Source organism: Corvus hawaiiensis, chromosome 6 (assembly GCF_020740725.1).
Source record: "Corvus hawaiiensis isolate bCorHaw1 chromosome 6, bCorHaw1.pri.cur, whole genome shotgun sequence".
NCBI classification, from domain to species: Eukaryota; Metazoa; Chordata; class Aves; order Passeriformes; family Corvidae; genus Corvus; species Corvus hawaiiensis.
This window is the reverse complement of record NC_063218.1, coordinates 289405-360378: the sequence shown is the minus strand read 5'-3', so window position 1 is coordinate 360378 and position 70974 is coordinate 289405. Positions and strand designations below refer to the sequence as shown.

The 70974-nt window shown below is 52.7% G+C and overlaps 1 protein-coding gene and 1 long non-coding RNA gene across 6 annotated transcripts; one reads left to right on the top strand and one right to left on the bottom strand.

Annotated features, from left to right (window-relative positions):
• Nucleotides 1–11789: 11789 nt before the first annotated feature.
• Nucleotides 11790–50846, bottom strand: LRFN5 (leucine rich repeat and fibronectin type III domain containing 5). Of its 4 annotated transcripts, XM_048307412.1 has the most exons (4): nucleotides 50675–50845; nucleotides 20027–21434; nucleotides 18328–19040; nucleotides 11790–12214 (listed from the first exon to the last, which is right to left on the bottom strand). In XM_048307412.1, exons 2-4 carry the CDS (start codon nucleotides 21412–21414, stop codon nucleotides 12105–12107), a joined length of 2211 nt encoding a protein of 736 aa, XP_048163369.1. In that variant the 5' UTR covers nucleotides 21415–21434; nucleotides 50675–50845; the 3' UTR covers nucleotides 11790–12104. The 4 variants fall into 4 exon arrangements, with proteins under 4 accessions (XP_048163369.1, XP_048163367.1, XP_048163366.1 ...); XM_048307410.1 differs by lacking the exon at nucleotides 11790–12214 and having other exon boundaries at nucleotides 17522–19040; nucleotides 50663–50846; XM_048307409.1 differs by lacking the exon at nucleotides 11790–12214 and having other exon boundaries at nucleotides 17522–19040; nucleotides 50675–50846.
• A 368-nt stretch (nucleotides 50847–51214) lies between these two features.
• Nucleotides 51215–61138, top strand: LOC125327934. 2 transcript variants are annotated; one of them, XR_007204458.1, is made up of 4 exons: nucleotides 51215–53665; nucleotides 55348–58302; nucleotides 58464–58700; nucleotides 59015–61138. It is a non-coding gene; the product is annotated as an uncharacterized LOC125327934 (long non-coding RNA). The 2 variants fall into 2 exon arrangements; XR_007204457.1 differs by having other exon boundaries at nucleotides 55348–58700.
• Nucleotides 61139–70974: the final 9836 nt, after the last annotated feature.

Here is a 70974-nt window from a genome sequence, read left to right as displayed (position 1 = left end):
CCATGCCCGCCACCCCTCTCCTGGTTTTGTTGGAAACGGAAGTGACCTGCATGTGGCACTGCTCCCTTGGGACACAGCTCCCTTGGGACACTGCTGAGAACTGCTGGTGAGAGGGCAGATGCCTTCCAGCTCCCCATGGATCTGCTCCTCAGCAGTGAGTGCAGAGGGGCACCGAGCACTGCTGTGCCCAGGCTCCCATTTCTCACCCTGCACATCCCCCGACACAGAGATGGTGAGGCTGGGACAGCACAGAGGAACAAGGATGTCCCTGGGCTGGCAGCATCACAGACACCAGCCAATGCCCTGCCCTCCAGGATTTATCCACCATTAGTGGTGCATAACAATTAAACAACCAGCCAAGCATTGTCGGGTGAGCAACAGGACCTCACACTGCTTCTCCCAGGGCACTCGGTGCTGCAGGGTTGTATCTCACACCTGAGCTCATTGTTGGAATAATTAAGAGTTTCCTTTGGTTTAGAACCTTCAAAATGCAACGTATTCACAGTTTTTGGCCCAACTGTCTTGGCAGAAGCTTTTCAAAGGACACACTCTGTGCAAAACAACTTGTCACATCCCAAGCAAAGCCTCCAGAGCCGCCCAGAGGAACCTGCTCCAATCCCAGCTCTGGCTGCCAGCGTGGCTCTGGGCTACCCACAAATGCAGGGGTAAATTCAAATTTTGTCTTTCATGAAATTCATACTGTCTCGTACCATTGATATCAAAGCAACTGGATGCAAATTTGATACTCAGTACATATTTCTTTATAGAAAACAACTCCAAAGGGATGACTAAATTGCTTCTCATTCCAGCTTGGATTTATGACTTTCTCGAACATCACATGGATGCATTTGCCTGCCTCTTTTTTCACCTTTCCAAGGTCAGGAAACTTCTTTAGCCCAAGTTTATGGGCAAACAGCCAAGAATGCAGCATTTCCAGTGTTTTACAGCAAAACATCCATAACAAACAGCAGGACTGCCCAAAGTGTCTGAGCAGAACTAAAAACAAAATATCGAAGCAATTCATCACAATCTGTTTGCAGCCCAGAATATTTGATCCAAGGCCACGTGAGACTGCAGACCAGTCGATAACCCAGACACACCCTCAGCTCAGCCAGGCGCTGCTTTTGCCACAGCATTGCACCCAAGGATGCACCAGGTGCTCCCTCTGCACTCACCTGCCCTGACACTGCGACCAGGTGGAAACCTGGGATTTATTTCTTGGACTTAAATGCAGCAGTAAAGTTTGAAGCTGTGCAGAGCAACAGGTCCAGCAGTCATGGCCTCGCTTCTTCCCTGTATTAGAACATTAGAAATAAACCAGTGACTTCCTCAGAAATGATGAACAACAACTACTGGCAAGTCAGCTCTCACCAGACAGGTTGGATTCCCTGCCCAGGTCTCGCTGCTGATGGATGTCCAGGCAGCAGCACTTCAGTTCCCCTGCCAGGCATCCGCAGAGCCCGTGAGTGACACTAACAGGGCAGGTGACAAATACAGCACCCAGAGTGTTTGGTCTCTCCCATCCATCACCTTTTTTGCCAGGTTTGAGTCTCCTCTCACCAGGAAAGGTGCTAGGGAACACCTCACACCGCTTAGTGGAACCACCAAAGGAAAACCACACATGAAAAAGCATTTCAGAGGTGATTTGTTTTCTTAACACATTTAGATGGGAAAAATATATTTGAAATTGCTTTGATATTGGCAAGAGCAACATTGGGAAATGTATGAGAATTGAAGAAGTTCCAGCCAGAAAAGGGACAAGAGAAAAAGCAGGTTCTTTAAAAAAAACAAAACTAAAAATAAACAAAAAGCCCACACAACAACCCAAAGCAAAATAAAATCAAAACAGCCCCCCAAAAAAACCAAAACAAACACAAACCAACCAAAACACACCAGCACTCTAAGTGCACTGCTAAAATACACATTCTTTCACATGCAAATCTTCCTTTTCACTGCTTCATTGATTCTGAATAGGGGTAAAGACAAAAGACGCTAAGATTGAATTTAAAGCAAAGGCAGAGATACTAAACAGAGAAAAGTAAACAACCTTTTTTTTGTGAGGGAGGAAGAAACCAACAACAAATAGATGAGATGAAAATGAGCTGTTTAAGACAATTTCTTTGTTCACATCAAATAGTTACACTCTTGTAGCTATACAAAAGATAATTTGGGAAAGCAGAAGGAAACACCGGGTCCTCCCTCTCCCTTTATTAACTCTTAGGTGTTTTTATTGCTCCGGACACAGACTCACAGCCAGGGGAGAAGGGAAAGGGGTTCCACGTGAAGGGCTGCAGCTGCTCGACAGCAGCTGCTCGTGAGCAGGGCCCCAGGGAGAAGCTGGTCCTGCCCGGGCGCTGCACAGCGGGGCAGCCGCAGGTCTCTGCCCGGAGGTGGCGGATGCTTTCCTCACCGCCACCCTCTGCCTTGGCAAAGGGAAGCACCGCGGCTCCAGGGATGCTCCAAGGCAGTGATCCAGCGTGGTGGGGCCTCGTCCTCACCCTGACACCCCGTGGGATGGGCTGGGCCTCAGCAGGGCACCGGAGGGAACCAAGACCCCCCAAACCCCTCCCATCCTCCCTCCGACACTGGCAGCCCTCCCGTGTTTCTTGGGGCTCCGCTGTGCTCCAGAGCATCCAGCTGTGCACAGCTGGCAAATGAAGTGCTATCACACACACCCAGTGGGATAAAGATAATGAAGGTTTAATGTAAAACCGTGTTAAATGTGTTGCAGATTCCCTTCCCCTCCCTTTTTTTTTATCCTCCTTCAAAGCATCAGTACATGCTTGGGAACTGGAAAGGTTTGCCTGGATCAGAGCAGGGCTGGGTTTTATTATTTCACCATGCAAAGATGAAATCCAACAGAAAAATAAAAACCAAAACAAAAAACAAAACAAACAAAAAACCCCAATCAAAGAAAAAAACCCCAAACCATTTCTTACTCCCTCCCTAGCTGCTCTACACAAAAAAATTTACTAACAAGGAAACCTCTGCTCAGCTCTGTTCCATTCCTTTCTTAAATTACATTGAGCTTTCTGATTTTGTTTGAGGAATTGTGGGGGTTTGGGTTTTCCTAAGGCCCCCTCCATCTCAGTCACCTGAGGAGAGGAAGGGCAGAAGAAGGCACGGTCCTGGGGCTGGGGGTTCCCTGCCAGCACAAGGTCCTGACAGAGCTGGACTGCACTTCCCACAGGCTGGAGATATGACAAGCCCGAGATCCTTCTTAAGGCACTGGCCAAGGGGAGAGAAGGAGGGAGCTTGTTAAAAGAGAAATCCTGGGCAGCTCCACTGTGAAGTCTGGTGAGTGATAGCAAATCATCATGACAGAGCACCCGCTCAGCACCCACCCCTGCTGTGGATCCATCCGCCACGGCTGGTGCTGCTGTGAACGGCGATGGGGATTTTATCCTAAGTCACTGACCCTTGCTCCGTGCTACAAATGCACTTTATGTGAAGCAGAAGGAAAATGCCTGAAGAATTGCAAATGCCTTTTGAGCAGATTCCCACGAGACCCTGTTAAGGACAGTTCATTGGCTCTACAGTTGTTACTGACATCAGAACCAAGTGGGAAGAGAGGCAGAGAAGTCGCTCCTCAGTGGAGTGGGCACATCCCAACCTGGCAGCCACAGCGGGACAGACAGCACAGCGAGCAGAGGTGGCTTCCTGGGCAAGGTTAGCGTGGAGCCACTGTGCCAGCATAGCCCAGTGCAATTCAGCCAGTCCAGAAAAAAATCTCCATTTAGAGGGATAAACCCCAGAGCCCAGGAGCCATCAGTCTGGAGAAGTCCAGCAGCATGGTGACCACAAGTCCAACAGCAGAATGTCACAGGCTGTCCCACGATTGTAACTGAGGTTTAATTGCATTATAAAAGGGGCTCCAGGACCTACATCCAGCCCTTGAAGGGTTTCCTGGGACGATTTCCTTATGCTTGTAGTCACTGTCAGCATCTTCCAAACCAGCCCAAGGTGACATATTGCAACTGGAAAAATGAAACATGGAGGAAAGAGGGTAGCATGTGCCTGGTACACCGAATCATGGAATGGTTTGGGCTGGAGACCTCTGAGGATGCCTGGGCAAGGGGGTCTTGTTTTACTGCTCCATAAGTGTCTCTGTGTGCATCTGTCTTGCACAGAGGAAACTCCCATTCCTTGAGCAGCTGAACTTCCCTCTTCCACACAACGCCACAAAAGGGATTGCTAGTGTGATTTAGGACTCTTTTCCCCTAGATCCCCCTCAAGGAAGCTTTGCAGGTGGTACAGTGGGACAAGAGGCTTCATCCGCGAACTTCCTCCTTCTTCTGTGTGCTGGGCAAAACAGCTGCTTAGAAGGAGCAAAGGCAAGTGCAACGGGATATAAATAGGAGTGAGAGTCCCCCAGTTCATTCAGTTTCCTTCCAAAATTAGAAGACTTCTATTTAGAGGGACGCACTTTCTCTTACCACAGATTGACAGAATCATGGGAAATGTCCTTGGAGCCCCTCACCTAAACAAGTTTTGTGCCATTCCCAGCAGAGGTGTCTGCTCTGGGAGAACCTTCCTGAGTATACAACAGACGCCCGGAGCGAGCAGCCCCATCCCCCACCTCGGCAGGCTCTCCTTCAGGCCACCTGCCCTGCAAACCCACCGTGTGTTTCCCCATCCATCACAGACACCAGGTAGATGCTTCCTTTCCTCTTTAATCACACCCCACATACACACCTCTTTTCTCTAGCACACGTCTGAAGACTATCAGCATATCTGATACCACTCCCTCCTGAAATCTTATTTGCGGTTTATATTTAATGCAAATATTAATTCACTTGCTCCTTACCGAGGGTCTGTCCTTCAGACACACTGGCTGGCACAGCACACAGCTCCAGCCATCGTCAACCCATCCTTCTCCACACCGGAGCCAAGACAATGCCAGTGCAGCTCGCGGCCAGGGGCTTTGTGCCCACTCGGGCCCGCAGCAGCTCAGGACTGGTGTGGGGGTCAGAAATGTCCCTCTGCAGCCCTGCTGCAGCTGCCCACCCGCACTGGCTAGAGCAGCGCGACACGGACCGCAGCAGAGGGGCTGCCGGCCGGGCATCCCGCAGGTGACGGCTCCGCGTCCTGCCGCAGCGGGGACAAACCCCAGCCGAAGCCGTCCCCCCGAGCAGGGTGCGCTTTCCAGCCGAGCTGTCGGCACTCCGGGAGCCCACGCGTCCCTGCGGCACAGAAATACCCGTGCGGGGGCCGAGCCGCACCATCGCTCCTCCCGCGCAGCTTCCGCGGCGCAGAAACAGAGCGGGCCAGGGCTCCGTCTGACGGGGGATACGCAGGGCAGGGGCCAAGGGGCCGAGCCAGCGCTGCGAGGCAGGGAACGCCAGCGCTGCTGCCCCGGCCGGGCCCGGCGCGTCCGCTTCCAGCGCAGCAACCCGAAACCTGCGCACCCTGAGCGCAGAAGCAAAGCCTCCTCTCTCCACCGGCATCGTGGTTTAGATCTTATTTGAGCATCTACATTCAGATCTCTGATCAGTAAAGGCTGGAAAGAGACATATGATCCACCATTAACTCCAGCAACAGGAATTAGAGATAAGTACGTTTTTTACAATGAAGGCAGAGATGCCCTGGCACAGGGTGCTCGGAGAAGCTGTGGGCTCCCCATCCCTGGCAGTGTCCAAGGCCAGGCTGGATGGGGCTTGGAGCACCCTGGGATAGTGGAAGGTGTCCCTGCCATGGCAGGGGGTGGGATGAGATGGGATTAAAGGTCCCTTCCAACCCAAACCCTTCTGTGATTCTATGGACACAACCTTTGCCATCAGCTGCAATTGATGATGAGCCAGAAAGTCCCCTCTGAATCCACCACCCTCCTCCCTGCACAATTCAGGACAGCCTTTGCCTTAGGGAGAGGGGAACAAGTCCCAGGGCCACTGGGAACTTGGACACAGGGCAGGTACTTCCACCACCACAAACCAGGCATGCCGTGTGCCTCTGGCAGTGTCAGTGCACGATTAATAACCTTCCTCTGTGTCCAAATGAGAAACAGAATCCCAGCCCTCCTATATTGCAGGAATTTTTTTAAGCTCAGTTTTTTGCAACCTGTCAAGATGCTCTTTGCAATTTGTACCCTGCTGCATCACTCCAAAGCACAACTAGCAGCCTCTCAGCCAAGCTCAACCAGGTATTTGTTCAGTTAATATGAGAGAGTAATGGGCACAGAAAGGACACTTGTGCACCACATTTATCTACTACATCAGCAAAAATACACAAACAGATCTCAACTCTGTTTAAGAAGCAGTACTGAGGCTCCATAGAGCTCCAGATAGAAGTTTATCCAGCACAAGAAACCATGCAGCATATTTTCAAAGAGCAGTGTTCCCCACTATGCTTCTGCAGCACCATTTTTCACCAGAGACATCTCTTATTGTAGTGTCAGATACAGGCACTGTGTAACGAGTTCAAAACCCCCCAGCACACTGCTGGCCAAGCACTGTGGAGCATCCAGCCAGGACTGTCACTACCCCAAGAGCCACACACTGTTCCCCAGCTGCCCACCCTCTTCTGCTCTTGTGGCATTATTTGGTGACCCCCTGAGCCACGACCTTCAGGTCAGCCCGAGCCCAGGTTTGGATGGGTTACTGTAAGAAGCCTTCTGGGAAAGCTACAACTGACTTTTTTTCTTTCAATAATGGCTTTTATTGTAACTACAAAATAAGTGTTGTCTAAGGGTTTGCCTTCCACCCACCTGCTGTAAGGGGTTTCAACCCTACAAAACCACTGGGCAAATATACTTGACTTTAGATTTTCTCTCATTTCAGTGAACTGCACAACAAAAAGTACACTTGCAGGGAGGATGTCCCCTTGGAGGCTGTTCACACACACACACATCCCCACCTCCCTGTGCAGGCCCACCTGCACATGCAGACCCGCCCTCCAACACCACCTGCCATCCCTCCCTGACACAGGCAGAACTGCTGCAGGGCCCTCAACACCTGCCCCAAAGGAGAAGCCATCCCAGTCAGGCTCTAGCATTGCAACTTTTCCTTCTTACAACCTGATCTTTCATCCCAGCAAAGCAGGCAGATGTCTCTCACCAGAGTGGGCTCACCTTGCTGTCACTCCTGGACCAGCTTCACCCAGAAAACCAGGTGCAGCCCCTGCTCCCCTCCTGCTTCCCCATTCCCTCCCCAGCCCCAGCTGGGTCAGTGTCACACCAGTGGCTGATGGGCTGTTCTGTGGTGGGACAGCTGGTTCCCATCGCCCTCATCTCTCCTGCTGCAGTAGGCATCGCTCCTTGGCTGGCACCGGGCACCGTCGCCCTGGACATGGCACAGGCAGCGTGAAACACTTGGAGAGAAGAGAGAGGCCTGTTTGGTCCCTGGCAGATAACTCCAGTGCCACTTCAGCTTGCCCTGGCAGGGGTCAGTTCCCAAAGGCAGTGCCATCCCCTCCTCTGCAGGGGTTTGGGTGAACCCCCATTCCCTTGCTCCATGCTGAATCCCGGAAACATGGAATTGCCTGGGTGGGACCCCCCAGGGGGCTCTGCTCTGGTCCCTGCTCAAAGCCCAGCCAGCCCTGGGCTCAGACCAGGTTACTCAGGGCTTTACCCCCTTGGCTCTCACAAACCTCCATGGACAGAGGTGCCACACACTGTCCTCCCTGCTTCCCTGCCTGGGGGGAGGCTTCTCCCAACATCGAGCCTGAGCCATTTGGCCAGCAGCTGGAGAGGCACCAGGACCAGAATCCTACTCCTCCCCTGCCTCTTCAGGAATCGTGGCACAAAATGCTGACACAAGAAACTCCTCATCTCTCTAATGTTCAGGGAAGGTTCTGGCCCAACAGCAAATTACTCACATTCATCCTCCAAGACAGTGACAGAACATCAGCCCAGGTACAGATTAGACTCCACCTATTTCAAATTTCAGTAGGGTTTTAGGACTTTAAGGGTCAGAAAATTTTTTAGGGATGAACACTCCTAAATAATGAAGATATTCGGCCACTTCAAATGAATGAGTGTTTAGGAGCAGTGTAATTACTGCCCCTCAGCAGCATGAGCACAGACATGGTGGTGCCTACTGCAGCCTGAAATCATTCTGGAGGACGATGCTATTTCCAGCACAACTGGAAAAAGGGATTGCTGTCATTAAGCAGAGGCAGTGTGGTGACATCCTCCTTATCTCACCCATCTTTTCCTGCCTGGTAGCCAGGGAAAGTCTCTTTTAGGAGACTCACAACAGCATCCTATGGTGTGTGCCAAGGCTGAACCAGCCCAGCTCCTATCCTGTGTACACGAGAGAATTTATGGAAAAAAATTACAGGAAACCGGGATCCCTTAAAGGGTGGCCCACCATCAAATATTTTTTCCCACTGGCCTCAAAACTCCTCCCGTGTCTCTGCCAGGGGACACCTGGGGGCTGCTCACTTGCCTCTGTTTGGGCATGTCCTTGGCAGCCTCGGGGACTCTGAGAGGGGAGAGCTCCCAGCCCAGACCCCGAGCCTGCGGTCACACAGTGAGACGGCTCCAAGGAAGGCACTGCCAGGGTGTCTGCAGCTTCCATTAGGTGCTGGGGCCACTTCTCCCGGAGTGTGCTGTTGCCCGCTGAGCAGGACGTGCCCAACTGAGCAGCTTTCCCAGCCCCTGAGTTCCCCCTTAGTGCCCTGCAATGAGCTTGCCCTTGGCTGCCATCTCTGTCAGATTTCTATGAAAATGCCTCTGGAAATCCCGGCTTGCAGCAAACACAGCTCCCACATGACCACATCCCCTGCCCAGCTGGCAACACCCCAGAGGAGCCGCCTCTGTGCTGCCCCAAGACCTGGACATCCTGAGCAACTGGGATTGCTGCCTGGAAATGCTACCATGGTTTCATAATGTTTCCATGAGATTATAAGCACACAAAAAAACCCCAAACAACCAAACAAAAACCCAAATGAAAAAGACCAAGGAAGTTGTCAGCACTATCTGCTAATTTTGAGTGTTGTTTGCATCAAACAAGGAAAGGGAGATTTACATGCCCACTGCAAATCCAGCCCCATCTGGAGTTCCTTCTTCCCAGAGTGATGTTCATCAATCTGTTCTGGGGTGTCATTTGTCTCTGAACAGAAAGTTTTTCTTTAATTAATTTTCCCCTACTGAAAAAAGAAGAAAACAGAACCAACAAAACCAGAACTAGACCATGGTGAATCTGTGTATTTCTGTGAAAACAAGGTTTAATCTGAAAATTCCCAACTCGCTGTTTCTGGTGCCTTGCAGGACTGCAAGAGCCAAGCACATGGTGCAGTGAGGAATGCTGGTGGGCTGGAATGTCCAGACTTTTCTGACTGAGGATGCCCTGGAACAGCACAAGACATAACTCATCACACCACCATCATCTGGTCACCCCACAGACCCTGTGAGCCGTGTGTCAGGTTGTCCGAGTCCCCAGGAGGCTGCTGGGATCCCCTGGACCCCTGCCCACCATCCTCAGTGCATACAGACACATTTCCCAGCCTTTGTTAACCTGTTAAGAGAAGCAATCCCCATAATAATCCACTCAGTCCTGTGATGAGCACCAGTGGTGAGTCAGTGACCACTGAGCAGGGTCAGGCCCATGGGGCCACTTGTGAAGAAGCCCCTGAAGCACCACAGTGCCCGCCTGGCAAGGAGCCCACCCACGGCCAGGGCTGGCATGGGACACTGGTGCGGCACCCACGGGGAGATAAGGAAGTGCTGTTTCTGGGCCAGAATTCCCTTCAGCTTTAGCAACTGAGATGATTTGCATGATTCTTCAGTAAGTTCTGGATCTCATAATAGGTCACTTTTACCCAACAAGAGGATCACTCACGGCACCAGACAAGCAAGCACACTCTACTTCATGGACTTTAACGATTTTTTTTCCCAAATCTGACTCACAACTGCAGTGAATTTTGCCCCCTGAAAGCTGTATTTCCAATTAACATCAAACGGAGAGGTGGAACTTAGCTTGACAATTAATTAAAAAGATACAGAAAGGAATCAGCACTCTGCTCTGTGCATGGAAGCCTGAAATTGAATGAGGGGAATAACATGATAGTAATGTGGAATGAAATCCTGAGCATGGATGTGGTCTGTGCAGCTGGAACTTGGAGCATGTTGGTGTAACAAGGGTTTTGGCAGCAGCACAGATAATGCAGGATGCTTGAAGGAAGCTGCAGCCTCTGTTATTCCTGTACCTCACACATCTGGGTCATGTGTTTGCTCTGCCCAGCTGCTTTGCAGACCTCAGTGTCACCTGCTTGCTCCAAGAAAGGTCAGTTGTCCTGAATTCCACCAGGGGAGTCACTCCAGTCTGCAGTGCAAGAGGGGATGGGTCTTTGGACTCAACGTCCACTGAACATTTTATTGAAGAGTAGTTTATCTGGGGCTCAGTCTCTTCCAGAATTTAAACCCCTGCTGCACTGCACAGCAAGGAAAGGGAAGAGCAGTATGTGCTGTTGCTATAATCCACATGAAATCCAGGCTGTGTGCAGCACCAGGATCACTGCTCAGGCTTCGTGAGAAAAAGAGCGATGATCCAGCTCCTGATCAGAGCCCATGGCTCTTCCCCTTGAAGTCACCACCCGGCACGGCATTCCATGCACTGGATGGATCATGGGCCATCTGCCCCAGGGTCTGTGCAGCCAGAGCAGTACTCAATTTTTCACACAGGCACAAGCCTTGGGTGCCAACTTGGGGTCTCCTTGCCAATGTCATGGGGTGGATCCTGTCTCTGCAGCATCAGAAGAGGAAGCATAGGAGGGGACCTGATGGGTGAGGCTCCTGGCTCAGCTCAGCCTCTCCTCCAGGGACTGTTGTGTCCTGGGGAGATATTGATGTCTCTGCTGGTACAGACAAGCCACGGGCAAGTCACTTAGCCAGCTGCCCAGACTGAGGTCCATCATCAGCACAGCAGGACAGGGGCCAGCAGTGGGACCAGCCTCCACCAGGAGCAGTGGGCCCAGGAGACCCCCACCTGGGCAGGCTCAGTCCTGGTGACAAGACACACTTACCAGAGCTGTGATCTGTTCTCCTGAAGTTATGTTAAGGCTGGCTGATTCACTGTGGTTCTGAAGAAGCTCTAATTTTATCTGTGAGCCAGATGGAATGCTGACAAGGGAAAAAAGAAAAAGAAAAAAAATCCAAAAAATCCCTTTGGTCTTGTTAGAACAGCAAGGTGAGGCTGTGTGGACTGAAGGACTGGGGCAGCATGAGAGAGAACAGTCCCAGGCCGGTCCTCAGCTGTCTCCCCACCCTAGGCCATGCTGTTAGGGCTGACACTGCACCAGAGCTCCTGGCACACTGTGCCCAGCACTTTGCCCGCTCCATGGCACCCCTGGCACATGGGGCTGGAGCAGCCTGCAGTGCTGTCACCCACCACAGCCCAGGCTGCCCTCCTGCCACAGGGAAGGGGGCTCTGTGGGGCAGCACCCTCGTGCCCCAGGGCTTTCCCGCAAGGGCAGACAGGGCTCCCTCTGCCCAAAGCCCATGTCATTGCCCAGCACCACGGGGCAAAGCCAGGCAGCTCTCTGGCGGCATGGCTGCCTGACCCAGCTGGTCACCCTGGGCCAGTGGCACCAAGAGCCACAAGCTGGGCCTGCAGCCAGGCACAGCTCACTGCTCCCACTCAGACACACAGGAATCGCTCACTGCAGTGCCCGGCCCCACCTCGCACAGCTCGGCTGAGCACATGGACCCCGGGCAGCATGGGGTCCTTTCTGTGGGCACAGACCCCAGGCAGCATGGGGCCTCTCCATGGGCATGGGCCCCAGGCAGCACAGAGCCTCTCTGGATCAACCAATCTGCCAGGCACAACCCCCTGGATCAACCAACATGCCCATGCCATTGTAGTAAAACATTTATTTGTTCAGGTGATTGAAGCTACCATGTTTACAGCTCGTTACCTCACCACTGGCGACATGGAACATGACCTGGGACTGCAGCTGTTGCCACCAGATTTTTCATCATAATTTCTAGTTATAAAAACCTTGGACACCAGAAAAAAACAGGTATTTTAGACTTAAAGTGGCAGATGGGAGATGGGCAGCCTGTGAGGGGGGAAGACAGTTTATCGAGGCAGCCGACCTTGACGGCCACGTGGCCTCGGCTGCAGCTTCAAGTAAAGGTTTCGGTGGGGTGAGTGCGGTGCGACACGTCAATCCTCGGAGAGTTGGAACCGTATTGTTTTCTGCCGAGTAAGAACATCGGTGGCAGCGTTTTCGGGGAGTGGAGAAGGGCTGGTGTCCTGCAGAGAGGCCCCGGCTTCTGCGCAAAGAGACAGAACAGAGACGGTGAGGGGACGAGGAGCAGAGCAGCCCTTCCCATGGCCAAAGCCACGCTGATGTGGGACCACACCAAGAGCCCCAGGAGCTGCCATGGGGCCAGTCTGGGCACAGCTCCCACTGACAGTCCCGGGCACGGCTGCACAGCCAGCTGGGCACTGCACCAAGGGTCCCAGAAGCTGCCACAGAGCCAGCCCAGGCAGGAAGCAGCAGCAGAGCCTACCCTCGGCCCTGGCACCCACTGTCTCGGTGCCATGTGCACTGCAGGGGCTGGGGCGCAGCAGCAGAGCGTGGCAGCTAACAGGAGACTGGGCTGATGGGAGACTGGGCTAGCAGCACCCGATGTCCCCCACCCATACCTCTGCCACAAGCCTTGTCACCATCAGGGAGGGCAGGCGCAGCACTACTGCTGCTGCTGCTGCTTCAGGGAAAATCCAACTAACAAGACAACCCCCAAAACCCCCAACAGAACCAGCAAAGCTCATTGTTCCAGAACCAGAGACTTCTCCATTTTCCAGATACGCTTCTGCCCTTGCATAGGCCAAGCCTTTGCCCATGGCAGGGACTCCAACTCCACACACTGCCAGGGGTTCACACAGAGCTGAGGACACCAGAGCAGAGCAGCAGGTGGGCACAGACACAGCACTCGCCTTCCCCTGAGGTTTGCACGCACGAGGAAAGGCCGCTGCAGCGAGGATGTGCCATGTGTCATTGTCCTGCCCCGAGCCCCCACATCAACCCCAGGGCACAGGGACAGCCCACGAGGCAGTTGTTCCACCACCTCACCTGGTCCCACTGCACCGGCCTCTCCTGCCAGCCAGCACAGCCCCACTTACCTCGGGGAGAGCAGACGTGCCGCTGCCATATGCAAATACCAATCAGGCAGCACTTTAAACTCATCTTTGGGTTGCTGTGGGTTACAGCCCCCAGACTACAGATTGGCCACGGGGAGCCCAGGCTTAGGCCAGGTGGGGGTCCCTGTGTGCCTACCGAGGGGACTGGGCTCCAACCCTGACTGCTCTTCCTCATTCCCTCTCCCAGTGGGAATTTCCCCTGCAGAGGAGATGGCACAGCTTGCACACAGCACTGCAGGTGCCTCGAGAGCAGCAACCTGGCAGTGCAGGAGGAAAACCAGCTCAGACCAAGTCAGGCACACCAGCCTGGGCTCACTGTTCCTGAGCCAGATGCTTCTAAAGTGCAGTTCTTGAAACGACACAGCACCACAAAACCTGGAGCTTATTCTGTTCATTTTAATACAAACACAGTCCCTGATGTGGGGTCTGCAGCCAGCCACGTGCCACATTTGCTCCTTCCTTTTCAAGTTTCCTTCCTTCAAAGCCAAGCTTCCCTTTCTCTCCAGCAGCAGCCTTGACATTGGCTCTTGCAAATAAATCTATTGCATTAGAAGTCCACAGTCACCAAAACCAGTGTGATTCCCCTTTTGCTGGGCTGCGTTACTGGTGCGGGGTGTAGGCACTGTAGCGGGCACTGCTGCTGCCCCACGCCCGGCACAGCCCTGTTCCACGGGCTCTGTGCCGCTGTGACAGCCAGACCTCAGCCACTCTCCAGACCTCAGCCACTCACCAGAGACACTCAGCACTGGGCACAGGTGTTCCTATTCACAGAGCTGGTTTTCCTGGCACTCCGTGCCCGCTGCCGTGCGCCTGCCCGCAGCCAGCAGCGAAGGGTGGACAAGCTGCTGCTGAATAGGTAGGCTGGCACCAGCCAGACCCCTCTGCCGTGCCTGATGCCCACAGGGACAATTCCACAGTCACATGGGGTGCAGCACCACACAACCAGTGGCCGAGGACTTGGAGCTTGGCCTGCGGGGAGCCCCAGCTGGGCTGAGGGGCCATGGTGGGTGACCACCCCAGCATGGCGTGATCTGGCAGCACAGGCTCTGCCCCAGGCCCAGCACCCCAACACACAGCCAGGCACATAGGGACGCATTTGCAAAGGGGAAATGGGAGAACCACGTTATTTGTAAGCAGGACTCTGCAGACTGGTCACAGTTTGCTGCTTTTAAACCAGAACTCTGACCAACATTAGAATTACTGCCAGGAGAAGGCACCGTGCAACTGGGTGGATGCTGTTAGAGTGGCTTTTGGGCAGTGATGCTGCACTCCGAGTGGGCAGCAGCACCATGGAACAGGGAGGTGAATGTTCCTGAGCGATCACAGTGCTGACACGTGTGGCCACTCTGCAAGTGGTACTGCTCAGGCTCCAGTACCACAAAGCTCCAGTATCGCTGAGGCTCTGTTTCCCCTTGGTTGATGGGAAGAGAAGTGATCCTGGTAGTAGCTGTAGCCATTACTCCTGGTTTGAAGCCATTCCCAGGGAAGCAGCGTGCCCATCTCTGTGCTGGGTGCCCACCACGGCTTCGGGCACAGTCTCGCCATGGCACAGGAAGGGCCCGACTGCACTTTCTAGAGGGCACACACAGCTGCACAGGACTGTCCACCCACCACAGCTCAGTGTCACTCCACTGGTCTGGGATGCTCCCAGAGCAATGCCCAGCAGGGCTGTCATGGTCCCCAGGAGGCAGGAGCATCCCTGTGCCACTGGCACCAAGCCTCTAGCAGCTCTGCCGCCAGCAGGGAGGAGACCACCTCGAGCCAGTGCCTCGGCAGGAGCTCTCGGGCAGGTGGTACACCCCAGCGGTGCCGGGCCCTTCCCAGCCAGAGCAGCAGGTGCCCAGGAGCTGTGTCCCCTCTCCCATGCACAGGACACATGGCTGTGCTTCGCAGCTCCCTCTCCATGGCTGCAGGGCCACGTGGGCGCAAGGGGAGGGCTGGCAAATGCATGGGGACACGCTGCAGAAATAAAGCCACGATGGCACCAGAGCGAAGCAGCACCATGTATTGATGGTAAGGACATGCCTGGACACAGCAGGAAGGCAGCACAGACACAAGAGACAACACAACAGCCGGCTCCTCCACCCAGGCACAGCCACACCGGCCTCTAACAGAGCACCATCTCCAGAGAAGGCCTGTGTGTTCCAGCCATTTCCGTAAGAGCAAAGAACTTTCTGAAGTAGTTTCTCCTCCTCCACCAGTGCCTGTGAACAAAGACCCTCTCATGGCTAAAGTCTCAGGTAATCTATATCTGAGCAGGAGCACACAGAGCCGAGCTGCAGACAGGTGATGCCTGAGGGGCAGGGAGGCACCTTGGGCTCATGTCCCTGCAGACCCCTCTACAGCTGAGGGTGATGCTGGGGTCACAGCACATCACACCCCCCATTCCATCACCTCCTATGGTGAGGAGTTATCCCAATTTGGGGGAAATAACCTCATGTTATTCTGATCCAGGAGCATCTCAGCATTTTTTCTGTCTCACACTGTTGGCAACCTATGGTTTTGCAGAACAGAAAGGACAGAGAATTTCCTCCTCCATGAGGCCTCCCATACTTTGAATCAAGCCTAAATAAAACAAAATGTCCCACTGCACAGTTATTCCAGTGGGAACAGATGATTCCATGCCCAGGGCGTTCCCAAGGGGTGATCCTCTCAGCCTGGGAGAGAAGCTAGCACGAGAGGAACCCCCGGCTGCCCAGATCCCCATTCCTGCACTACCAGCAGAGAATCAAACCAAACACAGGGCCATATGGTCCCTGTATGCTGCTTGACACAAAGGCACCATGGACAGCACATCAGCTGCAGTGCTTAGAAAATTATTCCTTTGAGTGAAAAATTACAAATATAAAAATAAACTTCCCTAAACCACAAGACACCATTAGTATTTTAGCACTTTCACAAAACATCACACAGATTTAGGTCCAGTTTTAGACAACATATAAAAGCATTTTCATTTGATGTTTTTAAAATGCATGATTAAACGCAACCGCTCCACAGCAAACCTCTGACACTCTCCCTCTACCCCAGCGTGGGGGGAAAGGTGCCTCTGCCAGCACAGTCCCTCACTGGGGCTCAGACCTTCACGTTTGACCCACACTGGGCAAAGCCCTTGCCATCAGACTGCCACACCCTGGACAGACCACCCCTGTCCTTGACAGCACAGTATTTAAGAGCTCCCTTCTGTTCATGCAGTGCTCATGGGTTGCCAGAGCAATCCGAGGAGGGATTTATTGTATTTTTTTAAACTTTTCCAGCAGGAAGTGGGTTTTCTCATTTTGAGGCTTTGTTTCCTATTTGGTCTCTGCATTTCCTGAGGGAAGCAAAAAGGGTTTCTAAAAAAGAAGCAGCCTCTTCCTTTTAGGTCCTTTACACCGCCCTCATTGACTTTGTTCTTCCATGACAGGCAGTAAAATCACCCTGAGCAACCCACAATGGCCAAGCGCATCAGCCCTGCGCTGCAGAGTCCCGGAGACAGAGATGGGGTGCCAGGGGCCATTCCCCACCGTGAATGTTCCCCCACAACTGCCCTGGGGCCGGCTGCTGCCCTCGTTAGAGCCAGGCTGTCCTCAGGCACCTGCCTTAGTTATGGTGCCCCCAAGAACAAGCACACAGGGTATAAAATCTAACTGTTCTCTCACTTTTATGGCCACAAAGCCCATCTTAAACCTATTATTTGGCATCTGAGAATGCACAATGCACAAATGTTCAGAGTTAAGCCGTCTCTAATTCGAACATGATGACCATATGAGTTTAATTAATATTAACTGCAGGCTTCCCTTTACAGTGAGCAGAGCAGCTGCCATCCACACAACATGGAATTTGCACCTGCTGTCCCCTACTGCTGTGGGGTTCTGTCCCTACAGAGTGGCCCAAAATCACTCTATCCCACAGGCACTGCAATTAAGAGCAGCTTAAAGGCGAGACCACCATCTTCCAGGCCCTTCACCGTGCTCAGGGACTGAAAAGAACTGGATTCAAACCATAAAGTTTAGAGGAAATATACCCCAAAAGTCTAGGACAGCAGCAGATGACCATCATCACTGACCAGCCAGCACCGAGGCGCCGAATGGCCGCGTCCCTGCCAGCCGCAGCCCTGCCTGCACGCCTGGCCGCCTGCCGGCCTCGCTCGCTGCCCTTGCGCAGCTCTGCCCTGCACCCCGAGGCGCCCAGGCCCGCTCCCTCCCCGAAGGCTGCAGGACGGGATGATGCCTGCGCCGCGGGATGTGGTTGCTCTGGGGCTGTGGGCCAGGCACCTTCTCAGGGAGAACCGGTGTGGGATCCCACTGCTTCACCAGGGCCCAGCCCCAGCCAGCTGGACCCAGCACACGGGAATGGACCCCTCACCCTGGTACCTCCTTGTCCTCCTCCCAGCCCCACGGTGGGAGCTGTAGAGCACCAAGGCCCGGCTCCGGCAGGGCAGTCACCGCGAGGCTGGCTGGCGTACCGAGTGAATATTTTATTTTACACAACATAACAACACAGCGTTGTTGCTCCTGTACAGCATCTGCCTAAAAACAAAGGCAACACCATTGTCACGGAAAAGAAATATACAGTCTGACCGGTTTAAAAAATATCATTTTACTGATTGATCCAGAAGTGGTTATTTGTTAGCTTGGAGGAAATTGCATTTCCTTTATAAAAGGCTTTTTCTGTGAAAACTCTCTCTTTTGTTTTCTGCTACTGCAGAACCAGGAAGCCAGTCCTAGAGCAGGGAAGGCACTGGTGCTGTTTCGTGCTTTTTTTCGCCCCTTAATCTTTTTTTCCTTTTTTTTTTTTTTTTTTTTAATCTCTGAATGTTGCCTTCGGTTTTGATATTAAACAAAACCAAACGAAAACTAAATGAACCCCTGTGTGCACTGGGTGGCTTATACAGAACCCCGCATGAACAACCCATTAATCAGCGAGACAGCAGTGGACTTCCAAATCCAATTCCCTGGGAAAGGGAGTTTCACACAACATTTGGTGTTTTGTTTTTAGTTAAAATAAAAATTAAAAAAAAAAAAGAAAAAAGAAAAAAAAGCAGGTCACACAGTGCTTTCCAATATCCACTCAGAACTGGAGAAAGTTGCTTTTCCACTATCCGCACCGGCGCTGTCTGCCTGGACTAGCATCCCGTTCATGGACATGCTCCGTTTGGAGCGCAGTCCGCCGGCGCCGGCGCCGCGGGGCTCCAGCAGCTCGCCGCCCAGCGACCGCCGGCGCTTGGCTCGGGACGCGTCGGCCGGCAGAGTGAGGAACTTACTTGGCTTTGATTGTGCTCTTTTGTACGTGTGGGCCGCGGGGGCTGCGTCAGGGGGGCGGCTTGCTAACTGCAGGGTCGTGGAGTTATTTCTGTTCGAGTTTTGGGGCTCGGTGCTGCCGCCAGCCTCACCCTGCGGCTCGCTGCCGGGCTTTGGCCCCGACTTTCGCTTCTGCTTCTGCGAGAGGGAAGTGCTGGAAGTCCAGGCAGGAGGCAAAGCGGAGGTAGTGGTGGCTGAGTCCTGGCTGGAGCCGGTGTCCGGTGACTGCGTCACACCGTCGCTGGCAGCCTTGCAGCACTGGATGCCCTCCTCGTGCCCGAGAGCCTGCTTGGACATGGACTGCGACAGCACCCCACTGCAGCCCTGGATCTGAGCCCCGTTCGTCTGCGAGTACACGTTGCTGACCTTGGTGGCCTTTTGCTGCCCATTGTTGTTACACACCTTGTAGCGGATCATGAGGATGATGATGAACACTAGCACGGACGCCACGATGATCCCACCAATGATGATAATCATGGTCCCACCCAGGAACTGGGACTGCATGAAGTGGCAGCGCACGTAATCCTGCTCGGTGGTGAACTGTGTGCAGCCCACGACTCTGGTGGCCGTCAGCGAGGTGATGCCATCATCGTAGATGGCCAGGACGCACAGGTCGTACATCGTCCCCGCAGCCAGGTTATTGACCAGAAAGGTTTTGCTTGTGGGAGGTATCATTCTGAGGGAGAAGGAAATCAGTGTGAATGAACCCGGCGGACACACCGGCACCTTCCCACCCTGTGGGGCAGCCCAGGCCATGCTGGGCACCACCACAGCTTGGCTGTCCTGCTTGTGCCGGAGCCCCTGTGCGGCTGATCTCCGCCCCCCCCAGCAGCTCCCACCTAGCCTTTGATGTAGCAGCAGTCACTGCCAAGACCCCTGGCATGGCTCAGCATGGCAGAGCCCCCATTAGAACAACCACGTCAAAAACATGGAATCACAGGATCACAGAATGGCTTGGGTTGGAAGCAACATTTAGTCCACCCTCCTGCCATGGGCAGGAACACCTTCCGCTAGACAAGGTTGCTCCAAGCCCTGTCCAGCCTGGCCTTGAACACATCCATGGATGGGGCACCCACAACTTAGGAACCTGTGCCAGGGTCTCACTGTCTTCACAGGGAAGAAGTTTTTCCCAATATCTGATCTATATCTACCCTCTTTCAGTTTAAACCAGCACCCCTTGTCCTATTAATGGATAAAGAAATTCACAGAAGAAATGACCAAGCAAAGCCCGTGCTGAAGGGTGAAACAGCTACACCTGGCAGCACAGAGCCCCCGTGCACCTCCCCAGCACGGGCACAGCCAGAAAGCGCTGTGAGGAACATGGTCACAGACTCTGTCCTCCCTGTGCTTCCATAAAGCCGAGCACATTAGGATCCATTTAATCCATCTACCTTCACAACCTTTCTCAGATGAGTTCAGAGGATTAGAAGTCCATTTGGATTATCTAAAAATAACATTGTTCAAAGTAATTTTCCCATTTGCAAGTAGAAAATGGCACGAGTCCTTCCTGAGGCTCCCACCATGAGCTGCCGGGGCCAGGCTCCGCTCAGCCAGCACAGCATAGCACAGGAACTGCAGCAGAGGGGCTGCCCAGGCCAGGGGCCACACGGCAGCACGGAGCACCCAGCATGGTCCCACATGGGCAGGCTGGGGCTGCCTTACCTGTAAACAAGGGAGTCATCGTAAGTACCATTGTACTGGATTTGAAACATACGTATCCCAGGTATATTCCTCTGAAAATTGAATTTCAGCAGAGCCGTGGAGGACGTCGCTTCCGCAACGACCACCTTCTTATCCTGGCTGACTTTAGTATCCCCGTTGCTACTGCTCGCATTGGAGCCCGACTTGGTGGATGTGGAGATATCCGAGGAGCCTGGATCAGGCTCATGGATGTGGTTTGTGCTGTTCAGCAAGTGGGGGAGTTTGATGATGTGCAGGTCCACTGTCTGCGTGGCCTCCCCTGCTGGGTTGGAAGCAATGCAGGTGAAGGAGCCCGTGTCCTTCACCGTCGTGATAAGGATGTCGAGCGTCCCGTTGTCGTACACCGTGGACCTGGTAGCATTGGAAATCAGTTTGCCCTCAGGTGAAATCCAATGGATTGCTGGCTCGGGGTCACCCCGGGCCTTGCAGCGCAGGGCTGCCCGCTGCCCCTCCAGCACCCGCAGCTCGTGGGTGTGCCGGGTGATGAGCGGGGGCTCGCAGAGGAACTCCTCCTCAGGGATTGACCAGAAGTACCGGCCAGACAGGAGCGTAGGAGAGGCACAGGTCTCCAGGTCGTCCTCCCTGGAAAGGCGCCTCAGCCACAAAAGCTCACAGTTGCAATGCAAGGGGTTCCCACCAAAGCTCAGCGCAAATGTTGAGGGGCTGATAATTCCTGAGGTTGCCAGCACCTGAGCGCGCTGGAAGAGCGGATCAGGCGGTAGCTTCTGCAGTTTGTTGGATGTGACGTCCAGCCTGGTCATCTTGTGGAGGTGGGAGAAGGTCCCCTTAGGAATATGGTCAATCATGTTGTGGTCTAGACTGAGAGTGTGCAAACTGACCATTTTCTCCACGGCATCCCAAGGGATGGTTTCCAGATTGTTGTAAGACAAATCCAATTCCTCAAGAGCTAAAACATCATCAAAAGCTGTGGAAGAAATTAAAGTCAGCTGATTATTGTTCAGTATCAAGTGGTGGAGATTGGAGAGCCCACTGAACATGTCATTAGTGATCTTAGTCAATCGGTTGCTGTTCAAATGCAGAGCCCGCAAATTGCGCAGGTCAGCAAATGCGTGAGGTGTGATAAAACTGATTGTATTCCGGGACAGCGTCAAGTCCACCAGGCTGGTCATGTTGGCAAAGTCTTTCCTTTTAATGTTTGTAACAAAGTTGTCTGCCAGCCGCAGCTCCACGGTCCTCCTGTCAATGTTGGGAGGAACAAACAAGAGCCCTTTCTTGGCACAGAGGGTGGCGAGGTTCGGAGACAAGATCTGACAGACGCAGCGCTTGGGGCAGATCTGAGCTCGCACCGCTACGCCAATGAACAGCAGAAACAAAAGCAGTTTTTCCATTGTAGAACAGATTCAAGAGCCTGCAAGGGAGAGCAAATGGTGGTTAGTCTCTGTGAGGAAAGCACGGGACATGATAAAAGAGCCAAGACAGATAGACTGTGGTTAAACTGTGGAACTGAAGTTCAGGTAGTGGCGAGTCACCCTCACTGTGTTACCTGGCTCTTCTTCATTCCCCCATCCCGACACAAGAGTGCCTACACTGCCTGCCAGGAGGACAGCTGAGAGACAGGGATGTTTGCAAATGCAATTATACATGCCCCGACACTTGCATACAAGTAACAAAGTGACTGGGAAGCCACTGGTGCCACTGCACTTGCCACCCCTCAGGCCTCTCCTGCTAGAGCCCATCCTGCTGCCCAGCGCACCTCCACATCCCGGCAGAGCCCCTGACCTCCCAGGCTGGTTGGCCATAATGACAAATGTCCAGGTATAGAAAATGAGGAGAGGTTCATGTGTGCTTCACTTGCTAAGCTGAAACTCTCAGCGGCCTTGAAATCGCAGCAGCTCAATGGGTTTACAGCCATCTCCACTGAACATTTAAGCTCTTAATGCTATTTTCAGAATAAACTCAGAAGGAGCTAATTTTATGTCATTCAAACCCCAAAAATGCAAATAAAACAAAACAAATAAAAAACAAAACCCAAGAAAAGCCCCCACAACAGAGATCTAAATAAAAATGGATCTTGGGCTAATTTTAGCTGATTGCAGCTTTCCGGCTGCCGAAGCGCTGTGCTCCCCCTGGAAAGCCCAGCGGTTCAATCAGCTTTATCACTCACACTGCCAGGCCCGGCTCCTCATGGCAGGTGGGAACAGGGCTGATAGCAGCAGTGCCCACGCCAGCTCAGTGAGATCATCCATCCGTGACTCTGCCAAAGGCTTCGCGGCACGGGCAGGCGGGAGGGCTGGGGAACGCTCCTCCATGGAACAGGTGGGAGCACGGTCCCATGGAGAAGCACCCACGTGTCTCAGAGGGAACTTGTGCCACTGTGAGCAATGGTGCTCAGAGGGGCTCCATGCTGCGATTGGAGCACTCAGCACCCTTTGGGACCGGCACAATTATACGTGTTCAGATCAGATTACTCAGACCCATTACCATCCCAGAGATGCATTAACAAAGCTCAGCTAAAATACAGTTTCACAGCTAGCCAGAAGCAGAAGTCTGGAATCGTTATCGATATTTAAAGACACATAGTTAGAACAATAATTATTGCTCCTGTTGTCCGGTCTGTCCATAACCCAGACCAAATCCATGGTGCCATGCAAGCAGAGGCAACAAAAGGATTAGTGAAAATACCAGCCCTAAACCCTGCTTTTCAGCACCATCAATGTGCTTTTTCCTGGTACTTCTGGGAACTGCAAGTATTCAGGACTACTCCAACTTTTGAGTTCCCACTGGAAAAATAAAAGACTATGCTACCGCGGTCCAAAGTGGAGTCTGCTACTGTGGGCAGTGCTGGGAGCCCATAACCAGTATAACCATCACCATTCTTGCTGCCATGACTTGTGGCAGAAAGCAAAGTGCCACAGCAGTGTTCAGGTATGTTCTGTGGACTCACTTTCAGGACAGCACTGCAGATCAGGGTGGCCCTGCAGATGACAAGGACCTGGAGGAGAACGGCAATGCCAAACAGTGGAGGAAACTGCCTGCTGCAGCCCCCAAACCCCACTGGTGTCACCCACTGGCCACCTCCCAACTCAGCAGCTGCAGTCATGGCCAGGGACTGTCACCTCTCCTTTCCAGGTGGGACTTTGCTCCTTTAATCTACATCTGCTAAGTACCAGATTGGATTGGGCTCAGCGGCTCAGGGCATCTGCAGCACAGCCACTGGGGTCCCTAGACAGCCTTGGCTGGGGATGTCACACTCATTTAAATTTGCTAACTTAATGCTGCTAATTTAGATTCGTGGCTATGATTTAAGTCACATGCCTGGATTCAGCCAAGTCCATTGGTAGAGCAACCCAAGACTACCACAAGCTTAAACCCAAATCAGCAAGTTCACAAGTTTGGAAATACCATTACAAGATGAAATGACTTAAACAACAACTGGGATGACAAGGTTACCACAAAGTTACCTACCAGCAGAGGTGGGTTTTTGGGATGTTAGGAGAGTTTGGATATTGTCTCTGTCAATATCCTCTGGTCAAATGCCCAGCACATAGCCAGAGCTGGATGCAACACAACCAGTGAACATCAGGCTTAAAGGACTGCAGTAAATGGACCAGCCAGTGGCCAGTTGCGAGCACTGTCTGCCATGGCTTGGGTTTAGGGACAGTCCTCTCCTGTGTCAGTGAGCTGGGCAGAGAGGTGAGTGCACCCCACGTATATCTGCCAATGACACTGAATTAGGAGGGACTGAGCCCTCGGGAGCATGGGGTGCCTATTGGAGAGGTCCTGGTGGATCAGAGTGCTGAGCACCCACCAGCCCTGAGTGCAACGAAGACAAATGCAGATTTGGCACCTGGATGCCTCAACTGATGACAACAGCAAAGCCACACCTGGATCGACATGAGGAAGCTGGTGCCCCAGGCTGTGCAGGGATGGGCATAGCCCATCCTCCCCAGCCTGGGCATCATCCCTTGCTGCAGGGGTAGCACAGACATTTCATCTCCTTGCTGAAAAAACACAGAGCATTTCTTCCCAGAGTGCTCGGTGCAGCAGTCTTGTGGCTGCGCCCCACCACTGAGACATTCTAGATGACAATATGAACTTCAGGACCTGGTGGCTTAGGAGGACAGCCATCAAAAAACACATCTGCTGAAAGTCAGCCTGGACATGTGTCCCCTCCTCTCCCAGCATACCACACCCCCCACACAGATAATTTGCAGAGATAGCAGCGCTGACATAGCTTAGAGCTCACTGCAGAAAACACCTTTTTGACTAATGAAAGCAAAAAGTGATTCTCATTACTTGCTTAAAAGATAAAAAATCGAAAGGAAAGTGCACTCATACATAAAACAAATGCCAGCTTCCTAGGAAGGTGAGCACTGCTCAATTACTGCTTGGTGCCTGCAATAGGACAGGGTAGTCGAGCTCTTCATGTGACATTTGTGATTCACAAAAAAAGCCTCTCATATATACTACTCTTTACATCCATTCTGTTGCTACATTTGATCATTTTGAGTTACTCATCTGCCTATAAAACCTAAGTTCGAATTGCTGTGGGCTGCACGGCTCATGGCCACAGAGTGGGAACTGTGTCTCCGAGGAGCGGAGAACCTGTGAGCCCCAGCACACACTGCCGGGGGCTGGGAGCCCCTCCACCGTTCCTCCATCGGCTGGAGGGAACTGACCAGGGGCACGTCCCCAGACTGCTGCTCCTGTTTCAGAGTAGAGGAACTCATTTCCTACCCCCATTTCTCAGGTATGGAGCAGGTGTGACAGTGGTTGGGCAGGGCCGGGGCGCATCAAGGCAGGGACCCCTCAGCGCTGTCACCCCCTGCCCACCTTCCCCTGGCCACTCTCAAGTGGGACGTGCCCACGCAATGGGTGACTCTCCCATGGTCCTTGCCCTGCCAGGCGTTTCCCACAGGTCTTCTGGCCTTCACACCACCTCCAGCCCAGCTACGGACCACGGACCACAATTCCACCCCAGGACCAGCTCCCCTCTGGTGTGGATGTCAGGCACCCCGCCGGCCCCAGCCCTGGCAGCTGCAGAACAGCCATCCCTGCACGGAGGAGGAACCCTGAGCCCACCTGGGACCAAGCCCACACACAGGCAAGGTGTAGGGACAGTTGGGGCACACTCCAGCTCCAGCACCACACATGGCTCTGCAAGACCCACTAGAGGATTTCCACTGGTTCCAGAGGAGCCACCTGCTCCTGTAAGGGGGTGACAGCCCCAACAGCCCCTGGTGAATCCCGGGGCACACACAGACCCTCTGGCCAGCACTTCCTAAGGGCAGACTCCCACCACAAACCTCTGCAGGGTCTGACCGGTGCTGGGGAACGGCCAGAGTAACCCCAGCCCCCGTGGGGCACAGCTGTTCGGAGCCACATGCCATCACTGCCAGGGCAAAAGGCAGCCACATCCTGGCACTAGGTCAGCATCAGGCCATGGGAATAACTACCCACCTGCTCCAGCAACAGTCAGAGGTCAGGTGAAGGGCTAATGAAATTGAAATTCCTGTCTGGAATGGATCGAGGAACCCAGGACTGAAATGCTACAGACTGTGATGGCTCCTTGTGCCCAACATACTGCATGCTGGGGGTTTTGCCCCTCCTCTTTGGGATATGAAGTGCAGCATCTGCCAGTGTGTCCAGTGCTCCAAAGGGTCATTTACATATTGAGGATCACACAACACATGGGAGCAGCAGAATCCATAACCGCTGTTAATTAGCAACCAACTTCCACTACATGCAGTTCCTGTATGGATGGTCAGTGTTACACGTGGTCAGCATGCCAGGGATGCCCAGTGTGCACACTGGGAGCTGCTGGAGCCAGCTGCCAATGCAGGGCCTGGCTCAGACTTCATCTGTCATCGCTGAGGTCACAACAGAGCTACTGACTGCCCTTCCCACCCTTCCAGAAGTCAGGATTCTCAAGGTCTTTGCAAATGCAGTTTCGTGGTGGGGGAAAAATAGTCTGGAAGATGATGATGTTCATCTGCTGAGGATGGAGAAAGGGAAATCACAGCCACCACAGGCACCCAGTAGCCATGCCAGAATGTGGTATGTAAAAGGAGATGCTGGGATCTGTGGCATTCCAGCTGCTGGGACCAGTGAAGTGGAGAACAAGGAGCTTCAGTTTCACAATGGTCAGTGGCTTGTAAACAGGTCGGAGGGTTTTGCTGAATTGGAAACAAAGTACCTGAGAAAAAAACAATCATATCAAAGAAACTCATCCAGAGATCTGCTTTGAGGGCTGTGCTAGCCACCCAGTGCTGAGCTGGCCATGGATCACCAGCCAGGACCACAAGGCCACCATGTTTGACACTTGCTGTAGGACTGGACGGGTGAATCCCCATGAGGAGCCATGAGACCAGCAAATCCTGTATCCTCGTCCTTGTTGAAGGGCTTCAAACAGCCATGAACCACCCCTCAGTCCTCTGGGAATCTTAGAAGTAGAAGCAAGGCGAGACCCAGGCTCAAAGTGAAGGCCAGGGGCAGTGCTGCCAGCTCCTACGGGGATGATGCCTCTGCTGACATAATGTATATTCCTTCCTCAAAAGCTTAGTTTCTGGATTTTTAGTGTGTTTCCCCTGTCTTCTACACAACAAAGAGCTTCAGCACCTGCCCTTGCAACACACAGCTTAAAAACATGCCCATAAAGTTCAGAAACTGAGGAGAAAAATGGAATACCCTTTTTTTAAAAGCACTTTGTTTTAGAATTGTTTCACATTGTCTGGAGCAGACAACACTCAACAATGCCAAGTGCTCAGAAAGGTAAAAAACCCATGGGGTTCCTGCAGCAGTGCTCATATCACAGCTGGAGTGTTTCCAGCAGAAGCAGGGACACGGGTACATTCTAGGCATTCTCCCCTCACTTCTGCTGACATAGCATCCTGTGTCCTGCATTTTCACAAGAATGCTGGAGCCTTCCCAAGAGGCATGGGCAGGGTCAGGATCTCTGCACTCAGGGGAATGCCCAACGCTCACCACCCCGCCCCAGGCCCTGGACTCCAGCATCGCTTGCTGCTGGCTCCCCTGGGACAGTGACCCTGGGGTCAGCACAGCCAGTACAGAAGACATGGAATTTCCAGGGATTTCATTTCTTTCCCTTCTCATTCTGCTCCCTGCCACGCCCCATGCTGTCTCCCTCACACACGTGTCCCAGTGAGCCCCTCTGAGCACACGGGGACCAGCACTCCCAGCACTGCTGCCTGCCGTGCAGTGACAGTGGCCGGCAAGGTGGCAGCACGCTTCCAGCACACTCCCAGTGTGCCTCCTGCACACTTCCAGCACTCTTCCTGCACACCTGCTGCTGGCATGGCCCCAGGCCCACAGCCACACGTGAGAGCTCCGCACACGGACAGCTGAACCGAATGCACCTGCCATGCCCCGGATTAAAGGCTGAGCGAGTCAGAGCGCAAGGGGGGCTCCCACAAACACGGGGCTGCGGTGGAGGCAGCTCATCAAGGCTTTGGTATCACAGACAAGAGCCCAGAGTGATCCATGGGATGAGTCAACACGGCAGTGCAGAGCACGACTGCAGCTCTGTAAGGTATTAATAGCTGTGCCGTGAGGAAACCACGCCGGATGATCCCACGGCCCCCGGCACGCCGGGCTGGGGGCACCTCCCGCTGCTCTGCCGTGGATGGGGGAGAGGGCACCGAAGCAAGCACAAAACAGAGCAGTGCCTCAGAAATATCCTGTGATAAAAACACACATGGAGAGATCATCTCCCATTTCTGAGGGACAACTCTGCACTCCCATGTCGCCCACTGTCAAACCCAGCAAGCTCTGTTTAAGCTGTGTGACTACCTGGGGCCTTGCAGGCACAGCCGAGAGCCTATGTGCGCTTTTTTCACGGTATCCTCCCGCTCCTTGGGGCAGAAAGCCTCAGCAATGCATCTCTCAGTCCAGTAGCAGTGAGCAGCAGCTTCCCAAGGCACCTCTAACCCATGTATAAGCAGCACACACTGCTGGCACCGTCCATCACCATTCACATGACTGTCCTTATGCCCTGACGACCACCAGCACCCAGGGTTGCTGGTCCATGTGCTGGCCAGCCAGGCTCTGTGGACACCACAGGCACAGACAAATGGACAGGTTGCTCCACTTCCCTGGCCCCCTCTATGAAATGTGCATTATGAATTCCATCCTTTTCCTTTCCTCCAGCCGCCCGGAATCATCCCTGCAGTGGTATGCAACGAGGGAAAGCAGCACAGTCCCCACTGCCTGCACTCAAGAGCTCCCAGACCAGCTGCAGCTCCCTCCCAAACCCCAGCCCGGGGCTGCCAGTGCCATCCGAGACAGCTTCCAACCCCATCCCCCTGAACCCATCTCCCCCACACCTATCACCCCTGCACCCCACAGCAGGGAGTCAGGACAGGAGTCAGGGCCAGAGCTCCTCACAGGGAGACATGACCAAAAAGCATCTCAGGCATGGTGGTACATACACACTGTGTTTTAAGGTCAAAACACCAAGACCTTTAAGGTCCCTCCAACCCAAACCATTCTGTGATTCTATACAAAGCTCTCCAGCTCCTAAGGAGTTCCTGTACCAAATATTACACAGATATGCCAAACACTGACACCGACATCAGCATCAGCCATGCAGCTTCCAAACAGGAGCAGGCCTAAGTGAATAACTGTTTAAACAAGGCAGCTTTTAACTAACCAAAACATTTTTATTGAATTGGGGTATTTTGGCATTTTAAAAACTGTTTTTGCAACATCAAAACACAACACAAATGTGAAGGGATTTTCTCCACCACTCTTCTATCCCTCTGTTCCACAGCCATACATTCCCAGGTGGCACAGGAAGGTGAGGTAGACATGGTGGCCCTGCACAACCTGCCCCACACCCTCCAGCCATACGTCCACTCAGAGGGACATGTGGGGAGCACTGGTGTGGGGGAAGAGGCTCCTCAGGGCCACCCCCACCCTGGTGCAGTCCCTGGCACACAGCCTGCCCGGGCAGAGGCACCCAGGGCGCTGGGGTGGAGGGCACCGGCCACGTCCTCGCACGGGCAGACAGCGCAGCCCAGCTCAGGGTGCACACCCGAACTGCTGGCTAACTGCTGCAGGACACCAGCAGTGCCAGCTGTGCCAGTCATGCCAGCCACTCACCCACTCCTGTCCTGGCACAGGCTCGCTCTCACCTGCACACTCACCCTGCAGCTCCTCCTGCCCGAGCACTCCGGCAGCAGCGCTCCTCCACATGCTGGTGAGCCACATAATGAGGAAATCTGGGACTTTCCTCTTACTGTCAAATGCCCACCGGTGCCCGGCCAGTGCCAGCTGCCAGGGCTGCCCATGTCAGGCATCACCAGTGGGGGTGGGAAGGGCAGCAGCTGCTCCAGGGTACAGCACAGCCAAACTATTCCCTGGCCACATCCTGGTTGTGCCCTTACATCCTCACATAGCAGTGACCAGTGCTCGAGGCCCCACCACCATGAGGCTGCGTGGTGCTGAGCTTCACCTCTGCAGCCTCTTCAAGTCCCTTGGGACGCCACTCCTTCCCTCCAGGTGTTGACCACGCCACACAGCTGTGTGTCATGTCCAAAGGTGCTGAGGGGAGCAAGGAGGGTACAGGAGAGTGACTCCAGAAATGGTAACCAGACAGATCCCAGGACACACAGGTGCATATATGACCTCCCACACACCCCAAACTCCCTGGAACTCTCCATCCCTGACACCACCCTAAAGCAGTATGGGGTGTGCCATTTCTAACTTATTGCTGTGATAAATATGTAATAATGGAAAAATGTGGAAATTGATGCCTCATCCCTGAAAATGTTCAAGGCAAGATTGGGTGGGGCTTGGACCAACCTGTGGAAAGTGGCCTTGCCCATGTCAGGAGGACGGAACAAGATGCACCTTAAGGGTCCCTTCCCAACCAAACCATTCTGGGATTCTATGAGTCTATTAATAAAATTATTCTTAGGGTTTCCTTTGCCAACAAATGCCACCGTTTTTAATGCACCAGCACTCTCGGTCCCCAACAGGCACTGGGAAGAGGGATGGGGGTGAAGGGTGACCCAAGTACTGGCCAGGGCACTGTGGCCAAACCCAATGTGCCCACCAAACACACACAGTTTAACTGGGGGAAATCAGAAGCAGAGGGAACAGCACTGTGAAGGGTGAGATTGTCAGCGTGACACACCAGAGCAAAATGGGGAATTAACCATAAGCAGATCCCCCAGCCTGAACAGTTCATAGGTTTTATCAAGCACCGTAAAAATAACTTATTTCTTCCATGGCCTCGCTTCTGCACAGCCCACCAAATGAAATGAAAAGTAAACTAACAATGATTTACTCCAGATGGACATTTATTATCTGCGTAATAATATCTGGCAATCGTCGCAGAATTAACTGAGGCCAATTCTTTTCTTAGTCACTGTTCTCTTACATAAACGTATAGTAAATTAAACCATCTAAATCCAGGCATTTATTAGGGTTGTCTCTACACTTGCCTGAACATCACTTGAGGACGTGAGTCATAAAACAAGCTTGATTTTAAGTTCTGAAGTTTAATTTAATGTCAAGGAGTACTGGGTACAAACCGTAGATCGCTCTCATGGAAGAACACCTATTTAGTATTTAGGTCTGGCTTGTTAACTGGTAAATCAAACAGATGTGGCCAAATTAGCTACTGAGATGATTTAAGATGTGCCATGTCTACAGCAGCCCTGACACTTCAAAGGCAAGCCCAGGGAATCTCAAGGAGATAAAACATTTCCATCACAATAACGGGTGACACGTGCCGGCAGGATACATGTAATAAAGGAAGGACAACAAGAGATGAAATGGAAATTTGTTTTGCAGAAGCCAAGAATAGAACATGATTTATATGCACTTATTTTAATTTATTTCAGGCTGAATGCAATTTATCTAAAGTCATCAAAAATTAATAGGCCATACAGAAAGTAGAAGTAATAAATCCAAACTTGGGGCACACAGCAAGCACATCTCTTTTCAATCGCTATTAGCACTTCACTATCTAATTAATCCACAGTGTTATCTCGTCTGGAAACCCAGGCAATCCTGCTTGGCAGGACAGGCACTGACTGCACGGCCCCTGGCACAGCCCCTGGCATACTGTGAAACCCTAGAGAAGACCGAAGCCAAAGCTGAGACCACCCCAGAGAGGGAGCCCCAGCAGGACCCACTGCCCTGGGACCGGGCATCCCAAAGCTGCTGCTGCTGCCGCTCCAGCCCCAAGTGTCCCACACGGCCGTGCCACAGCCAGAGCACCGTGTGCCCCCAGGAGGGAGCTCCCCAAGGGATGACGTGAGGTGATGCTGCCCAAGCAGGTGAGCCCCCGGCAGAGGCTCTCATCCAACCCGGAGTAAATTCCAAGCACTTCCATCACCACACACAGCTTGTGTCCAGCACCGACAGCACCAAGATGAGGGGCAGTGCAGGGCCAGGGGCAGTGCCAGGCCGGGCCCTGGCCCCAGCCTGGTTTCCATGTGCTGGCAATGCAGCCGGGGCAGGAGGAGCAGCACACGTCTCATCCCAGCACCCTGCCCAGTGGGACTCTGGAGACACAGGAGGAGGCAGGGAGCGGCACCTGCCTCCCCTCAGCTGAAGGTTGTGAAAGAAGTGGGGGTCATGCAGTCCCCAACACAGAGCGAGCACAGAGCAGAACCCACCCTCCCTCCCCCTGCACATTCTGCGGTGTCCGTGCTGAAGGGGCTCCAGACCCCAGCACAGGCGGCCACTGTCCAGGGCTGGCAAGGGGACAGGGCCCTAGGCAGTCCCTCCAGCTGCCACAGGAACTCAGAGCAGAGTCTGACCATAGAGCCAGCCTGGAACAGCTGCTCAACACACATTCACGGAGCTCACTGACCACACAGCTGCAGCAGGAACCCGATGGACCTCAGTCCGTATTTAGATCCAAAGGAAATCAATGGGCATACCAAAAGGAATATTTTCCTTTACCAAGAATGACAGTTTAAGTGAAATACTGGGACTCATATTTTTTTAAAACTTCAGATACATCTGTCAGGGTTGGGCAATTTCACCTAAAAGGGAAACTTTCAATGTGCCATAAGGGAGAAACTATTTTTGCAGTCTTCCCTTTGGCTCAAAATCTGCTGCTGGGATTTTTCAGGAGGCAGCACTCCACACGCTCGAAAAAACTGACGGCTCTAAAATACATATTTATGGTTTCCTGATATAGGGAATAAGAACAGAAGAAAGTAATGATAAGCTGCAGGAAGTGTTACAGAGCTCTGGCAGCAGGACAGACAGCAAACTGGGATCAGTGGCAGAGTCGGGGGAGGACAGGAGTAAAAGAAGGTGGCAATGAACCCCAGGCACTGCCCCAGGGATTCTGGCCAAGGACAGGACAGGCTCAGGCACAGGGCTGCTCAGCTGCAGACACAGGGATGTGCTCAGACACAGGGATGCTCCAGCACAGGGCTGCTTGGATGCAGGGACGTTTGGGCACAAAGATGCTCAGTTGCAGGGGTGCTCAGGTGGGTCTCTCGGGGTCCTCAGCACAGCACAGTGCACCAGCTCTGGCTCATGGGCTGCGATGACCAACAGCCCCTGCCAGCAGCCCCGTCCAAGCGGGACCCGGTGCATCACTCCCTCGGGTGAGGCACACTCCATCTCCGCTGGGCTCCAGGCTCAGGGAATTGACCCTCTCACAAAGAGTGAAAAGCACACTTGTGCAGCACAAGATAACAGGCAGCAGAAAGTCCCAATCAGGAAATTACACGTGAGCCTGTGCTGCTGGCTCACCTCGGCTCTCTCCATTACTGCCGCCTGACTGCCGAGAGGCAACAGAGTAATGATGCCAAAGGGCTTAAAGATCTGCTTTGGAGATGATATGAGGCCTCTATGTACAAGGAAACGTGTAAGGAAAGCTGTGTTGGGCGAGATGGAGACAGGAGGACCTCAGAAGCCTGTGAAATGCATAGCCTGGCTCTGGAATGAGGGTTGGTGAGTCAAGATCAGGATGTGGAAACATCAACCTGGCCTCTGGTGTACCCACGCGCAGGGACTGGGACTGGTCACTTGCTGGGTCAGCACCCGTCACCACACCATCACATGGTCACATCCCACAGGCGTCCAGCTGGCACCTCCCAGGCTGGGGACACCAGAGGTTGGTGCAGGTGGCAGAGGTCGTGGGCTGCGGGACTGCCATGGGACCAGTGTCCAGATCAGCATCCATCACACAGCCTCTGATAGCATCAGCCAAACCACTGCCCAGCCATCAAATGTGCCAGGACAGAGTGGGAGAGGGGCTGAGCATGGCCATGTCGTCCCAGCAGCACATCCAGCAGGAGCAGGAAGAACACGAGATCTCACTGCTTTCTATGTCCAGCTCTGCAGGAAGAGCCTGTGGTGGAAACAGGGAGGGATGCGAGTGGGAGAAGAGCAGAGCCAGTGGGAGAGGGACCCAGCCCAGGAGGAGCTGATGGCACAATTCCCCCTAGACCAAATCATATTTAATTTTCCTATCAATTTTCATTAGCCTTTTCTCATGTCTCTGGTTCATCCTCAGCATTCCAGGATTTGTTAAAAATAAACCATTACTGTCTCAGGGAGCTCCTTGGTCAATTATTCTAATATTCCTGGGTACCAGTTATCCAGCTCTGCCACTTTTCAACTGGCTTACTTAAACTGCCACTTTTTAACCTTTTTCTTAGCTCCTGTAGCAGTAGGAAACAGCTGCCATGAATTTGCATTTTGCTGCTCCTTTGCAAACAGCAAACAGAAATAATCACAGAAAACTTCTGTATTGCCCCAATGTATTTCCCGCTTTGCCTTGTGAGTTCCAGCCCTGCAACAGGCTTATGTTTGTATCCCAAATGCAGTCCTCCTCCTGCACCTGGTACATGACCCAAGGATATCAAACGTTTTAATTAGAAAACTTCCACCCATCTCAGAAGACAGCTATTTAGGCACAAAAAAGACCCTCAGTTTGCAGAAGCATTTTTGGGGAGTGGAGCAAAGAATTAAACCCCTTGGACACAGGAAGGATTTCTTCATGAAAGGGGTTGTCAGGCACTGAAATGGGCGGCCTGGGGAGGTGGTAGAGTCCCCATGCCTGGAGGTGTCCAAGGAACAACTGAACGTGGCACTTGGTGCTCTGGGCTGGGTGACAAGGTGGGGATCAGGCACAGGTTGGACTTGAGGATCTTGGAAAGCTTTTCCAGCCCTGATGATTCTGTGATTCAAGGGTCTTGCAGAAAGGTGGGTCATGAGAGGGTGGTGAGATAGGCAGCTGCAGCAGGAACTCCGGCCCCTCCAGCACCCCTCCAGCACCTCAGCCCAGTGCCGCTAGCTCCCCAGCAGCTGCTTCAGACCCACGGCTTTAAACAAGTCGCCACCAAGCAAGTGCCTCATTATTTCATCTGTTAATTGGCCACTTCTCCATCCCCTGTCACCTCACATTAACAAGCCCTGCTGTCAGGGCCACTCGGGTAGTGCCAACACTGGTGTTTGCTTGTTGTTAAGATGGAAGCTCTGGCTAAAAAGCAGAGCTCAGAGCTGAGTGGAGCTATTCCCATTAATGAACTGCAGCTCCCAAACTTGCACACCATGGATTAGTGGAGAACAGCATCACTGACACCAGGAGAAGCTGAACCACTGTAGATGCTAAAAAGGCTGGCAGATTTATTTTCCCAGCTTTTTACAGCTGTTTGGAAAGTCTCCTTTCTCACACAAGCTAGCTGTAAACAGAGGGTTTTTGTAAACCAAGACTTTATCTCACAGGTGCAAACTTGTTATGCACAGTCTTGTTTTCCACACTGAAGAAAGTATTTTGAAATGGGCATCGTGGCATTCAGCCAATCACTCTGGGAGCTGTATGGTCAAGCACCCAATAATGTTATACCACTTTGTGAACAATGCTATATAAATGAGTCTGTAATTAATTAAATAATTCCATTTATCCTGGACTTGGACTTCTGTGTCGTTTTTCTCACTGTCCCTGCGGACAACAGCAACAAACCATGACCATTTGTGACCTCACCTACATCTGAATGACAGTTCTGAGAAGTTTGCGAACATGATAACCAGGATGGTGTGAACTGCTCAAGCAAGAGCTGACAGAGTGGCACTGCGTCCTTTCCTCTGCTTCCAAAAGACGGATCAAACATCTTGTAAGACAGGAAAAGTAATATAAGCAAATAAAACAGGTATCCCTTCAGCTGGACAAGATCAGAACTACTTTATACAGATTTCTGGAAAAAGAAAAGACATCCTTAGCCACTTTCAAAACTTCTAACCCAGGAAATTATTCTGAAAGGTCATTCTCCCCCTCTACATCTCAGTGCATGAAGCAGATACCATCAGATCTGCCACGTGCTATCCCATTAGTCTGCAGGATTTATCTCCTTCTTCTGTGCCAGAAAATTTAATGGGTCTCTTGGTCCTAATGTTCTTAACTCAGTAAAGAGTCTGAGCATTTCAGATAAGAGACATACTTAAGGCTTTGGCAAAGAAATTTAGATTTTAATTGCTACTTCAAAATTTGATCAACTGTGCTGCTATGGCAAGATTTTCACAGAACTCAAGAAACGGATGCCAACAGATGGCCACCCACACCCCAAATCCAGCTGTACAGCTGAGGCTGATCCTGCCCCGAGGCCACAGCAATGCCTTGCAAGGGTTGCATGCACACCTGCAACCACTCTGTTCACACCACAATTCAGGTGTGGGCCAGCTGTGCAGGAGCTGCACAGCCAGGCTCTGCCCATTGCGCTACATGCCTGCAGCCGTGCTGTAGGAGTCTTCATTTTGCATTCCAACCGTGGCCTGGAGAAGGCAGAGATCTTGGGAGATCCTGACAATCTTTTCCCACACCAACACACCCAAACCACTTCACCACGGCTCACAGGAGCAGCGCTGCGCTCTGAACCGATTTAAGAGGCAGCTCCTGAGTCCCACCAGGTGTAAGCAGCACTGGCTGGGACTGCACAGAAACCTGCAGTGCCCACTCGGGACAACAGAATCCTTCACTCTCTAGCAAAAGGGAATTCGGCATACGGAGCTCATCCTTGGGCACTGCCAGCTCCAACACACCTCGAGCCTCCTCGAGCCCTCCCAGTTTTGGAGTGGAGCTTGCGGAGTCAGCGCCTTCACCCCTTGCCACGCGAGCTCCCTGTGTGGCACCACCGTGGCGCAGCAGCAGCAGCAGCAGCCCCGCTCCGGAGCCCCCGCTCCCGGCACACAGCACCGGCACACAGCACCTCCTCAGAGCTCCCAGCCACAAGGAGATGGAGCCCATGCGGTGCCACACTCGGACAAGCACAGGGCTCTGCCAGCCGTGGCCACGTGCACCTGCACCGGGAGAGCCGGTGGCTCACACAGGGGAGCAGGGGCACAGCGGGGCCGTGCGTGGCTCCTGAGCTGTGCAGCCCCTGGGCCAGCACAGCGGGACTCCAGGAGCTCCAGCATAGACACAGCTCACAGTGGCCACAGCACAGGCACTCTGCTGCATCCCCTCCCTGTGTGAGCCTTCCCCACTCACACGATTTTCAAAGGCAAACGAAGTCCAGGTGGATCCCAAGTGGCATCGCAGCCTGACCCCCCCACTCCGCCCCCACACTTGCTCCCCACAGAGGCCCCTGCTTGGGGTGCCAGAGCTGTGCCAGCAGCCAGGCCAGGGACTGTGATCTGGAGTTCAGGCATGTTTTAAATTTATTTATTTCCCATTGAATGCATTTTGGTATAATTCTCTCTTATCTTAATTAATATCAGGAAAATTACGCTGTTCCCCTCTCACAAGAGGAGGCAGAGCAGCATTGTGCAGGGAAATGCTTGTAGAAACAAAACAAAGAACCTCAAACCCTTACCTCAAGTAAATCAGCATGACTTTACTGCAGCTAATTGAGTTATCTTCAAATTATGCCCAGAAATCAAAGCAGAGAGAGAGAGAAATTTTGCCCTCCACACATTGCCCTCTTTAAAAATGCATCACTGCTCATCTCCTGGCTCCACAGCACAGGAACATGTGTCTGTGTGACGTGTCCCTGTCACATCCCACCCACTGACCCCAGCAGGTCTGGCAGGAAGGGACGGAACAGGAGGGAGGGGACAGAAGGGAGAGCTCCAAGCTTCAAAATGCAAAACGGGGTCCCAGGTGCCACGAGCACAGGGAGCAAGACCCAAACACCATTCCCAGTCACTCCAAATCTCCCACAGCCACTCCTGCTGCTCAGACCCTCCTTGGATTTTCACAAGGAGATGAGAGAAAGTGAGAGACAAACACAGAGGTAATGGCGGGTGATCTCACTGCGAGTTTTTTAACTTTTGTTTCACTCTGAATGGATCAAGAATCCATCTTTTTCTTCAAAATTATTCCTGGGGAGCCCAAACACCCCAAGCTGCCGGGGCTCAGCACCACCAGCAGTGTCCACAGCGCTGGTGGCACAAGACAACCATGCACCCATCCCCGCAGGCTCAGGATGCCTGGCTCAGCACTGCACACTCAGGGACCCACAAAGCCCCCTGCCCCAGGCAGGCCATGCCAAAACCTGGCCTAAATATAAGGAAAAGTCATCTAATGTGAAACATTTTGAGAAGAGCACTTTGTATTTCAAAAAACGGCATTTTTTAGCAGGGAAGCTTACCTTGACAATTTTCTGCTTATTTCCTGATACAGAGGCAGCTGCTCCTTGGTTACAGCTCAGGCAGCACCCAGAGGCTTGAGCTAAAATATGGATCCAGTGGCCCCAGGGATGGGGACAGGTGACAGGTTCCAGAGCAGCAGAGGGGACAGGGGGCAGGTCCTGGTACAGTGTGGGGGGACATTGTAGCAGGTCCCAGTGCTCGACAAGTACCACAGCCATTTGCCAACATTTTAACAGTTGTGTTGTTGCTGATTGGTTTTTAAGTTTTTCACTGTTTTTTTAATTCAAGTTTTCTTATACTAAAGAAAGCAACAGAAAAGCAAAGGCATCACGCCCTTCCCGCTGTACTGGAGGTTCTTGAGATACACAAATTCTTTTGCAAGCACTTAATTTCTGCTGCAAAGATCTGATGCCAATTGAATTTCTTTTAATAAGAAAGCCTTTCACTGGACAAAAAAATCTTACTTTAAGGAATCCATACTTTTTTTTTATTCTCAGCTTTGCTATCTAAGCTCTTCCTTGCCTATCTCTTTTGCTGTCTGGTCCTCTTGCTCACTTTTGTAATTAAGAATGAGGTGGGGGAGCTGGAGAAAACTAAATTACTTCAGTGTCCCAGCAAGGGGACAGAGCAGAGCAGAATGATGCCCTGGGCAGCACTTCCAATCCTGCTCACAGGACTGACTCGTTTTTAAGTTCATTCATCAGTCAGCAGCTCCAGCACCACTGATTCTGTGGGCACAGTGACCTTACACACCTCCAATGAACAGGACTTGTGGATCTTTTGAAAGACCACAGAATCCCAGAATGGTTTGAGTTGGGAGGGACCTTGAAGACCATCTAGCTCCATCCCCTGATATGTGCAGAGACACTTTCCATTAGACCAGGTTGCTTGGCGCAAGAGTCAATTTGCAAAAGTAAAGCATCCTGGCATGACACTGCCACTCTCAGAATGACTGTGACCAGAGGAAGCACCTGGAGGCATCACCAGCAGGTCCATGGTTGCCAAAACCCCACCAGGACCACCCAGGAGATGCTGGGAGGAACACAGCCACCAACAGGTTATGTCAGAGGCAGCGCAGGAGAGCTGCCAGGAGTAATGCCCAGGCAAACTCAGACCCTTGTCTCAGGAGAGAAGCCTCTAAGACATGAAATCCCACTCTGAACTGAGGGAGAGGAAGGAGGCCAACATCTTTGACTCCCTGTTCCAGGGGACTGGGATGGTACCAGGCAGAAGAACGGCTCCTCTGCTGGCTCTGGCAGTGAGGGATGACATGGGGACAATGGGTTCCTATCCAGCAGTTCTGTACAGCCCCAGCACAGGACAGCTCACACCACTGGAAAGGGATACGTCAATGCCTCACTCCCTTTCACCCATGTGAATTAGGGAATGTGCTACTTTGCTATGTGCTGTCAGTTAGACTCACACAGAAGAAAACAAACAAAGCCCCAGATCTCCCAGAGCAGGGTCTCGTAAAGAAGGATCTCCTGCAGCAGGATCTCCTCGCTCCCAGGCAGCCTTTCCTTCACATCATCCAAATGAGATCCAACTGTCCTCACTGCATCCTCCCAGTGTAAGAGCTATTTTTACATGCAATTTCCTTACCACACATGGGCATTCCACACATGCACCCACCAGGGCACAGCTGGAATTATACTGAAACAAACTTTTTGCAACGCAAAGTGATCCTGTTTGGAAGCCTGGTGCACCCATAACCAAGGCTGACGAACAGCAACCTGGCCCACACCCATAGCAGAAGGCTCCAGGCATCAGCTCTGTACCCTGTGATAACACTTGGGAATACATGGATATAATGTGACAAAGGGGCCCTGTGTGTGTGACAGAGGCATCGACACCTCTGCAGCAGCAATGACACCGACAAACGGGCGTTCCTCGCGGGATTCACTCCATGCCCAGCACGGGCAGGACAGGGACACACCAGCGCATCGTCCCGACAGCACTGCACCCACCCGGGCACTCTCAGCATACCCCTCCTGCAGGCAGCCCAGCACCACTGCACGCAAGGAAGGCCATGAATGCCTCCTCCTCCCCGTTTGCTGGGAGCCTGCACTATCCATCAGCACACATCCAGATCCTCCTGAACCTGCTGCTCAGCCCTGCCCTGCCACAGCTCCAGGACACAGGGATCCTCCCCTCCAGGAGCATAGGTCACCACAGACCATGCAGAGAGGAAGCCAACATTCGCAAGGATTTGCATCAGCTTTGAGTCACCAGAGATGTGGGCAGGTTGCTGTTTCCATTACTGTCTTCATGTGCTGGGAATGGACTTCCCTCCGCTGTCTCCTTCCCCTTCATTAACTGCTAATCCGTACCCTCCCAGGTCCAGCCCCTCCAACTACCACGAACTCCTTCATACTCTGTTATCTTGATGTTGGGCACAGGGAGCACGGCAGTGGCTGCTGTTTCTGCATGCCCAGAAGTGCCATACCTGCAATTAAATTCATGGGAAACAGTGTTTGTGCATCGACATGAACTGACGTTCCGAAGGACTGGAACTGCATCCCACAGCCACATGACTCAACTGCGTCAGTGCATAAACCCCTGTAAGGGCTGGAGTGCCACGACCTGGGAGCAGCAGCAGGGCACAGGTGAACAGAAAGTCAGGCACTGCATCGCACCAGGACGGGAACAGGAAACACGTCAGGAGAGCAGATCACTGTGAGCGCGAGCGTGACGAGAGAGCTGCCATGCTGTGACTGAGCATGGAAATCCTGAGCTTTCATTTCTGTCTGCTAAGAAAACCAATTAAAATCTTGTCATTTTGGAAGGATTTGAAGTAGCTGCTCAAGCTTCACCGACAGAAACAGCACCTGAGAGGTTTCACAGTATCACAGATAGGCAGTGGCAGGCGGCAGCCCCAGGAGGACAAGGCTGCTGCAGCAGGCACCACGCTTTAGGCAGCCCATGCTGCCTGTGCCACTGCCCGTGAGGGCAGGAATGGTCTGCTGAGGGCTGGGGCTTCCATTGCCCTGTGGGAGAGGGCAGAGGGGATCAGGATAGCTCACCCTCTGCAGCATCCTCAGCCTCTCTGCCCTGCTGCCAAGATCACCCTCCTGGCCCCTCTACCTGTTACTTTTTGGGCAGGGAAAGAGTTCACTGCCAGGGCCGTACCCTCTGCCCAGCTCAGAGCTCACTAGCTGCCAGCCCCCACCATTCCAGGGTTTCCTCCTGACAAATGGGAATTGCCAGACAAGCAAAATCCTGTGAAGTGTAGCTGAGCAAGTAAATGCTACAAAATAAGAGCAATTTATTCCACAATTTACAAGTCAGTCTGTGGTCCTCAGAGATAATTCTGCTGTCAGGTGCTCATGTTCCTCCAGCACTGCCAGGCTTCACGAGCTGCTTTTGTGCTTCTATTAGCCCACATATGTGCAGATCCCCCTTTTCCACATTATATTTGCATTCAACACATAAAGTTTTGCTTGATCTGTGCTGCAAACTAAGCGCAATTCTGTCGTGAGATTGCATGGAAAACCAGAGCGGGCTTCTGACCAGCATTTATTGTTCAGGATACTGAAACATATTGGTCTTTCTGGAAAGTTCTGGCAGTCTGGAAATACCTTTTGCACCCACTTGGTCCCAGCCACGCACTGGTGTTGTGCTGTCTGAATTGCACTGTCTGTCACCTAGCAGCAAACCACCCCTTACTGAGATTTGAACTTTTAATTTATTCTCCAGATCTGCTGAGCCAGTCCTGTTCTACTCCAGAGTCACTCCTGCAAAGCCTTACGGATGTACAGGGTATTTTACATTTCTGCTTCTCCTGGTGCCCAGCCAGTGCTTTGACCTGACGCCAAGGCACCATGAGTCACCCACAGGCCCCTGAACTCCCCTTTCCAGAGGGAAAAACACCTGCAGCCCTCTGCCTCCCCTGGGCTGTCACATGGCCCAGAGCAGAGGGGTTTCCCTGTGGACAAGACTCTCAGCGCTGAGGATCTCACCAAAGGGAGCAGATGCTTCACCCCCTCCACACCACAGCACTCCAGCAGCGGTGCCCACGCCCAGAGCGCGGTGCTACGGGAACACAGAGCAGCACATGGCAGAGCCTGAGATGGGGACACAGTCACCCACATGGAGGCGTGGGGGGCACAGGCTGTGCCCGCAGGCACATCATGCTTTGGACACTATTTGGTGACACAGGGCTTTCTGAGCCACGACAAACAGTAAACGCTCAGCCCAGCCTGAAACCGTCTCATAATAACAAACCATCTCATTTCTACGGAAGAACTTCTTCCCTATGAGAGTGGTGAGGCACTGGCACAGGTTGCCCAGAGAAGCTGTGGCTGCCCCACCCTGGAAATGTTCAAGGCCAGGTTGGACAGGACTTGGAGCAGCCTGGGACAGTGGAAGGTGTCCCTGCCCATGGCAGGAGGTGGAATGAGCTGTAAGGTCCTTTCCAACCCAAATGATTCTGGGATTCTGTGACTCTGTAAAGGAACACGTCAGTAAAAGCCATAAAAAACTCTCACAGTACCATGTCGGTCATGGGGAGCTACAGGAGGGGCAGCTGCTCCCCTCAGCTCCTGCTGCTCCGATCTGGGGGGCAGCTTGAGACCAACCTGACTGGCATCCACATTTGACATCAGCAGGTCAGCCTGTCACTAACTGAATTATACCTGCATTACTTAATAAACAAAGAATACTCTCCACATTACAAGGATGTAATCCTTTAATAGGTTTATGAGCACAGAGTCCAATGGGAAGTGTCACAAATCCATCAGGATGCCCTGAGCACTGTGTTTCTGAGCTGGAGAGATAACGAGTGTCATATGCCAGCAGTCAGCTCTGGGCTGAGCTGGAAAGGGAGCTGAGCCAGCATTCTGCTCTGCTCCACACCACCAGCACACCCAGCACCAGTACTGCCAGCACTGCTCCTGAGGGCTGTGGAGCTGCCTCCACCAGCAGGAGCTGGCAGTCAGACCCTGTCCTTCCAGTCCCCCCAGCCCTGCAGCCCCATCCCTCCCAGGCTGCTGCCCACCCCACTGTGCAGGGTGCAGGGTGACCCCCCCACTGCCCCAGAGGGCACCCAGGGCCCCTTCCAGGCACAACGTCGTGGGCAGGTGAGCACTGCAGCCCCCCAGTGCCTCCAGCCCCTCGTCCACACTTGATTCATCAGCCTTGCCAACACAGTCCACCTGACTCCCCAGACACACAGGGAGGGGATGTGGGTCCTCCTCATCCATCATCTCACCGTAGAAATCACCTTCTTCTGCCTCACACAACTTGGTACTGTAGCTGTAAAGCAAAACCGTATCGGTGAAACTCAGCACACTTCAAAAGCCTTGCTACAGGGAAACCACACTCTGCAGGAGGCAGGTGTCCTGCTCCATACCACCTCATGCACACACATGTCAGCTCAGGATTAAGTCTCTGCTGTGCAAAATCCACTTTAGCATCTGAAACACCAACACTGTTGCTCCAGCTTGCACTGCTGGCCACGCTAAGGGCAAGGACGGAACAGGGCACGGACACACACTGGCCACACTGGAGGGCACAGAGCACACAGCACTGCTGGCCACACCGATGGCGTGGAGGGAACAGAGCATGGGGCATGGGAGTGCGGCTGGGACCCCACCTGCTCTACGCTGCTCCTACCACATAGGGACACCTGGATCGCACATGAGTGCTGCTCCCCAGATGCTTGGGTTAGATTTTCTGTGCCTGGCATCACAGGAACACCATACTGTGCCCTCGGAGTACAAGTGACTTCTCTGATCCCTACGTGGTAACTGTACTACTGTCCTTCACTCTCCTCCTTTAGCCTTCACCTCTCTTCACATCCCCAGTACCAACCAGGGAAGCATTATTGACCATTGGGGAACTATATGGATATCTGATTTCACTTACACCCAAATTCTAGAAGGCAAGGAGCAAGTCCAGCCTCTCCCCAGCATTCCAAGTCTCACATCCTGCTGGCCACACAATTTCAGTCCTCATTACTGTTCTTTATTTATTGTTATTATAACTTTCCAGATGGAATTTAAGTGCAGTCACACGCTCTGTACATTGATTGGCTTCTTAGAAGAAATGAAGCTTATTCAGCTCAGCCCTTTGTACCTGTTGGCAACACCACAGGAGGCCCTGGCAGAGCCAGTGCGAGCACGGAGGGGCCACGGTGCCGAACGGAGCTGCTGCGGGCATGCAGCCGAGCGGTGCCGCAGTCACAGGGCATTCACCTGAGCAGCTCGGCTGTTACCCGTTTGGATACACAGCACAAGGCTACCCAGGAACGCTCATTTAAAAACTACTGTCCTACTCTGTTCCCTCAGAAATTAACACAACCCTCATCTGGCACTAGCAGCAGCTGCAACCATCCATCTTGACCTACTGTGTCTTTTTCCACGGTGTTTATCATGTTTTCCTTCTAGATCAGGGAAGGACAGGGGATTGTTTCAATCCACAGAAGTTGCGTGTTGGCAGAATGCTTCTTAAATAACACAGGTTAGTGTCCAACTCAGGGCAGGAGTGGGCAATAATGAACACAACAGGAATGCCAGCCCCTGGGGAGGCAACCTCTCATTTCAACCACATCAGAACACTAGACCCCGATGGAGGGGTCCTCGTTGCTTGCCAATGTGGGAATGCAGAGAGGGGAGGTGTATGTGGGACATCTGTGGGGTCAAGCTGCAGATGAGCAGGGGGCTCATCTGCAAGGAACATGGAGTACTAGAAAGGAAGCTGCACCCTCCAGTCACTAAATGCAATCCTTGCCATGGACTTGGGGAACAGGATACATCTGTTTGCAGCGGCCCAACACGCCAGGGCAGCAGGCGACGACCAGCCCACAGAGGAGACCCCATGCAAGTACTCTGCTGGCTGAGCCTCTGAGGTCACGTGTCACCAGGGTGGCTGGTTGCCTCCATGTTCACCCCCAGCCCTGGTCCTCAGCGCAGCACATGGCACCTGAATGTTACCAGACCCACAAATGACATTATGAGGACAGGTCATCACCTGGAGGCATTTGAACACATCTCCAACCCACCACGGGCCATGCCAAGGACCCTTGCACAGTGCCTGCTGGGACACCCTGCCGCTGGGCACTGGCAGACACCACTGGAGCCTAGACTGGGGCTTCTGCTGTTATCCTGGTTCTTTACACTGTAGCTGAAAGAGGCTCAATTGTCTGTGTCAGCCTGCCCAGGCTCAGCCACGGCATTCAGGGCCATGCTGCTCTCCTGACCAGGGTACTACTGGTGTGCAGAGCCCTCCCTGCACACCTGTGACACAGCAGACTGTCCCCAAAGGCAGCTGCAGCAAAAGCTGAGGGTCAGAAGCAGGAGAACAGCAGTCACTTCTTGGGAACTGCAGTTCGGAGCCTGGTCCCCAAAAGCAGCATCACTGCAGCTGGGCACCGGCAGAGATGAGACACAAGGCTGACGTGTCAGGAGGAGCCACGAGCACAGCAAACCTGCCCACGGCACAGCGACACCAAACCTGCCCACGGCAACACCAAACCTGCCCACCGCACGCACAGCGCAGCAACACTGGCTCCTCATGGAATCACAGGCGGCAGCAGAAGGCTCCCTGTGAAACGCCACGTACCCGGCAGCACTACTGACTCACAGCTGACAAGGCGACAAATCCCGCTCGCCTTACTCAGACCCGCTCCCACGAGCCCTATCAGGGAGCTTTACATCAAGGGTTTCAAAAGTGCGTTGGAGAAAACAAGAACGACGCAGCTCCCAGAGCCCCAGCAGCGCTGCCGACAGCACCTGCCTTCCTGTGCCGGGGCAGAGACTTCACATCCCAGGCAAACTCTTAACTCTGGCTTAAGCACAGCGAACTACCACCTCACCCATGTGCAGCAGAACGTCTTTGCATGACTCCTCAGTGGTGTTAAAGCAATCCCATCCCAATCCCAGGACCAGCAGCAGCAGGGGACTAAGAACATCCTGGGGATTCCTCTCAGTGTGCCTTTCTCCAGTGCACCTTTTCCTTTTTGTATGTTTTCCTTGTACACCTGCTGTCCCTACAGCTGGTGAGTCCTGCTGCAGGCGTCACAGAGCTGTCACAGCTCTCTGTGGTGGGCTCCTGCTTCTCTATCCCCCATAGCCAACTACAGAGACCAGGAAGTACAAATAATTGGAAATAAACACGGAGGGACTATCAGCTGTCTGGCAATGAAACAATGCTGAGGCAACAAAAACTGAAGAGTTTTATCTGTCTCCAATCCAAAAGAATTCCAACATGATCTTGACAGAGAAGCCTAAATAAAAACTTCAAGGGAATAAAGATATTCCACTTTAAAGCAAAGCTACCTAATCATATGTTTTCATGGAAATGTTTTGCCATGAGACAGTTCCTGGGGAGAAGCTTCATCTACAAGAGCAAACTCAAAAACACAGTATTTGGACACGAGCTCTGCAGCATCAGAAACTGGCTCAAGTACTCCGAGGTCCCACTGGCCACGTGCTACACAATTAGAGGCACCCACCAAGGCTCCCATTACCATCTCAGTTAGCCACTTGACAAACCACATTCTACATTACCCAGCCTGCTCAAAACAAATATGACTTGTAGAGCTATTTATTCCATGAAAACAAAAGCTGCTGCCCAGCTCAGGCAGCAGGCACAGGGTGCCCAGCCTGTGCCTTAGTGGCCGGCGAGCCAGGCGGGATGGGGCACATGGTCAGGGAGCCCCTTGGACACCACAGTCATGCTCAAACACCTAAATAATGGGTCAATTAGGCAATTAAAGCAGCTGCCAGGTAAACCTGTACCCACAGTCATGGGCAGGACACAGCTCCTGGCACCACAACATTTCACCACACTACGGACCTCTTGCTCGTGGAGCCCAGAGCCCCAGCCAAGGGACCTGGGGTGGTCCAGGGGATCAGCACCTGTCTTTGGCTCGAGGGGCTCCGGGCCAGGGCCTCCTCCAAGAGCCCTGTCTGTCCTCTCCTCTCCTCACCTGCTCCCCCATGAATACCAACCCCTTTCCCTTCCTCTGAAGCCTCTTAGCTCTCCAAGAACTGACCCTAAGAGCTGCCACAGAAAACAAAATGATGGCCATCACTATTCCATGTCGGGCTGCAGGCACTCAGCCAGCCATCGCTGCCACCACCAGGCAGGGAGCAAGCCTGTGGATTACTTGGGGATGTAGCTGAGGCCTCCACCCCTCCTCGGGAGCCCCACTAAGACCGACACCAGCTCCAGAGAAATGCAAACAGGGACACAGACCACCCTCACAGCAGGGCTGTGTGGGAACACCCTCGACAGCCTGGATCTGGGCACTGCAAAGGAATTCCATAACCTAAGTTACTTCTTCAAGATTTGTCATTTTGTTCTCAAAATGACATCTCAAACTCCAGAGTACCAGAAGGTGTATCTGACTAATTTGAAGCAAATGTTTCTATTTTGCTGCAAAGTGCATGATTATTTGATACATATTTCTAGAAAGAATGGTTCACTCTTCAGCAACAAAACCTTATACTTTGGATAAGGTTTGGATTTGGTTTTCCAGGCCTGAGCATGTCTCCACTGCTGCTTCTGTTTGACCACATTTCTCTCTGCTACCCAGCCACGCAGACAACAAGCTTTTGTTTCCAAAGCATTTTAGGTAACTACCTCAAGAGCAGTTTTTATTTAAAACAAACACACATACATAAGCCTCTCTTAGCACAAACCTCATCGGATAGTGTCAGCAAGCATGTTTTAGTAGCATGATATTGAAAAGTAATTTTACTACTAGCTAGAAAAGTCTGAAGACTGCAGAGGATATATTTAGATGTGTATAAATAGACAACACTCAGTGATGTCTGGTCCAAGGAGTACAAATCTTCCCTAATGCATGGAATATGCCTGGCCCAAAACGCTTGAGCAGCACTTACACAGCCTTTTCAGTCTGGCTCAGGTTCTGAGCCCGCTAATAGCAGGGCCATTAGAGCAGTGCTCCAGCCCAGCTGCTTGTGCAGGGAATATGCAAAGATTGCTCTATAAAACCGAGCCCGTTACCACATCTGAAAGCACAGGCTGTATCGATCAGCAATGGAAAGCCATTAGCTCTCTAGCCTCTGAACTATCTCCACGTGCCCCAGCAGAGGGACAAGCCCTGCAGGCACCTCAGGATGCTCCAACTTCCCAAGATAGGCACCCTGTACGGCAAGGCCATCCTTCCTGATGCACCTGCCTTCGTGTCCCCTCTAATCTTTCTCAAAAAATTGGGGAAGATCTGTTTTTTCTTGCCATGCTGCTCAGCCACATCTCTTCTCGGGTTCCCCACATTCCCAGCCAGCCCAGATCTTGGGCTGGGCAGACACCTCTCATCCTCCTTCCCCCAGCCCCACTCACACCTTCAACGGCCAACAGGAGCCTCTCCAGACAACAGAGCTGCATGAAAAATTCAAACCAAGCCCCTGAGACACCATCCTGAGCAGTACTGCAGTCAAGCGCAACTTCTCTCGGTCGTAAGCATGACATGAGCGCTCAGCCCACTGGATCTCCCTGGGATAGGACAATCTGGAGCCCACTCCCACATCTGCATGTGTTTGGTGGAATGGGACAATCTCAAGTTCCCTCCTGCAGATGGAAGTGTTTGGTGAAGAGGTGAACTAGTTCAGCTTTAACTTGCACTGGGCACCTGAGATATCCAGGATTTGCTTCCACTGACTGCCCTGCCATGATAAAACCAGGAAGTGCTCTTTCTGAAAGCAGAAAGATGAGGTAATATGCCAGGAGATGTATCTTAGAGAGGCTTGTAACTGGAGGCCAAACTGGCGAGCTCTGGTGTGCATTATGATCCAATCTTATGCATTTAAACACATTTATTATGCATTTAAACAAATGCATAATCCCTTGAGTGCAGTATATATTTAGCAACGTGGATTGGGAAGGTGTTGGGCACTGAGAACACTCAGTCTCTGGTACGGCTGCTTGTGCAAAATCAAACCTGACTCTCAGGCCAGCAGTGGAATTGTCAGGCCTGGCACACCTCTGCCTGCCAGGACTGACTGTAGCAATACCACAGAGTCCACGGGCCGGGTCCAAGGTGTGGCCTGTACACAGATCCAGGGTGCCCAGTCAGAGTCCTTGCAGCAGCACACGCAGCCCTGAGCACCCAGGTCCAGCCAGCTAGGATGCAGTCCCACCACAGCAGGACAGACCAGTGCCAGCATACGCAGTCCATTTGGGCAGCACTGCTCCGTGCTCCTGGATACAGCCATGGCCAGGGTCAGTGCTGCCAGAGCCAGCCCAGGCCCCTCCATCTGCAGGTGCACAGCTGGAACAATTAGGCTTCAAGTCCAGGACAGATTCATTTCGCCTTGCCAGTGTGCTGTCCGGCTGTGCTGGCCTGAGCAGCCCCACACATGCAGCGCTCACCCGAGGATGCTCAGAAGGAACAAGCCGACACCACGTGTCACACAGGAACATGTGAAATGGAAGTGTGGGTGGGGAGGATCACCAGCACGACAGCATGATGGTCAAGGGCAGGGACTCCCAGGATGTCCAGTTCCATGGCAGTCAGTCAAAGGCCACACAGGACTGGGCTTGGCTGGGGGCACCTCTGTCCCACCCCTGGATTCCAGGACTGGTGAGGACAGGTTGACCACAGCTACCAACACATCCCTCTGCTCCACACACAAAACGTAATGAGTGCCCCGGAGATGCAGGAGACTGGGAGGGAGGAGGCGAAAGTGCAGGAAGGGAAGAGCTGCTGTCCCAGGATGCAGAGGAACCCCAGAGCCAGTGTTCCCCACCCTATGCTGGGAAGGACCAGCCCGGGAAGAGGCTTCCCCAGTACACCTGGCCCAGATATGCCCGTTCCCACACCCGCTGCCGGCCGCAGCTGGGCTCCTGGAGCCGGGAGGGCTGTGCGCTCCAACACCCGCTCCTGGAGCCGCGAGGGCTGATGCTCCGACACCAACATGGCTGCGAGGCTCCGCCGGCTCCTCCGCCGCTGCTCTGCCATCTCCCCAACGGGAACCTTCCGGCGGGGAAGGTCCGTCCTGTCCTACATTCGTTCTCCCGCACACAGCGGTGTTCGCCACCGACGGGGCGGGGGGGACGGAGGAGAGGGGGGCGCAGCCGCATCCCGGGACGCAGGGGACCGCGGCAGCCCCAGGGAGAGAGCCGCGGGGAGAGCGGTGTGTGTGTGGCGGCCAGGGGCGGTGGGACGGGGCGGGAGGACTGGGGAAGGGGGAGCCGCGGGGTTGCCGGGTCCTCTGGCAGAGCCCCGCACCCCCTGAGCCCCCCGCGAGAGAGCCCCGGGATGGCTCCGCGCACGGCGGCGCCTCCGCCCGCCCGGGCAGCGCCGCAGCGCCAGCGGTGCCGGGTAACCGGGCGGCGGCGGCAGCGGCACCGCGGCGCGGAGGGGGCGGCGGCCGCGGCACGGGCGGCCCCGCAGCATCGCAGCCTGGCAGCATCCCCGGCCCCGCAGCATCCCCAGCCCAGCCCAGCTCAGCGCGGGAGGCCGCCGGCGCCGTCCCGCGGGCAGCGGCGGCAGCGCGGCCAGGCCCGGCCCGGCCCGGCCCGGCCCGTCCGCGGGGCACCCGCCCGCCGCTCCGCGCTCTCCCCGATCGCCGCCCTCCCGGGAAGGGCGTCGTCCCGGCGCCCCCGCCGCGCCGTAGGGTCGTCCTGACCGGGACGTTCGGGACCGGCCGGGCCGCCCCCCGCCCCCCCCGCCCCGTCCCCTGGGCCAGTACCGCGGTGCAATGCAGATGTGCCGGGCGCGACTCCCCTCGCGTTACCTGGTGCCTCCGGGGACGGGCGGCGGCCGGAGCGCGTCCCCTGCGGGTGCGGCCGCGGCCGGGCCCCGGCGGGCTGCGGGCGCTGGCGGCAGGCGGGCTGCCCGCCGCTCCGCCCCGAGCCGGCGCTCACCACCCGCATCCTACCGCGGGTCCGCGGCGGAGCTGCCCGCGGCCGGGGCGGGCAGGGCGGCCCGGGGACGGCCCCACGCGGCGGCTCGGGCGGGTGGCGGCACATGCACACACGCGCGGGCGGGGGCGGGAGGCGCGGGACAACCCGCCTGCATTAGCCCGCCCGCATCGCCCCGCACCGGGCAGCCCGCCCTGCTCCGCGCCCGCCGGCGCTGACCTTGTCGTGTACCTGCGCCAGGTTAATCCTCGCCAAGCGCCGCCGCTCCGCACCCCGCTGCGGAATCCTGTGCGCCAGGCGCTGCACTGGACGGACGGACGGACGGACGGACGGACGTGGCCGAGGCGCGGGCAGCCCCGCCGCCGGGCCGTCGCCTCCCGGGTGCGGGTGCCGCTAGCGCGGGGCGGCCGCCGGCAGGGCCATGTGGCTCCGCGCCGCTCCGCGCCGGGCGCGCTCAGGCGGAGCAGCCGCGGCGGCGGGCGCTGCGGCGGGGCAGAGCGGGGAGCGCGGCGCCCGCGGCTCGGCCCTCCGCGGCGGCGGCAGCTGCGCCCATCCTCCGCGCCGCCGGCCTCCGCCCGGCCCCGGCCACGGGCAGCCGCGCCGCTCGCTGCCGCATGGAGCAGCCGCCGCCTCCCCCGCGCCGCGCCGCGCCGGGGCGGGCTGGAGCAGCCGGGCCCTCCCCGCCCCGCCGCACGCACGGCTGAGCCGCAGCCGCCCGACCGCCGCCGCGCAGACGTGCGGCCGGGCCGCCCCCCGCCGCGCCGGCCTCAGGGCTGCGCGCCGCCGGGCGGGACCAGGCACGGGCACCGGCACGGATACGGACACGCCTCCGCCTGCCCCGCGACGCCGGGGCCGGGCTGAGGCGACGGGAACCGAGAGCGGCCGCGGTCCTCGGGGCACCCCACAGCCCTTCCCCAGCCGCCGCCCGGGGCCCCGGGTCCGGAGCGGGCGGCGGGCGGGGGCGGCGCGGCTGCGGGGTTGCGCGAGAGTTTGACCTGACGATGGATCCGGTAGATGCACCGGCGGAACCGTCCCGCGGCGCGGAGCGGCCACGCGGGGTGAGAGCGCGGCGGCAGCTCCGCTCCGCGCTGCCTGGCTTGGCGAGGGCTCCTGTCCACCCTCGGGGCACGCAGCTGTCCGCATCCTGCTCGCGCCCTGCCGGTCCGAGGACAGGGACTGCAACACCGGACTTCTAGGAGGGATGATCCTGGCAGAAGAAGTAAAGGTTGGGTCATGTTTGGGGGCAGTAAATTGGAGCGCTTTTGGGGATTCCGATCGTTACCTGTCTCCTGGATCTCTAACAGGGAGGAGAGTGCATTTCGTGCTATGGAACACTGACACCCTTCTCTAATGCTCTTTTGTGGGAAAACGCCACGGATGTTACAGGACCCGAAGAAGAGGAGCACTGCCTGGAGAGCCTGGAAGAGGAGCTAATTAACGAACCTCGTAAGCGGCCAGTGACCCCGCACCTGGAGGGATGTGCAGGCACGTGCCCTGCCACCACTGGGCAATGGCCCCGTCTCCCCCGACACCCCTCCGCTGGGACGGGAGGCAGTTGCCCACTCCGCCGGGGCTGCCCTGGGACTCTCTGCAGCCGGACCAGCCCGCGTGGCCACCGCTGCTGACGGTGCAGGAGAAAACCCCTGGACTGCTCGGCACGCTTGGAGGCAGTGGGAGCAATGCTGCTGGGGATACACTGGCATCTTCTCGCTGGTGATGCACGTGGTAGGAGCCCCATTCAAGAAACGGGAAGATGCAGTGACAGTCCTCATGCCTCTCTGCTGATGCCATGCCAAAGTTTTTTGTGCCTTGGGATGCAGCGTCTGGCGTCGGTAAGGGTGAGAAGAGGGAGCACATCACTATTCCTGGGCTCAGGGCTGTCCGTGTGACTTAAGAACTTTGAAGGGGTCTCCAAAGCAGCCTGTTACCCTGCTCTCACAAGGAACACAGCTGCAGAGCCACGTCATCCTCTGCCCTTCTGACAGCCTCTGAATCTGTCCAGGGCTGGGCTGCCAGGCTGGGCCTGAGTTAGCGTTTATCTCCAAGTACCAGCTGCTATTTCATGGAGCTGGTTTGAGCTGTTACAGGGGGAGAGAGGCTGGCAGGAGGAAATTAGTCTAAATGTTCTCTCCCTCAAAGGAAAACTCATGTTGGCTGCTTTTGCTGGGGTGGTCTCTGCCCCACATTCAGTCCTAGCGCTGATCTCCTTTGGAGCTGGAGGCAGTGTCATGCTCGGCCCTGATTTGGCGTTCACAGTGTGCTCCCCTGTGGAGAAAGAAGAGAGACAATAAGATGCTCCCTGGTAAAACATCTGTGGTCTTGGCTAACATCCACCAGTGTCTTGGGCTTCGGGTTCAAGCATTTGCACTCTGTCCGTTCTCTGCTGCCCCAGAAGCAGGGGGGCTGGCATGCCAGTGATGCCAGCAGTGTGGCTGTCATTGGGAGAGGAGGCAAACATCGGGGTATGGCTTCCCTGGCCATGGGAACATGGAGAAGCTCAGTGGAAACTCAGTGGAAGCTTGTGTTCAGAGCCTGGTATGTACTGGGGGGTGCACTGGTTTGCACCATCCAGCCCAAACACACTGTGAGGGCTGGTTCAGGACCCCTCTGAACTGGTACCAGTACAGCACAGCCCAGGAGCTCCACAACCTTGCAGCTAAAGCAATGTCCTGTGCTGTCCGGCCTCAGGTGTTTGAGCAAGGGCTGCTGCATCTTCTTTGTCACCCTGAAATCCCTCCTGGATGTGAGACTGAGACAACAAGACTGAGACAACAACACCCCCTAGTTATGTACCCAGTGGGAAAACTGCTCCCCCCTGGGGCCTCTAGGACTGTGGGAACTGGGGGTGTGCTGGGGAAGTTCGCTCACTGATGGCTGAGATGGAAAGACCGCTTGTCTGATCCTGGACCTTGACCTAAGTGACAGTGTGTGGCTGCTATGCTGTACAGGTCTTACCCTGAAGCTGTTCCCCTCCCTCTTGGTCACCCCTCCACTGGGGTCTTTCCTGGGGTGTTCCTGGCTGCCCCCAGTGATGCTATGGGGGTGTCTGTGCCTGAATGCTCCCTTCGATGCCCTGAGACAGGCTGTTTTGGGACAAACCTCAGTGCTGTGGGTGGGGCAGGTCTGTGTCCTGGCATCGTTATTCCCAATGCCTTGCAGTGTACCTCATGGACAGCACTGTCCTGCACAGCCTTGGCACTGAGGATGCTCAGGATTACTCAGGTGAGCTCCTACCTAGCTGTGGCCAGGATTCACCCTGCCTTGGGGACTCTCACTCCTGCTGGGGCTCAGTCACCTCCCCCTTTACCCTTCTGAAGAAGCTCTTGCTGGGGGTTTTGTCTTGGTCTCACCAACCAGTGTTAAAATGCTTTTTTCCCAATAGAGCTGGTAACTCCTTAAACTGAGATCTTTTTCCCCTCACAGGTATAATTTTAAATTTATTTCATCATTTCTTTTTTTGGCTGAAATAAGGAGACCTTGAGGAGAGTTCTTTGTTCAAATAGCACACAGAGCTCTTTTATGCACTTTCAAACCCTTAGTCACCTCCGGAAGGAGGGACCTGGGGCCTAGGCACAGTGCCACTGTGCTGCAGCTGCTGGCGACAGGGTGCCATGCTCCCCCAGCCTGCTGCCCCCAACACCCACACCCACGGTGCCACAGGGGGCTGCCTGTCCCTCATCCCTTCAGACCTCCTTCCCAGCCCGACCTCACAGCCCGGAGCCATCCTTTGAGCTGTGGCCGGAGTTGCTGCTGGACTGCTTGGGCAGCAGGAGGGGCGGGATGCCCGTGTGTGCGGTGGTGGTAGCTGTACCATGGACTGGAGCAGGAACTGTTCAGGCATAACGTCACTCCGCACGGAGCACAGTTTTCCATCAGCACAGGCGCCCTTCCTCGCCAGGCACCGAACGCTGGTACCGCGTGCTGCGTGTACACCCTAAAGGAGACCAGCAGCAGTGCAGGGGAGCAGCTCCAGGCACTGCAGGCTTTGACAGCCTGGCGAAAAACATGTCAAGAGGCAGTACATGGTACTCCTTAAGAGAGACTCTGGTACCTCATCAAAATGCATCTGGAAGCGGCAATGCTTATTCATCCTTACAAGGAGGAAATTCACTGCCCTAATCACTGAAATGTCAAATGTCCCGTTGCATGAAGTAGGTTTCTTGTCCCTGGAGCACCTTGGAGACAAGAACGCCTCAGGTGCCAGTGCACGCCAGCCTCTCCTCCAGAAGAACCAGGGAAGCATGTGGAGTTAACGCAGTGATCATTTCCTGGAGATGTTTGTCATTTTAAGTTCTTTAGTCTGTAAGATGGGGGAGCTGTTGCATTGTACAAAAAATGGCAGGGACCGATCCTGCTCCTTCTGGAGCCCTCTGCCTCCTTGTCACCAGGCCACAGGTGAGGTCCTTCCCCAGCTGTCCTGGTGTCCCCAGCTCTCGCCCTCGCTGGCCAGGGAGGCTCAGGGCAACTGGTGCTAAACCTGGCCCGAGCACACAGGTCCCTTAGCACTCCTTCTGATTTTATTTAAGGTGAACTGGTGTGACATTTCTCCCTAGAGTCTGTTCATATTGGTGCCCTGGTTTTTATGTGCCAGCCCCACCCTGCCGGACCCTGCCACTGGCACTGCCAGTGAATCACTCAAAACCTCCACAGGGGGTGGGGGGCCAGCGACAGGCTTATCCTCAAACAGACTCAGTTCATCTGGTAGAAGCAAACCAAGTAAAGCAATACTTTATACCTGGAGTGCACCCTTTTTTGCATTTTTAACCAAAAAATAGCTTAGATTAAAAGTGTTGATGACAGTAATTGTAGTGTCTGTTTGCTTAACCTTTTAACAAATTTGTTCTTTGAGAAATAAAATCATGTGCTGATTTGTTTTTTTTAATTTCTTACATGATTATATGAAGACTTCCAGCTGTTGGTACCTGGCTTATTTATGAAGTGCATTAAGTGTCAGACACAAGCTGGAGGATGAACACAGATGAGCACTGACTGTCCTGCGGTGATCGCATACCTGCCACAATTCTGCATTGTGTGAGCCCAGTTATGTCTGGGGAAGACCTGGAGGCACAACTGGGAAAAGTTTGCTGTGCTAATGAGGAGCCTTGTCCGCCTCACCCCAAACCTCGTGGGCAGGCTCTGCCTGCCCTGGAGCCAGCACACAAGCTCAGGGCTCTCTTCAGCCAGCTTTGCACCCCACACAATGGGTTTTCTCACCCCCATGGTGGCCTGGCAGGGCCACATGATCTCACCTGGAGCATGGCTTGTTTGATTTGGAAATAGGCGTAGGAGGAAATATTACAGATGGAGACCCTACATAAGAAACGGGAAGAAGCAGGTATATTGTAGGGCTGTGAATAAAAAGTAGAGACTAAGCTCAGTCATAATTTAGAAAAACAGCCTGTCCAAAAAAACCTGTTACCTGCAAAAGGCCGTTTCCTTCTGCCAGCTGTCATTGACGCCTCCAGGAACTGGGACTGGTGTTCCCAAGGCAGGGAGAGGCCAGAGCAGTCGGAGACTGCCAGGGGCTCACTGCAACTGACAGGCAGTGCTGATGTGTGGGATGGAGCTGGGGCAGAGCTTACATGAGGAGAGGGCTGCTGGCACCATGGGCAGCCCCATCTTTCCGTCTCTATAAACATACTTGTGTTCTTGCAGGGCCCAGCACAGCTGGACGTGGAAGGCAAAGCCAATCTGTATCCCAGGGAAGGGCCCAGGGCTACACTGCAGTGCTGTGGTCTGGTGAGCTGGTTCAGGGGCAAACAGCTCTACATTTCTTTCTGAAGGTGACATTAAGCCTCCTGGGTTGAAGAACAATAATTGCCCATCCCTGACTGCAGCTTCCAATCACACATCGTTGAACAGCTTGAAAGTACTGGGGGAATGGTTGGACTTGATGCTCTCAGAGGGTTTTTCTGATCTAAATGATGCTGTGATTCCATGATTTCAGCAGACAGAAGTGTTGGGTGCTGTGCAGATAGGATGGGCATCACCTGACACACAGCACGAGCACCTAATCCTTTGCCACCAGGGCTCAGCACCTCTCCTGCTGCCTGTTTAAAGCCAAAGACGTGCTTCATTGTCTGTCTCCTCCTCCTTGTTTCTGGAATTTTAATAACATGCTCTCTTAACACTTGCACTCTCTTCGTATTGGAGTTTTGGGTCTCAGTCTTTTAAAATTCTTCCTTATTCACATTTCTTTCTTACACAGTTTATTCCTTCTTTGTTCAGATGACTTCTCAGTAGAAAACAGAAAAATCTCCATCACCAGCCTGCCCCAATTCCCTCAGAGCCATGTGCAGAGCTCGTTTCCATAATAGATGGGAATTTGTTGTTCTACCAGTTACTGATTTAAGTCTTTTCCTTAAGCCAAATTTTGCATGGAAGATAGTGTCCAGTAATCCAAGCTATTATTCTTCTGGATGTTCCATCTCCTCTCTTATATCCAAGCAACATGCTGAGGGCTAATGTTCAACTCATCATGGTGGGAGAATGAAGAGCTACCCTACACCTCATTTGTACACAGAAGAAAGAACAAACTTTTATTTACAGTGTTTGCAGTCTTCAATTTATAATATTTACGGTCTCTACAGTTGCAGTGTAGACTATGCAGGAGCTCACCACTGCGATAACCACAATGAAAAGGTTGCACCAAAAAGGAGTTAATTTTCACTGCAAAAATTACTCTGGAATGCAGGCTGGAGTGTTGCTCCCCAGCAAAGGAATACAATATTCCACTGGAAGAGGAGGAGAAAGTGAATTTAGTGATTATTATGCATAAGCATCCCAAACAAGCAGAACCAGGAAAATAATAAGATAACTAATATTTTTGAGAAGCTGCTAATTGGAAAAAAAAATAGAGACACAGAAGCAAAAGAATTCTAGTAATAACTCTTCAAAAAGAGCGAACTGGTGTCTGGCATGGATCCCCACTGCTTCCGAGCTTGTTCAATTAAAATCAACATTGAATGGGTTTTCTTTCACTTCCATTACTCAAGCTGCATCCTTCAAAAGGATGGCAAATGATTGATATGCATATGAAAGAACCACAGAGTATGAAATTACAAAATGATACAGGGTTTGGATATTTGCACTTTGAGATATTAAATCTTCTGAAGGAAAATATTTGAGCAAATTCTGAATAAAGAACCCTACAGAGGAGAAAAGAAGAGCAGCAAGATAATCTAATAAGGCAGGGGCTCAGGAATTTCCAGGTGCTGAATTTCTCAGTTCAGCCATGACACGGTGTTTCCAGCCCAGGATCTGCTCTCTCTGGTCTGGGCATTCGCTACCAGGGTCTTGTGTATGTTCGTAACACAAACGAGGTTCAAGGTCCTGACTCGGATTTAACCCTTTCCAGACATACAGAGATGCTAAAAATCACTTCATTGCTCCTGGTGCCCACACTCCTTTGGTTTTTGCAGGCTCAGCATTGCTGCTACACCTCTCCAAGCAGGTGGGAACCTTCTCAACTGTCCCAACAGGCTCTGCAGCACAGACAGCCCCTGCTGCTCTGCAGCCATGGCTCCCAGGAGGGCACCACTGCTCTGGCGCTCCCTGGTGTCCTGCCCGGCCACGGACACACTTCCTCACAGCTGGCAGCTGGCAGGAAGAGCCAAAGGAGAGGTGTCATGGTAGTTTGGATCTCTCAAATGTACAGGACAAAGTGCTCTGTAAATTAGGTTTTTTTAATGAGCTCATTAGGAGATAAGAGAACCAAGCACAACAAACAAGGATTTGATCCCCTTTGCCCAAGGGATTCACATGGATTCACTTATTCACTACTTGAGTAATGAGAGTCCATAATGTATAAGCCATAACTGAATCACACACCTATGAGCAAAGAAGATCCCAATCCAGGGGTGAGTGTTCATTTCTCCTCCTCCATCATGGAGTGGGCATCCCCTCCAGCACAAAAGGAGGCAGGGAAGCCTCAGCAGTCCCACTGCTGTGGGATCCACTGCAAAGGCTTTTGGGATGAGCTGACTTCTACACCTCCCAGCTTGGTCTGTTCTATTCCCAGGAGACAGCAGACTCTGATAGAGCTTTCTGACAGGTGATATGTGGAGATGCTGGCTGCAGGGATGGGGAACAGTGGCTGCATTGCAGATCTTCAGCTCCTTCTGTCCACCTCCTGCCACCATGGGGCTCTTGCTCTGACCCAGTGATGCTGCTCCCAGCACACACCAGGCTGGTGGGCTACAGGCTGGGTTAGCCAAAAATCTGATCAGGAGTCACAGGAACACTCACAATGTTCCAGGTATTCCCTTTGATTCTGGTTTTTGAGGTGCATGAGGAGGGCTTGGGCTGTCGGCAGTGTCTCAGTCTGCCAGCCTGCTTTATTTTTATTAATGTTAAGTGCAGATTAAACATCAGTGAAAGTCACCTGTTTGGCATGAACCATCTTGTCAGGAATATACTGCATGGAAACCCATTAGAGAGTTGCCTGATGGTCTCTAATCACACAAGACTTCCACACTGTGTTTAAAATCTCGGGATGCTATGACTTGATGGTAATTAGTGGTAATTGTTTCCCAAGAAGGTGCTGTATTTGACTAATAACTCTCTTTACAGGAGTCAGGGAGATCGGGGAGACCTGGGTCAGGAGCTGTCACTGCTAATTACCCTCTTACTCCTGTTGCTAACAGGAGCTCTCAGCAACTCCTGCCAGTGTCACCTCTCAAGGATAGGATCCTCTGTCCTGCGGGGTGCCATTCCTTAAGGAGAAGTGGTAGGTGCGTCATGCCAGTCTGACCTGCCACAGGGCACAGACCGAGAGCCACAGGGTCCTGGCTTTTGCTGCTGTTTGAAGTTCTTCTGGAAATGAACCCAGGCTGGGTTAAAGAAAAACAACTTCAATAGGCAAAACTCAACTGTCTCCCCGGGTAAGCTGCTTCAATCTCTTGCTGTCCTCAACAAAAATGCATGTTTTACTTCTGAACTTCAGTTTCCCACTGTAGCTTCCAAACACGGGGGTTTTTTTTCTTTTTTTTTTAAGTCCAGCCCCTGAAGAGGAATGTTTTCCTGCTTTTCCTGTTCCTCAGGCCCTGAATAACATTTCCTAATGTGCTGGGATTGTCTGTGGGTTAACGGGAGGGGATCAGGGGATACTGAGAACCGTGCTGCCACCTCCAGACCAAACCCCTCTCTTCCCACCCTCACGCTGCTGCCCTGAGTAGCCACGTGTCTGCTGGTCCTTGGAGCTCACACAGGACAGTGAAGGATAAAGGCTGGTGCTACCACATGGTTTTGAAAAAATGTGGCTGCCAAAAGGGTTTGGTCATCTGAACAGGTTGAGAAATGCTGAAAATCGCAGGAAAACAGGTGCTTTTCTCCTTGTGTTGGAGCTGCCCAGGAAGGTGTGGGGCTCCTGTGCTGGCACAGAGCCCAAGAGCCACGCACCCCCTGCACCCTCAGGAAGGTGGCCAACCCTGTCCCCCCCACTCACGGTCTGGTCCCCATGGATGAGTGCCTGCACCAGCTCAAGCCTGGCTCCCACAGAGGTCTGGAGGTGCCACCACACTCCTCTCTCTGAGCATCACCCTCCTCTGCTCCTTGTCCTACTCCCTGCCTGCCCGTCACAGCTGCTGGCTGCCCGGCTCTGCTCTCCAGGAGATGTGTAAATATCAGTTAATCTGATGCTCTGAGTTCTAAAAAAACCACCCAAAATCTCCACCACGACTATTTTATAGCCTCAGGGAGTGAGATTGCAAAGAGGCGGTGCCCTTGGGAGGTCAGGGAGATAGGAATATGGAACAGGAATTCAGTGTGCATAGACACATGAAAATATCCAGGAAATGGGAACTATATGTCCAGAAAATATCTTTTACACGGCAGTGACCAAGCCTTTCAGGGACCTGTGTGGAGCAGCAGTTGTCCTTGTGCACCAAGCCAAAGACGGGTCTGGGAACGCTCCCCTCTGCATTGGGGTTAACACCCTTCAGAAATGCCTCACCCATTGCCCCCACCATAGTGGGGTCCCCTGCCTCAGGCTCTGCACCTGCTGAGCCCCACAGCCCAGTGTGAGCCCTGCACCACCATGGCAGATATCTCACTGGCAGCACCTCCTGCCACAGCAGCTCCCACCTGCACTCAGCATCCTCCTGCTGAGCTGTGCAGGAGCTGTTGTGTGGCACCGGCCTGGAAATCTGCTTTCCTGGTTTCTGGGTACAAGACAGCTCAGGTTGCTGGTGCAAACATGAGAGCTCAGTGCAAGAATCTCTGTGCAGCTCAGCCTGGCCAGCCTCACACAGCCCGGGTGGGCAGTCTGTGATAATCTTGCCTGGGAGTCAGGCAACAGGAAAATATTCCTGGCTGAAGAACTTGGCTGCAATTTGTCTCCCTGAAACCCGATTTGTTTGACTCCTAAATTACCTACTCCTAAAATTTTCTCCTAAATTTACTCCTAAACTACCTATCCAGTTGTCTCCAGCTGCTATTTCTTCCCAATTTCTCCTGTGAATTTGCACACTGCTAAGGACTAACCTCAAGATTCCTGTTTTTCTGTCTCACTTCAACCCTTTCTTAAACTAGAGGAACAAGCGTACCTCTTTTCCCCACCCATGACACCATTCCCAATTTGGCAGTCACTATAATCACAGCTTCTGGTCCGTCACAACAGCACCTTGGGATGAAGACCTGGTTTCTGTGCAGAGGAATCTTAAATAAAGCTGGGCACAGCTCTGTTTCAGAGATGCATTTTTTGATATTCAAGTAGATTTTTATCTTCATTCATTCCAATGGAACGACCTCATACAAAATGAAGAGATAGGTGCTGTTGTCTCCATTTAGCTTTCCCTCTCATCACTCCCTTCTCTAGTTTCAAACGGCACAGCAAAAGGACCTGCTTCCAGAAAAGCTTTTTACCATCTGGAAAACTACAGATACTCATGGATAAGACGTTCTCAGTCAGTAGAACCAAAAATCTGCTTCATGTATGACCACTTGTCATGTCTGAGACAGCTTTTTGAGTCCCTGGCACAGTCCAGGGCAGGATTGTATTGCTGGTCACATCCAAGAGCAGCACTGCAAGGAGAGCTCTGGCTCTGAAACAACAACAGTGAATTAACTGTCTTCCTCAAAAAACAGAAGAAGGAAAAAGAAATAACCTTTTGCCTTGCCCCTCTGACTGGAAAAGCATTTCTAGAGATCCTGTTCATTCCATCTGGTTTTAGACTAGTTTTTTAAAGCAAATTTATCATGTCAATTCAGAAAACCTCAATACATTTCCAGCAGAACGACAGAAGACAGCTTTTCCAATCCTGTTTTTTTCTCCAAACATGAGAAACACCAAAATGTATTAAGGAGCTCACACATGAAATATCAAGCTTCCTTTTTGCAGTTTTTTCCATGTCTAACATAGGTTTAATGAAAAACGTGTACAACTACGCTGCTGGACAGGCAGAGCTGGGCTGCTGCCCTGCGTGCTGTGGAGAGCTGATGCTCAGAGCAGCGAGGCTGGGCCGGGGGCTCAGCAGCCCCAAGCCCCTCCTGCTGACCACCAGCACTGAGTGGGCTGTGCTGGCTCACACGGAGGAGGCACACGGGCCAGGGGCTCTGCTGGAGACAGAGGGCCCCAGGGCTGTGCCTGCTGCTGCCAGCCATGGCTGGGGCTTGGGGCAGGCGGCTGGAAGAGCCACCATCAGCTTCTGCAGTGGCCCAGCACCACCAGCAGCCCCGGCCCCTCAGGTGCCCTGGTCTCACCCCAGCTGGCAGCTCGGCTCACCGTGCTGCTGGATCACACTCAGTGGGGTGGGCAGAGAACTGGGAGAGCAAAAGTATGAAAACTGGTGGGTTGAGGTAAAGTCAGTTTAACAGATGAAGAAGAAGCTGTGCACACAAACAAAACAAACCAAGCAATTCATTCCCCACTTCCCATACCAGGCAGGTGCTCAGCCATCCCCAAGACAGCCAGCCTCTGGCGCACATGACAGTGACTTGGGAAGATGAACCCCATCACCCCAAATGTGCCCTCATCCCTCTCCCTCAGCTCTCTATGTTGAGCACAATGTCCTGGGGGCTGGGGCATCCCTTGGGAGAGTTGGGATCAGCTGTCCCAGCTGTGTCCCCCCAGACCCTGGTGCCCCCAGCCCCTCGCTGTGGGGTGGGTGAGGAGCAGAGCAGCCCCTGGCATGGTGCAGGTGCTGCCCAGCAGGGCCTGACACAGCCCCGTGGGATCCCCACTGCTTCCAGCACAGATCCCAAACACAGCTCCAGACCAGCTACTGGGAGAAAATCAACTTCATCCCAACAAAAAATCACCACAACAGCTAACTCACATACAGCCACTCCAAAATGCTCAACACTGCTTCCATGCGATCAGTAAAAGCCAAGGTCTATTCTTTGATTAATTTTGAAGTTACAGCCCCACTAAGGCCAGAAAATAGCACCAACAGATGCCTCCTGGCACTTCGTTCAGACCTTTGCTACAGAAGCAGGACAGCACACCCAGAAGTGGAAGCAGGATGTGGAAGAAGGGGGTGAACAAAGTTTCCCCTTTTGGTGGCCACCGGCTAGTGCATCCTCTGGCTTATAACTCCATCTGCCAATGCTCCATGAGGATGAGGAAGCTGATCCACTCACTTCACAAGCTGTGGACTGATTTCCCGCCTGCTTTCTGTCAAAAGCCCATAATTAGGTGCATTCTCTAAGGCCTTTACAGTGTTTGTATAGTGAGCAATTACCAAATGCTGCATTACAAATGTACAATTAGCAGTTCTACACTTAATAATGAATTTAAGACTTGTGTAACAAGACTGGAGGGCTTCCATTTGGAGGACTTATGAGGATCTTGTTTGCATTACAAAAACCAATCTGTGCACTGGCCTGCCAGTTGCTGACTTTGAGTCTGAACAGGGGCAGCATTTCAATCTCAAAGTCAAACTCAGTGACTTGGCACCTTCTCATGAGTCAGGAAGTCTCAGTTCAGCCCCATGGCTGAGATGGTGAGGATGGAAACATGTCTGAGAGAATCTTGTCGAAGCAGATAAGGCAACATCTCTGAAGCAAATGGCACTCCAAATACCATTACAGTCTGGCTTTTTATTTTTCTCAAGCGATGTCTTGGAGCCCCCAGATTCCCTATTAGTTCCTCAGAGCAGGTTTGTGGGCATTTTGTGGTTTGTTTAAACAACCCACCAGTATTGTTACAGTTCTTTGATGGTGAGAAGGTTGACTTTGAATAAAATTTAAATTAAGGGAATTTTTTCCAATTCCACTTTCCCAAAACCCAGCACTAACAAAGAAAAGAAATCCAGCCCTGACGTTGTACTTCTCTCTTCTCTCTTCTCTTCTGTTTGCTTTCTCCCTTCATTGTTTCACACACCAGATGGCAATTTCTTCCCTAAAAATTGCTTGTTACCCTGTTCAGTGATCATTTTGGGAATACATCCATTAGCATCAACAGGAGGCGAGCAGCAGGATGCAATGAGGAAGCTGGGTGGATGTCAGCTGCAGGAGCGAATCCCTCTCGTAGCCACTGGCATTGGTTCCATCTAATATGGGGGAAGCTTCTGGCAGCTTCTCACAGAAGCCACCCCTATAATTCCCCCCACTACCAAAGCCTGGCCATGAAAACCCCATACAATTTACACTTTATTTGTGTGTTTGGTTTGTGGACTGATTTTTCTTTCAGAAAAATAGTGCATTTCCAAGTAGTCCTGGTGGCTTATGACTTATGTTCAAGGCAAACACAAGACAAATGAGGCACCTCCAAAGAGCCAAACTCCAGGCAGAGATCACTGCCAGGTGGTCCAGTGATAAATAATGACCACTATTTAGTAAAGACTGAATAAATGCATAAAACACAGGAAAAAAAGTAATTAAACCTGAAGGCAACACCTGAACAGGCCATACCCCACAGTATGGGGTCTGTAAACCAGGCTGTGAGGTTCAAAAAGGACTGGTTTGCAATGAGGAATGGTTTCTCTGACAACATATCAGGTGTGTGTGATGTATCACGTGATACACGGTTTGCTGTGTGCCATTAATTATGCCACTCATTCCTCAGAAACCTAAATAGTGTTTGTATGTGACAAATGGTGGTTTCTGGAAGGTGAGGGGCCCTATGAGGCCTGCAAGGGATCCCCTTTTGCAGTACCTGGGACCTGGGCAGTCCCAGCAGAATGATCCTGCCACCCTCAGTGATGGCACAGGTCCCACTGATACCACATCCATTCTGAGCCTTTTTGGACACGAATTCCCTGCCAAGTACCTCTGCGGAGCCACAGCAGCCCTGTCCCATGCCCCAGGAGGAGGACAAGGACTGCCCATGCCGGGCTGGTGCAATGTGCCATGGGACGTGCCACAGGATGTGCCACAGGAAGTGCCGTGGGACGTGCCGTGGGATGTGCCACAGGATGTGCCACAGGATGTGCCACAGGATGTGCCGTGGGACGTGCCACAGGATGTGCCACAGGATGTGCCACAGGGAAGTGCCACAGGATGTGCCACAGGATGTGCCGTGGGACGTGCCACAGGATGTGCCGTGGGACGTGCCACAGGGATGTGCCACAGGATGTGCCACAGGATGTGCCGTGGGACGTGCCACAGGATGTGCCGTGGGACGTGCCACAGGGATGTGCCACAGGATGTGCCACAGGATGTGCCGTGGGACGTGCCACAGGATGTGCCACAGGATGTGCCACAGGGAAGTGCCACAGGATGTGCCACAGGATGTGCCGTGGGACGTGCCACAGGATGTGCCACAGGATGTGCCACAGGGAAGTGCCACGGGACGTGCCACAGGATGTGCCGTGGGACGTGCCACAGGATGTGCCACAGGGATGTGCCACAGGATGTGCCACAGGGAAGTGCCACAGGATGTGCCACAGGATGTGCCGTGGGACGTGCCACAGGATGTGCCACAGGATGTGCCACAGGCACTGCCCCAAACATTATCCGTGGCCAGCTTTCTCTCCCGGTGATGCTCATGGCCCCGACCGTGCAGCCTGGCCCAGGAACACCCATACAGGCACCCAGCCACCGAGTCCCCCAGGCTTTCCCCTCTCCCTGCAGACCTCGCAGGCTCCAGCTGCTGCTGCTCGCAGTTCCCGGCCCAGCTGTGGCCGTGCTGCTCCGCAGGTCGGGCTGCATGAACTGAAGCTGGGCTCTTGGAACGCCAGCCTGCACCTCCCAGCAGGTTTTCAGGCACGGCTGCACCCAGCGCTCCCCATTCCCATGACTTCTGATGTCTCCTAGTGGGAGCGGAGTCTTCCTCTGAGAGGCAGATGGAGGAGCAAATGTTAAAAAAATATTCAAAATATTTTATATTTATATTTTATATTTATGGTATTTTAACGTTTTATCCTTGTTTGCAATTAAAAGCAGCTTGAAGAGCGTAGGTAGCCAGAGTAATCCTTCCTATGTGTCCAGCTTACCTGCATAACCCACAGCTCAGTGCAGCACCAGGTGTGAAAGCAGCTCCTTCCTGATGCTTTGCTATGGAAATCCAAGGGAAGTTTCCATTTTATAGGGGATTTTTTATCAAATTAACTTTTATATAAGCAGCTTAGTGAGACTGTTTTTAAAACTACTGTTTGGGGAGATTCCAAGCCTGCCATATTTTCCCTCAAAGGACAGAAATTATGTCGCTCATCTCACATGGGGTGGAGTGGCTGCTGCAGCCACGAGGCACTAAGAGTATGAGTAAGGGAGATTTATGGCAGAGAAGATGATCCTTCAACACCTGATACAGCTGGAGGAAAAGACAATAATTCAAAAACAAGAGCACTTCACATCTGAAACTTCACCTACCATACCAGTGGTTCTACTAAAAATATAACCTCTACCTACAGGTTTTACCTTAGATATACAAATTATCAGGGCTGTAAGTCTATTATTTCTGCAAGATGAAAGATGATCCCCTTTCCCACTGTGAGAGATACAGCAGAAGACACAAACAGCCACCATGTCCAACCAAAAGTCCATAACCATTTATCCAGCACAAACGGTGCCAGGAAGGAGTTTGCTTCCAAATCCCAGATCCTAAAACTCTGTGCTAATCAGTTATTATGTCATGGGAAGAACTGAGGCCTCATGCTGGGAATAACAGACCAGGTCTGGAGAACACAGGCTGACTTTGCACATAAAATCCTGGAGCAAGAAAATTTGTGCTGGGTGTTACCACAGAGCCACACTAGAGCTTCTGACAGTTTTAATTCTCTGATTAGCTGATGCCTTTAATATTTATACACATAAATCACATAGTTGTAGAGTTCTGATCTCCTGATTTATTTTCTTTGCATTCAGGAGAATCCATAGAATTATTTCAGCTGGAGCTAACAGTTATAACTCAAATATACTTTTTCTTAAGCGATAAACTTAATTTATCACAGCTTGCTATCAGCAGGGACTCCATGATCTCATGAGCAAATGGAAGATTGAGGAGGGAAAAATGAGGGCAGGTTTGATGTTATAAAATTAAGTGGGAAATTTACAGTGATGTATGGAAAAGCCTGATATTTTACAAAGTATTTGAGATATCCACTGGTGAGCTGACTGAGTTGTTCTGGGTAACCTGTAGGGGCAAGGCCTTCATTTGCTGCCAGCTCCACATGTTCAGCAAAGCTCAGAGAAACCTTGCATTTGCACAGTGACTTAAGTTTTCAGCCCAAGTTTTATCATCTCAGGAGGTTTTATATGACATCACATTTGCAGTTCTCCGTATCACCTCTGGAATTATTTAAAAATGAAGGTGAGGTGGACTCATTATGGAAATTCAGTAAACTAGATCTGTTGGAAAAGGATGTGAAAAGCAAATTTTTCCTCCTATTCCAAGCCAAAATGAGTTTGAAATACTGAGCTTTCTACCAGACAATTTTCTTTACCTTTCTCTTCATTCATCCAAATTTTTATCCTAATTCTTTAAAAATCCCAATAAAAGTGTGAGCATGTTGGATTCCATCATTGTCCAAGGAATTAGGGGCATTTTCCTCAAAGGGAAACACCATCAAACTTTCTATCACTGCCTTTCATTTATCACTACATTCAGTTATTTCTGGCTTCTAACTTTTGTGGTCACACTCACACTCTCACATTATGAAGCAAAAAAATCAAGAGCCAGCTGTCCTCCTTCCTAGAGTTGGCCAAACTGGAGTTTCCCACATTCCCATTGCTGTTCTTGCGATGTCAGGGCTGCTCAGACCTGTCCCTCTGTGTTTGCTCCATCCATACCAGTGTCACGGGGAGAAGTGGCAGCACTTAAGGCCATTACCTCTTGTCTTGTCGCTTGTTACCTGGGAGCAGAGCCAGACCTCCACTTGGCTGCAACCTCCTGTCAGGGAGTTGTAGAGAGCAACAAGGTCTCAGTGTTTGAATAATATTGGTATTAATTATTGCCCTGCATTGTGCACATCCCCAAAATCTAATCTTTCCCTGGAATGCAGTTGCACAGTGATCATTAATAGATGATAAGGAGAGAATGGTTTGTTTCTGGATTTGATTCTGTCCCTGCAGGTTTGCTGGGTGCTGCCAGAAGGGTCCCCAGTGTGAGCAGGTGGTGCCACTGGTACTGCTGTGACTGGAGATGGTCAACTGCTCTCACCATCACTTTTGAGGGAGCCCAGAGCATTTCTATGTGAATATTTTGGGCTGTCAAGTGCAGCAGGAAGCCAGGAAGGCACGCATGGGCGAGGTGCTCGCACACCCAATGAGCAGCTTCCCAAAGCCGCTGCTACTGCAGCACTGCCCTGCACCCCTGCGCATTGGCATGTTTGGAGTCACAAGGTCACCCACAGAGAGCAACTGGTTTTCATAAATCCTGTTCATTATGCAAATTCGTTATTTACAGACACTGTTAGGCTGAAGTGGATGTGAGAAACAGTAATAGGAGCCGTGCTTTTGGCAGGAGGAAAAAATATTTGACAAGATGAATTAGGGCTTGGCCAAATGAGCAAAAAGTAATTTGGAGAATGGGAATGCAGAACCTTCCCGGCAATGAAGCCAGAGTACTCATTTGGAAGCAGAGCTGGGAGTGGAGAGAAGGTGGAAATGATGCCTTAGGTTTTAACTTTTATATTTTTCAAATTCTGTACTTCTTAGTGTGTAACTCTGAAGTTCCTTGTAGCCTGTTAATTTCTGCTCTCGTGCTAGATAGACATAACAAAGCCTCTCTGGGCATGCTCTTCAAGGACACTTAGACTGTCCTAGGCCAAAAGTATAAACCAAAGAGCCACTAAGAGGGGGGTGTGCTGAGGGTAAAACTGAAGCTTTAATTGGAGAATTAACCCTGATATGCAAATGAACCAAACCTATAAAAAGAGTGAAGAACTCGTGACCTGCCGTCCGTCTCGGGTGGCATCAGGAGCTGCTGCCACGTCAGTTGGTGCCATGCTGGCCCCCACAGAGCCCCCTCCTCATGAGGCTTGGGCAGCCTTGGCTCCCACACAGGGGCTCACCTGGATCTGCCAGGCAGGGTGGCTGGTGCCAGCGGGGCAGAACTGGAGGCTGCAGATGCTGGGCACTGCCTGGAGCATCCCTCCCTCTCCCAGCTGCCCCTGATACAGACATGGCATCTGTACCACGCCAAGGGGTGACACGAGTGTCTGCCAGACCTCCTTGCCTCACCTGCAGATGCACATTTCAGTGCCCACATCTCTACAGAGAAAATGTATAAGCCATTAAATTAATTTAATTTGAGGCAGCCTGTAGCTTCATGGTCTAGAAACTTAGCCATGGCTTTCCCTCCTTAAAGCAAATGTGTTTGCTCTTCTGCTGTGCTTCGCATTTGTTTTTTGGCTTCTTATCTGCCTTCTGTAGGATAGCAGAGTAAAAACTTATTTATTAATTCAGCACAAAACCATCAGCTGGAGCCTTGCATAAAGGCTGGCAAACACTCAGAGGTTTTTCCTTTGGCTGTGATGCCATTAGATACAACTGTGGGTTCCAGCCCTGGGGCACTTTGAGAGAAGCCTTAATCTGACACCTATTTCACATTGCAGGACACTGCATGGACATGTTTGGGGTGTATTTTCCAGCAGCAGTTAATGCAGGCTTGCACACATTTTTAGTATATTGTACCATTTCAATGGTAGTTTGTCCTGTTAGCTCCTTGATGGGCCAAGCGGAATGACTAATTTACTGGTCTGTCACTGGTGTAAGACCCAATGTTCCAGCTGAACATGGACTGGACAAAGACAGCATCACTACTCGATGGATGGTTTTACGTCCTGGTCTTGTCTCTGCCACCTTTATTGCAATGGATCCCAACCCCCACGCTCATGGCCTTTCTGTTCCCTCCTCCCTTCAGGAGCTGTTGTTATTTGAACACTGCCACTGCTGCTGTCACATGTATTTAGGTGGCACAGGGTGTGTCTGGCAAATTCTAGGCTCAAAACACGGGCAGTTAGTGATTGATCCTGCTGGGTCAGTGCCAGCCAATACATCTGTTGGGCACAAAGAGAAGGTGCCTGGGAAGGCACCCAGGCTCTCCCTGCCCAGCACTGCGAACCAGCAACGCCACCCACCATGAACCAGAGTGGAGTGATGGAATTATTGATAATGGCTTGTTATTAAATCCATTATTAACTCCATAATATTTTTGCCTTGCTGGGTGCTGACAGTTGGACTAGAAGCAATTCCTCTACCTGTGCTAGCAATGCCACAGGATAACTCACTGTGGGAGACAGCAGGCTGTTAACCTCCAGGGGAAAATAAAAAGCTCCTTTTTGTATAAATGTCAGTGTTAGTTTTGAAAGCTTAGCAAACAAAGAAAAAAAATCCCTTCCCCAGAAAATCTTCAGCACCCATTACAGAATCATCTTATCTCCTTTTGCTTTCCCTGTGTGCCTTGGAATTGTTGGTGTCAAAATGCAGAACAACAGGCTACGCACAAAATCTTATTATAGTCTCTTCCTTAGGATCCACTGGAGAAAAATGTGATTTTTCTGTCTGTGTGTGCAGGAGCGTGTGCACTCAGCTGAAGAGCCAGGTAACATCTCACTTGTTCACGGTTTCTTTTGCATCCACAAAGCTGAGCAGCTCCTGCCCCTTCTGTAACAAGGGGCCACGTCTGCAGGGTTTTTGCAGTAACCCTATGGAGGGCAAACACGGGCTGGGGTCATGGGAAGCCAAGGGTTAGTGATGTTCAGGGGATCCATTGCTCCTGCATTTCATAAGGCACCACAAGCCTGGAGTGAGGCTCTGTCTGGCCCTTGGCACCAGTGGGGTGGATCACCGCACTGTGGGAAGGACCTCTTCCATTTGCAGCACTGTGGGAAGGACCTCTTCCATTTGCAGCATCCCCACAACAGCAGGGGCTTTCCATTGTCCATCTCCTAGAAAAGTTCTACCTGGTCACAGTTCATTGCCAGAGCTGAGGCAGGTACCAGTCGCTTGGTTGTGTGACCCAACTTCAATCTCAAGGATTCTTCTTCAAAGAGCTCCTGCCTTGCTACTGATCCATTTAATTCTTTAGCTTGCAGTCAGACTCTTTTGTTTCTTCAACCAGATTTAAAAGTTTCTTAGTACCAGACAATCTTTTGCTGAAAACATATACCAAACTCACCATTTTGCTGTACTTCAGGCAAGATAACCAG

Coding starts and splice junctions, on each gene's coding strand:
- LRFN5 (XM_048307410.1), bottom strand. CDS start 21,414: ATGGAAAAACTGCTTTTGTTTCTGCTGTTCATTGGCGTAGCGGTGCGA. Junction 19,041..20,026: donor GATGACTCCCTTGTTTACAG/GTAAGGCAGCCC, acceptor CTTCTCCCTCAG/AATGATACCTCCCACAAGCA.